This window comes from Abrus precatorius, unplaced genomic scaffold (genome assembly GCF_003935025.1).
Source record: "Abrus precatorius isolate BTA unplaced genomic scaffold, Abrus_2018 Scaffold6, whole genome shotgun sequence".
In the NCBI taxonomy this organism is placed as follows: Eukaryota; Viridiplantae; Streptophyta; class Magnoliopsida; order Fabales; family Fabaceae; genus Abrus; species Abrus precatorius.
In genome coordinates, this window is record NW_020874406.1 from 22,712,762 (window position 1) to 22,775,831 (window position 63,070).

Here is a 63,070-nt window from a genome sequence, read left to right on the forward strand (position 1 = left end):
AATTGCATAAAAAATTTAGTTTTTCTTTTAACATCTTGTTAATATTAACCCTAGTTATTTCTAAGTGGGTGAATATAGATTAAAGCCTTACTTACTGCTAACAAATTTTAGTCTGATATGGAATATTGCATTGGATTGCATTAAAAATACAATTATAACTCCAGAAAACGGTCTGCCAAATCAATAATCAGAGAAATTAGAATTGCATCGTTCAAACAATAAAATAATATAACATCGAATTATTCCATGTATATTCGTGTTCATCTGAATGCATACATAAACAATTTATAATCAACAGAATCAAATATGTACCCCAAGAAAATTCCATTTCTGCTTTATAAGAAAATTGCCATCAACCTAAACTTACAAAGGCCATCTTTTGTTTAATAAATTCAAAGAAAGTTTTAGGCAACGGCACCAAAGGAATTCCCCCTTTGATTGAAGCTATTCCCACTTGACTGAAAGTAAGAAACTGCCGCCCAAATTACACGCAGAACCAGAATTGCAGCAAATACAGTGCCTCCAAGTGTGCAGATAACCTATGATTCATGGTCAATATTCACCACTTGATAATCAATTTCCCAATTATAAAGCTAAGAATTTTACTATGGAAATACTGAGATACTCCAAAACCACAGTTCAGCCTTGCATGTATATTCTATGATCACAAATTTATGTTTTCCAAGCCCTGAAACATAAGAATAATCTAAAGCCTGTTCCACCTATATGGTCACCTACATCCATCATTTGTTAGTAATTAAGATGCAAATAACATTTCAATACATGAATTCTGCAAAAATGAGATTCTAGTTGTGTAAAATAAATAAGACAAAATGCACATTTTCCCCCTAGATAGTGTAAGAGAAATATTATTTGGACACGCTTTATTGTAAACTACCGACATATCTCTTATTTACACCTCAGGAAAAGGCTTGATTCACAAACATGAGATTTTCCCATGACAAGGCATATGAAAATTCAACCCAAGAAGATCTATTTCTCAATTCAAGCAGGGTTTATAACAAGGGGAAGCAATACCTCAAGAAGTGCTTTGACAATAGAAAGTGAAGCAAGTAGCAGAGTCCCATCAACCGCAAAAGAAACCTGAATTTCCCCATTCACATGGAAAGATATAAGAGAGCACCCAATGATAAATTCAAATATTAATTCCCAGTACATGAGTTTTCAGAAAAGAAATCAAAGGTACATTCAGCATTTGAATACGTGTCTTCAGCTTCTTTTCTGATGAGTTTTTAAGAGAGAGAAAGAAGGTTATGATTTTAACCACTAATTTGGCTTGAGTAAGACTTGAAGGGTTTAAGAATTCAATAACATGGCATTGTCACATTAGAGAATCTCGTAAATTACATGACTAAGCTCGATGAAAAACCAAATTAAGACATGGCATTCTCGTTCTATCTTCTAACATGAGAGGATCTCATAAATTACAAGACTAAGCTCGATCAAAAACCAAATTACACCTAATTTCGAAAATTGAAACTTGAAAAGTATAACTGCATAAGACAAGTTTAAATTAATAGAACCATTGCCAAAAATTATTACAAAGTTAATAATAAGGGGGGCAAAAAGAAAAAGAAGGATACTTCTAAGCTACAGCTCGAAGCAATATTCAACAATCAACCAATAATTGGTGATACACATAATTTTTTCTTTCGGATACAATGTAAAATCTTTTTTATTAAAATTTCTTATTAATACACTCTCACTATGATTTGTTTAAGCATCTGGACATAATTTACAATAAAAAAATTTTATTTATAAATTCCTTAATCAATATTTAGCAAGATCCAGTAATTATCCGGGACCGCTAATCAACTAACTTGAAACATAATTTGGTAGCTACAATAAAACTAAAAAGTAAGAAAATTGATGATTCCCATTTGAAATGAAAGGTCACAAGCAATGAACAAAAAGGGAAACTCACAAGCTGGGGCGATATCACTGTGGGCAAAACAGAGCGAGAGGCCTTCTTAGCCCGCTTTGAAACCTTCTTGAACATGCTCTGCAAGAATCTGATCAACAAATCCACACTGCTCTCTGCATCATCCTCATCCTCATCACCCTCGTCAACCCCATCATAGTCATCAAAACCCGCTTCATCCATCTCATATGCATCTCCCCCACTTGAGCTATTCAACTTAAGAACCGAGAAAGGTTAAATAAAAAAAGAGAACCAAATTTGAAAAACAATTGGGTCACTTTTCAGGTATGCACGAAGAAAACAAATATCCCATATCATATTATGTTATATATAAATATATATATACACCTTGCCATGGCAATTGATGATGATGGGCTTTGAACGATGGTTGTGATAGAATCCGGAATAATAAAGGGGTTGGTAAGGAGAGGGAACATTGTTTGTTGAGAAGTGGCGAAGCTTGGAGTGGGGAGGGCGCGTGAGATTGATCAGTGTTGCTGTAGCTGAAGTAGCTACTGCCATTTGGGACACAACATGAAGCTTATTGGGTTTTATGTTATTATCGTTTGGAAGGGGAACAAAGACAACAACCTTTCTTTCTTTCTCTCTTTTTTTTTTTTGGTTGGTGTTGATGAACAACAACCTTAACCTTGGCATATACTTTTATGGATCATTGGATTCTCTGTCTTTTGCCCTCTGATGTATGGGCTTGGGCATTAACCCGGCCCAAAAATATTATCAAAGGGACAAGGACAATAGTTTTTCTCCCCATAAATTGAAATGATTGTCATTTGTATCACTTTTTTTCACTGTACTGTATTTTTTATTGTGAATTTTTAAATTTAATATCTGAAAGCAATTTTATATTTTTTAAAATTGATTTAGAAATCATAATTTTTTTTTTTAAATTCAATCATGAAAGTAATTATAAATCATTTTCTTAATTTAACTTTCATGCTTTGGTTGTTATACAAAAATTTTGTTAGTATTTAGTTCTTAATATTTTAAAAGAGTTAAAAAATTATGTTTATGAAGACTAAATATTAAAATAAAGTTATGAAAAAGAATAAATTTTTTTATAAAAACCAAATTCAAAATAACAATATTTATAAGAACTACAAATTTATTTAAGTCATGTAAAAGGTATTGTAAAAAAATAAAAAAGAATATACGTTTGGTACATCCTCTATCTAGATTAATAAGCTTGTGTTGTTTTAAAATTATGTAAAGTTGAGTTTAATAAAATAAATTTTACACTGTTTAATGTGATTGAACTCTGATGTTTTCATGTTGAATTGATTTAATATATCGTGGATACGAAGACTTTACATCTCATTCATTCTTCATGAAATTTAATCAAATTTCATTAGTTCACTTATGTCTATTATATTGTTATTAATATTTACTAAAAGTATTTTAAGAATAATATTAAATAAGATCTTATAATCAAAACAGCTACTTAATACAGTAGTAGATTATATTTATTATTTTAATATTATTATATTAAAAAAATTCCAGATCTTTGATATTATTTAAAAAAAAATCATGATATAACTCCTTAGCTATTCAATTGTTTCAGCTATTAGATGTGCTTACTGATTCGACTAACCTAAATTTCAACTTCATTTTTGGTGTTATATATATATATATATATATATATATATATATAGGCTTAGAACTTGATAAATAATAGAGTGAATTTATTTGCTGTGTTTATCTGGAACTTGTCAATTTTCTATAGATTTTGTTGTTAGATCGTATATTTTAAAACAAAAAATAGTTAATGAAACAAGAAAACAGTGAGAACTGGCTGCCATAGATTGTTAATTAGGTTATGATGATTTTTTAACTAATTTTTCAATTTTTTTTATTGCTATCGAGATGTATTTGCGTTAGGAAATAGTTCCTTTGAGAAGATAAAGGAATCTCATATTGAAAGGGTCAACATCCTTTAATTTTGGGGAGGGGGAAGAGTTGTGTTAATTGATTCATTGATGTCTAATTTATCATTATATTTCTTATATATTTTTAGGACACTATGTAAGATGAATAAGATAGTAATATTTAATTATATGTTAATTTAACAACTTTAATCACTCAGATAAATGGATGCACACAGAAAGGATTGATCCTATTTTGAACATGTTTTGATTTTATATTCTCTAAAACTATCTCGTGATATAATTTTTGAAAAAATAAATTACATGGTTTTTTTTCCAACAAATTCACCAAGTGTATTTCATATAAAATTTTCAAAATAATACACTTAATTTTTTTTATATATACATAAATTTCGTGTAATCGTGAGGAGTGTCTTATTAATTTGTTTAGATAAATTTTAAAAAACGTTATTCTTTTTAATGTATTTAGTTTAAAGTTGGAAAGAAGTTAAAATCATTTACTTTAATCATAATTAGAGTTTTATCTTTATATTCTATAACATAAAAGTTAGTAATAAAAACCAACATACCATATCATCAAAAAAAAAAAAAAAAACAACATACCAACATAAAAAAATTAACACATATCATTGAGATAAAACTTTAATTTTAATTAAAAATAACATCAACAACACTTCTTGCACCTAAATTTTATAAAAATTGTGGAAGAAATAATGTTGGAACAAAACTTTTTTTTAGTGTTGTGACCATCAAAGATCAAACCATAAGGGTGTTGACCAAAAAAAAAGAAAAGAAAAGAAAAAATATTTAGCACTTGTTCTTGCAAGTGCTACAATGATGCACTCTATATGTTTTTGGATGAATTTGATTTGAGATTTAAGTTTTCTTTTGCCAACGGTTATTTTATTGTCTTTTATTTGTTTTTATTCAGTTTCGTAATATTCAAGAAGACGTTAGTTCTTCTAAAACTTGAGATATTCCTAAGCATACTCGAGATATTAATTAAATTAATAAAACTTGTACTATCTAAGTTTTTTACTTTTTTATAATTAATAACAATGCTCTCACACTATTATTATTATTGTCATCTTTTAACTATTATTATTGTTTGATCATCATATACACTACCAATTCTCTAAAGATATATTTAAAAAGGAAAAATTTGAAGGAAAGAGTGAAAAATATATTTTTTTTTATTTTAAACTAAAAATATTATAATAAATGGATAAATAATATATTTAATTTATTTTAATTTATCAATTTATATATTTTTTAAAAAAATATTAATTTTAGATGTATTTACTTAAAATACAAAATATATTTTTCTTTCCTTTTTTCTTCAAAATTTCTTTGCAAATAATCTCTAACAAACTTTCAATTTAATTTACAATTTTAATCTCATGTTAACTTTTTATTCACCCTCAATGTAAAATTTGTGATGCTTAATGTTTTTAATTTTATCGTCTAAATAAACACTAAGGTGTGAGAGAATAGTTTTACATTCAATGCTTTTATATTAGGATTTTTAGTCATTAAAGGTATATTTTAGGCACGGAAAATATCAGTCCTTTTAAATCATGAAAATAAACCAAACGGGCTTCAAATTTTTATTAAAGTCTTACATATCTATCAATAATTATATTCTGGTCAGTATGTTTAAAAAAACTAGTTATGTATTAGTTATATTAAACTTTATTTATCTATGCTAGTAGTAATATTTTAATCTGAAATTGTTTATTAAATAGTTCCAAATATTAATTGAGCCTACATTTATGATTATTATTTTTTCAAGTCTTTGACGACTATCATAATAGTATAATTGATATTTGATTGAATTAGATGTGATGATTAGACAAAGTTGTCATGAATTCACAAACACCAAAAGGACTTGACATTTCATGATTAGAAATTATAGTAAATACATTAATTACTCATTAAATAAAATAGTAATAATTTTTTTATAAAATAAATTATACTTATTTATAGTTTTGTGTGTTTAAGCTATTTTTTATTTTCTAAATTATTGAATCCGTTTAAATTTTAAAATAAAATAAAAGGATAAATTTTAAGTGTAGTATCTCATAAGTGATTTTAATAGTTTATTTCAATCAAAATCAAAATTTTATTTTAGTACCCTATACAATACATATTGATATTAAAGGTTATTGCAAATCGTTGAAGTTAACTTTTGATTCTAATTAAAAAAATGCATCGCATTGCGCTAAGCAGAAATAATAAATGTTAAATTATTTTATCTTTATTTGATTTATCTATGAATTTAGGTTTAATAATGTAAACAAAATCAATGACATTTATAAATACAACATTTAAGAGTCTTAGTTTAAAAACTATAAAAAATAAATTAAGCAAATATGAAGTTGTAACAGGATAAAATATTTGAAATCTTCTCAATATATATATATATATATATATATATATATATATATTATCTTTAAAATTAAATTTAACATTAAAATTAAAAAAGACTAATTTTTAATAAAATTTATTTCACTAAGATATGATATGGTTAAGTAGGATTGCTGAGATAAAATTGTTGGTGATTTAAGTTAGTATAATAATTCTTTAAGTTTTTTTTTTTTATCATGCGTTAATTTTTTTAAATGAAACAAATGGAAAAAAAACTTATTTTATAATAATTTTTGTCTTTAATTCTATTAAATATCATTTTTTAATTTTAAGTGGTTAATAATAAAGTTTTTAAAAAGTTCAGCTGTGTATATAAATTAAATTAATAATATTTTGACAATAATTATTAATTTTTTAGAAATATAATAAATTAGATTATTTCTTGTAATTTAATTTTATCTTAATAAAATATTGATACTTAAAAAAATTAACGGTATATATTTTTATATTTTATTTATATTTTTAAAATATTTAAGACAATATTAATTAATATCTTTTAATTATATATTTTAATTTTTAAATATTTTTTTATACACTTGTGACAAATAAAAGATATTTGACAATGAAATTATATTAAAAAGGAAAAAATTGAATACAGATGGTACAATTGATTGAACTTTTAATTTATGTATTAGTATATTTTAAGATGGATAGACTATACAGTGTCAAATTTTAGTCAAAGAATTTACGGTCAAACAATTGACAGTGGCTCTTTCAAATGGCAGCAGTCTTAATAAAACCGCAACGGGACAATAACTTTGTCGTTTCATCATCTTCAACTTTCTACTTGCATTAACATTGCATAACAAAAACGTAACATCATAATCATAACATGATATAATAATGTTAATGAACACAAGTCACAAGGGGTTCTCTGTAACGGAATTTCTACGTGGCACCTCACTTCGCAACCATTTCCACGCTCTTTCCTCTCGCGTCCTTTTCCCCACTGCTTTATTCTATAATCCAAAAATGATATGTTCACTGCTCAGCTCATACACATACAACAACAACGTCACCAATTATCATATTTTTCACTTCATCTTTACTTCTTTCTCTTTAGTTTAAAGTTTTAATACAAAAGTTTAAAATATATTTAATAATCTTTTTTTATAAATGTATTATACATTTTTTATAGTCATTTTAGAATTTATTTCTATAATGAATAAATAAATAAAAATAAAACTGAGTTTTTTTTTTAAAGATTACAATTATTTATAATTATAAAATTAATTTTAAATTAAAATTGTAAAATATGATTTTAATATAATGTAATTAAATATAATTTTTATTGTTTTTAGTGAATACAAAGGAATCGCATAAATGTAATTTGAAACCCGGGAAGGTGCGCGCGTGATACACGCACCTTGTCCGGGAAGCGCGAAAAAGGAAAAGCAGAGCACGAACACCAACGCGGGTTCGGAAGTGGAAGCAAAACCAACCCAAAGCAAAGGGCAAAAATGGGAACAAGAAAATTTAGGGGGAGCATATTGGCAGCAGTTAGCACTTAGCCGCAGAAAAGAGAAAGGAGTTGAAATTTGAAACGGAAGGAAGGGACTGTTGAATTGGGAAAAACGCATGGGATAGAAGATCTCAACCGTTATCTTATTTCTCTCTCTGTGAGATCGAGTTCCACAATGAGCCACCGAATCTCTTCGTCTCGGTCGATTCGACTCGGCCGAGTTCAGCCTCAAGCGCCTGGTCACCGCACCATCTTCTGCAACGATCGCCAAGCCAATCTTCCCGTTCGGTTTAAGGTTCGCTTTCCAGTCACGCATTTCCCTCTCTGTTATCTTTTCCGTTTTCGTTGCTAAGAGAATCATCGAGCAATACTAGAACTGTAACTGTTTACTTGAAATTCGTCAATTGTTGATGGAAGTACAGGAGTTAAGGATAGATTTATTGTTTGAAATTGAGCAATTTTGTTGAGTGAGGAAAGCAAAGCTATTTAAGTTTAAGATTTTATCGGTGGAGTTATGCTGTTGATGCTCATAACTGTATAAATTGTATTTGAGAATGGAAGGCCATTATGTCTATGAATTAGACGAGTTCTATGTGAAATATTATTTATTGTTAAAATTAATTTTTAGTATTTTTTTTTTTTTTTTTTTTGTATTTTGCTGTTTCACTGAACTTATCATTTGAAAGAAGATAATCTAACGCACTGAATGGGAATTGACTGAGGAATGGCATTTCATTTAAATAAAAAGAGACAGAGATATGCCTGCGTACAGACAGATTAACTTTTGTTGAAGCTAAGCAAGATACAACAAAATGGAAACAAGAAATAAAAAACGATCAGGATTGTTTGATTTTGACTTTCTTCCTTCCCTTTATAAGGTTGGGATAGGAGCCATCTTTTTTTTTTTTTTTTCAAATTAAATAATGAAATAAAAAAATGCGAAAATTTATTCTAAAGGCGGGTAGAACTAGCAAGTGTGCATTCATAGGTTTTATTGGAAATTTTAAACTCATGTTAATAAATGGTGAATTGGTATGAGAGATGTTGGAATCTTGTGAAGTAGCCTATTGCTGACTGAATTCCCATTTTCCAAGAGAAGGTAATTAGGTTTCTACCTGTTTGAAGCCTTGAACCTTTCATATAATGTTGGATCAAAGACCTTCATATAAAGATGTCGTGTCTAATGATGCCATTTTGTTCATGAGCCAGACATTTGTAGAATAAAAATGTTTAACTATAAATGTACTTCATAGTTCATATACTTTGACTTTAGCCTAGTTTACCAGTTTGTCGTGGTCAAGTGAGCTGTCTTGGAGTCTTATTTACAGCTAGTTAGTTATATCGAATCAAAATTTTCCTTTATGTTTTAATTAAATAGCTAAGTTAATATTCTGTCTGCAACTTCATGAAATTGGGAATTTCTGCTTCTTATGTAATATTATATTGAATATTTCACATACCTTGATTTGAAAAGTTTGGTCAATTAATATTTATTATTATGTCAGGGGAATTCAATATCAACTACAAAGTACAACTTTTTCACTTTTCTGCCAAAAGGATTGTTTGAACAGGTAAATTACTTTTAAGCATTTTTATTCTTGAGAGTATATGAGATGCATTTGATTTCCATTTTGAGAAAAAGAAAAAAGAAGCTTTGCCTGCCATATGTAAAAGCTTGTGCTGTTTGGCAGCGATATTTCTCACCAGACTTTCATAGTACACGTCTACTCTTGCAGATGACATATCTCTTGTCTATACTATTTCATATATTTGAGCATTTATTACAATTTTTATGATTCTATTTTTAAATAAATAATTAAATAATTTTGGTTGGTTCTAAGTAGATGATGTGTGTGCCTTCAGGATTGTTTAAGGTACTCTGTAAATTGCTGACCATATACATTTTTCCATCTCTTTTTATAATTCAATTCTCTTAAATTAGCATTCTTTCCATCAGTATTTATGCAAACTGCAAAATCATGTTGGTGTACTCAAATGGATTTTTTATTTATTTGTGCAAGAAGAAAATGGCTTTTATGTCTTGCTTTAACATATGTGTAGAGTAGTTAAAGCAATATGTCCCCAAAATAATTTATTACTTCTTTTGTCTTAAAATCAATTTATTGCTGGTTGAGGGTAAATGTGTATGTGTATGATGAGCTAATGTGTTCAGTCTGTTGCCAACACACCAATGCTTTTCTTTAACTGAAGATGTAAATTCCTGTTTTTGTTACAGTTCAGGCGGGTTGCTAATCTCTACTTTCTTACGATCTCAATTTTGTCAACCACACCTATCAGGTATATCAATGCTAGTTTAGCTCACAGTTAAAAGATTGCCTTTTCTATTTGCAAGCTTATTTGTAAGAAAAGAGTAGTATACTGACCAGAGGGGATGGGAACACTTTATTTTCTTCAGTTGACCTATTATCTTCTAGGCAATTTGTGCTAGCTTTTCCAGTTATTTAACTCTTATTTGAAAGAAGCAGTATTTTAAGATATTTTTATCCTTAAACTTGGGCTTTCATGATGTTTGTACAGTCAGTGCCAATGTTTCTATCATATAATGCTTCATATTTGATTTGGACTTTCTCTATTTTTGTTTTTTTTTTTTTTTTGTTAGTGCTTGACCACTTGAGTATTCAAGTTGACAAATTATTAATTCAGCTACAGTTGTACAAAGTGAAATGATCTATTTGAAGCCTTCTTTGATGTCTTGTTGAAAGTAACAGCTTTTAGCATTTTATTATTTTAGTTGTATCTTGCTCATTAAATTTATAATATGGTTTGTTACTTTGTCCTGTTTATCTTGCACTTGTTTTATGCTTTTGTGTCTTCCTTTAATGATTGCAATGGTGATTAATAAGTAATATGTTCTTGATCTGTTTGTATGAATTTTTTCCAAAAATTTATATTTTGTAATTTAATACAAGTCTAATTATTGCACAAAAAAGTGAATAAGCTTAATTAGCTACTGCATAATATCTGATGTTGCAGCCCTGTGTCTCCAATAACTAATGTGCTTCCTCTATCTCTGGTGCTTCTCCTCTCTCTTATTAAGGAAGCTTTTGAGGACTGGGTGAGAATGCAATTTACTCTCGCACTTGCACTGTCTTTTCTATATGTTTTTGTAAATCTTGGGCCACCGTAAGGGAATTCAGGTGTCATCTTTCTGGTAGTTGTTTTTGCTGGAAAGTCCAACTACAGATCTTATATGAGAGTTTTGATGGATAATTATGTAGAAATAAACATTGTATACAGTTTACTTGAAAGTTTGTCAATAACTAAGGGTTTTCCTTGACATATGCAGAGTTATTGGACAACTTTCCTCATGCTTTATTTTTCTTTGTTTTTTTTATTTTCCCCTTTTCATTACGTAGTATCCCCTATGCTCTAAATTGCATGTAGTTCCGATGCTTCATCTTAATGAATTTATTATTTATATGAAAATAAATATGGTTATGACTTCATTCCTTGAATTTTTCTGATGGCATCCTTAGTTGGATATTGCCCACATTTGTTATATTTGATTATGGCAGTAGTATTGTGTCTATTCCTGTTTCTGATATATTTGCTTTAATTGTGTAAAACAGAAGCGTTTTCAAAATGACATGGCTGTGAATAATAATATGATAGATGTTTTGCAAGATCAAAAGTGGGTAGCTATACCCTGGAAAAAGTTGCAAGTTGGTGACATTGTAAAGGTGCGTGTAGTATATGTCAAGATTTATTTTACATTTTAAACTGGTGCTTATAAGGAACTCTATGACAAAATAGATTGAATGCTTTCAGATCTTATGTTGATTATCATGTTTTTTGGCTGCAATCTTCCTATCTTCCTTCACATGTTCAAAATAATGCTATTTTTCTACATTTGATAAAGTTCTCATTACCTTCCAGAGAAATCCCTTTTCATCATCACTAGCCAATTGCTAGATAACAATTGTTGTTCCAGATTTGTGTGATTCAATATGAATATGGATGTGTTGGGATGAGCAGCTCAATTAAGCAATGATTCAATAAGCTCTTATCGCATGAAAACTCATGACATAAATTTGAACATGAACCTAATTAAAAAGGTAAAATCTATGATACCCTGGTTAAGTGAGAGGGTTTGGTACCCTTTCTTACATATGGAACAATCTTAATTGTTAATTTTATATGGATAGATAATGGAGTTAGTGGTATAGTTGAAAAAGACGTTAATGCCCTCTCATATTTAAGATATTAAAGGAATCACAACTGTTAATCTAAAGAGAGTATAGAATACCCTTTCAAGTTTATAGGTACCACAGCAAGCACCAAAAAGGTAAAAAGTTTATTTTGATTTGTTGTACAAAAATGCTTTTGAGAATCATAAACTGTTTTCATAAGTTCTTCCAAACTCCACCGGAGAATGATGTTCTATCTCTCTAATTCCCCTTTTCTGTTCATGCCTGTGTGTGATGTGGTTGGAAGTCTTGTTAATGTACACTTATGCAGTATTTTATTTGGATATCGAAGTGACTTTCTGAATGAATAGTATTTTTTTCTTGCAAAACATTTGCCGTCCGGGCTGAAATATTTTTTAGGAGCTTTCCTTTTTACTGGTCTTAGAAAAACTGACTGGGGAAATCAACTAATTCTTCTCCTATAACCAATTTTATTTTGTCAATCTGAATTTTTAATTGTACTTGTTAGTTTGGTATGGTTTGCAGATTTGTAATCTGATTTGTTATCTCGAGCTGCGTGTGATGGTATCATTGTGGCTGTTTCTATTGACAATGCAGTTTTTAACTCTTAAGTCCAACTTTGTTCTTTGTTGCAGGTTAAGCATGATGGATTCTTTCCTGCAGATCTTCTTTTCCTGGCTAGCACAAATGTAGATGGTGTCTGCTACATTGAGGTTTTTTCATTTGCTTCAATCTGAAAATGAGTGTTGTCTTGACATTCTTTAGCAGTCACTACTGTTTATTAATCCAGGGTTTTGGGTGATAGACTGCTAATTTAGATGGTGAAACCAATTTGAAGATTAGAAAAGCATTAGAAAGGACTTGGGATTACCTGACTCCAGAGAAGGCATCTGAGTTCAAAGGTTTAATTTTTTTTGACTGACCTAAGAATTAAGATTTTTTAGTGCCACCAACCTTATTTATAAATTATATCTGCTGTGATCCTAGATTTGCATTTGATTTGTTATTCAAGTTTTAGTGTACATCATTGACAAAAAATATTATTCTTCTCATGTCAACATTGTTTGGCTCATCCATCTGAGCAGTTGAGTACAAGAATTCCCTTTAAATCAGGCCACTATGTATGAATCATTATTATGGACTGCCTATAGATTTGATTAATTTTGCTACCCAAATTAATATGTATGGCTATAGAAAACATCATCTTTTCAAGTGGCATCCTCTTTTTTTTTGTAGGATGGTTTGTGTAATGATATATTAGTATTGTTGATCTGTTAGAAATATTAGCTTTTATGTTTAAAATATTATCATGCTGTCAACTGTAGTTATGATGATTGCTGATTGTTAGCTAGTGATTAGGATGCAAGTTAGCTCCCAATTAGCTCCCTGATTGATCACCATCACACTATAAAGAAGATATCAATGTCTGGCCTAGGGAAACTCTATTTCAATTTGTTATCATAGCAATATCATCATCAGGGAGCTAATCCAGTCACTATTCTGTTGCTATGTTCCCATAAATCTAGAAATATTCTCACATGGTGTCTCTTCTTGGCTGAACATTGACTCTATCAATTTCTTATTTTTTCTCCTACTATTTATGTATTGACTTGTTAATTATTCTGGTTATTTTTTCCTATATTTTTAGAAACTCCTGAATTGTGATAGTCCTAGAACTTTGTATGGCTTTTAAGAAATGATGTATGTCCTATTAATTCTTTAGTGAGATTATCTAAAGTCCGTGTTTGGCACAATCAATATCAGATTGAAGACTGTCAATTCTCATTATTTTTGCAAAATTCGATTGTGGTTCTTTTTTTCTAAATTCTGAATGACATGTATTTTTTTAACTACTTGCAGGTGAAATTCGGTGTGAACAACCAAACAATTCATTGTATACCTTCTCTGGAAATCTTATAATTCAAAACCAAACATTTCCTGTTAGTCCAAGTCAGCTTTTGTTGCGAGTATGTTATGTTTTTTTACTCATTGTTTGTTATGAGCTTTATGATCATTCATTATATATGGTCATAATTGTTGAAGTTGGTAGGACTTATGAAATTCATTTTCTTTGTTGGATTTGTTTTGAATATCATATATTACTTTTTATCATTGACAGATACTTGTGTTTTGTCTACTAGTTATGAATCCAAGTGGTATTGACATATTGAAATTTCATGCCTTTCAGGGATGCAGTCTCAGGAATACAGAGTATATTGTTGGGGTTGTTATTTTTACAGGACATGAAACAAAGGTTTCTTGAAATACTGCCTTATTATTGATACATTGATACCTCTATCAATATTCTAATCCCTGATATATCATTTAGGCAAAGATAGTATAAACATGTAATTGTAGTAATGCTTTGATTGCTGAAATGTTTAACTAATGACAAATTGCTATTGTTGTTTACCTGTTTGATGCTATCATAAATGTCATTAGCATTTCATGTTTTCAAATGTGGCATGAAAGATACAAAATTTTTGTGGATATCTTTTTTGATGCAGGGGTTATGTGGAAAGAAGAAAATAACTTATAATTCACTTCAGGGTTGTTTTGATGTATGCGCATTGATTTGCCTGTTTATAGCAACAGTACCCTAAAATTCTGACCACCACTTGTGGGTTTTATTTCACTTTTCTTGTCATTTGGTGGTGTTGACTGCTGTTCTATTTGTCTGAGCTCTTGATTTGAAAATGTTGATTAACTTAGATTCTTGGCCTGAGTTGTATGAAATAATTTGGGTTTTATTTGCTTAAGAAGTTAATTTAGTTGTTTTTCTGCTTGTTACCGTGTGTTTCCTTCTGTGATTGTTCAGGGACACTGTTTTACAGACATTTGGAATACATTGCAGGTAATGATGAATGCTATGAATGTTCCTTCCAAAAGAAGCACGTTGGAGAGGAAGCTTGACAAGCTCATACTTGCTCTATTTGCAACTCTCTTTGTGATGTGTTTTATTGGAGCTGTAGGCAGGTGCGTGAGTAAAAACAATTAGTTTGCTTGGCATGGACCCTCTTCCAATTGCTGTTAATATTTTGTGGGCTACTTGTCTTAGCAAACTATTGGGATGGCGATGGAGCTAGCTTTATTTACTCTCTGCATTAGATTTATTGTTTGTTATTATTATTATTATTATTATTATTATTATTATTATTATTATTGTTTGTGACTAATGTTCTTGGATTTGTGTATTTTGCAGTGCTATCTTTGTAAACAAGAAGTATTTCTATTTACATCTTGATTCATCAGAGGAGGGCTCAGCACAGTTCAACCCAAGAAACAGATTTTTGGTAATATATATTTCTCCATTGAGATGAATGGTCATCTCTTTTCTTTCTTTTCCTCTTGACTTATTGTCTATTGATTCTGCTTCCCTTTTTTTTCAGGTTTTCCTTCTCACTATGTTTACCCTCATCACTTTATACTCAACAATTATTCCCATTTCACTGTATGTATCGATAGAGGTTTGTGTCTAAGCCAAAATTTATATGTCCTTGAAATGCCATTGTCTTGATGAAGGGGAAATTTTACTTTTGATTATTGTGTCAGATGATCAAATTTATTCAGTCCACTCAATTTATCAACAAGGACTTGCACATGTACCATTATGAAACTAATACCCCAGCATTGGCCAGAACTTCAAATCTGAATGAAGAACTTGGGCAGGTAAGACAGAAAGACAATTGAGCCAGTTTAGTTGGTAGAGATGTGGGAAGGGGTGGGGGGGTGTTCAAATCCTCTGCGATGCACGCTGTGCCCCTTTCCATTCCCATCCACACCCCATGGGGCCTGCTATTAGCATTACTTAGGGGCCCCTAACTAGCATAGTTTATCAAAGATTTATCTTTCTAAAATACTAAAGAAATGCCCCTGAATATGTACATGTGAACTTGACTGGTGAGAAATGAACTATTTCCCCTGCTCTGTAGCCTTAATGCCCTGTAAATATTGTAGTGTTTAATATCTGAAGATTCTTTTCCACCTTTTTCTTACTATGCTTATTTGGAGCAAATTCAACCCAAACATCTTTTCCTGATGAACTGACTGACTTTAACCCTGACAAATCAAGACATTGTGGGTCTTGTTTATCAACTTCATTGCCCAATAGTGGAATAGATATGACTTCTTTATACGGGACCTTTTTACGTTTATCCTAAGGTGTCTTCCTTTTAGCATTTGTACATGAGAGAATTCGTTTCATAAAATTAACATTGTTGCTAGTAGCCTTTGATAGATTGTTGCTGTCCTTTCCAGTATTAAATCATTCTTTCTGCTTTCTCCTTTCTAGTCTCTCCTTTTTCTCCCCTCTCTGCACAAATTGTATATTGTTCGTGATAAAAATAAAGCTAATTATTAAGTGTGCATTTGGTTCAGTATATCGTTTTGGAGAAAAAAATTGTATGTGTATATATAGGAAAAGAAAATGCTATTGAAATTTCTATCAGTTTATTAGTTCTTGTCCGTATTATTTCTCATTGCTGAGTTGCATTATGCAGTTTTACTTACTGATTTGAATAGGTGGAGTACATTTTCTCAGACAAAACTGGGACTCTGACTAGAAACTTAATGGAGTTCTTTAAGTGTTCAATTGGAGGAGACATCTATGGAAATGGCGTGACTGAAATTGAGAAGAAAATAGCAGAGCGTAGTGGCTTAAAACTTGAGGTAACATGCATTTCATTGAATGGAAGTAGTGAACAGATCATGATTATAAAATAATTATTCTTTCTCTTCAGGAAAATATGTCACCCAATGCAGTGCGAGAAAAGGGTTTTAATTTTGATGATGCTAGGCTTATGAGAGGAGCTTGGAGGAATGAGCCGAATCCTGATAGCTGCAAGGTCAATCATTTTTCTTGAACTAGTTACAGCAGTTTAATTATGCTTTCAATCTAGCTTGTTTATTTATGGTAAAAGAAGGAATATCATGACCCTGCTTGATTTGTAATAATCAGGTCTTCTATTTTTTTTTTGGGGGGGGGGGGGTGGTTTCCATAATTCTGAGTTACTAAACTGGAGAAGTTTATAAATGTTGTTTAAACTGTTTTTATCTTTTGCTAAAGCTTGTTTTCAGATAAGAGCAAGTGTTTTCTTTTAAGATGCTTATACCATGAATTAAGTAGGTCCAATATTGTCACTTAAAAGGCAAAATTATACGTATGATCCTCTATTATTTTTTTATTTTTGCTTTGGTCCCCTAATTTTCAAATAAATTCTTTTCTATTAATTATGTTTATTGTGTTAATTTTTTGATCTTCTGCTGTTACACCGTTCTTCTTCTTCCTTCTCCGTCTCCTTGCCATGATGTTTGCAGTAGTGAGGGGCGGTTCTTGATGGTGGTGCATGGCAAAAAACGATAGTGGCTGGTGGTTTTACATGTTGGTATGTGACAATAGTGGGATGAATCACAGTTCCATGGTGCTTGGGCATGTGAGTTTTGTTGTTGGTGGTGGTTTTGTGACATTATGGGGGTGGCTAAGTGGTTGAGGGTTTGTGGTGGGTGGGGGCACTATTGTGGTAGCAGCGATTAAGGTCCAGTTGTTGGTGGTAAAGGGATAAGATGGTGATGCAATGGGAGTTTGCGGTGGTTAATGAGCTTGGGTGCTTGGTGGTTGACATGTGATGAGTGAGGAACAAGATAAAAAAAGTAAAAACAAAAATTAACAGGGTTACATAATTAATAGAATAGGACTTTGAAACATGTTCAAAAGTTAGAGAATCAAATTGAAACTTTTAAGAGTTAAGAAATCAAAGTGAAGGAAATAAATTAGTTGTAGGATTAAATGTATAATTTTGCCTACTTAAAATAGGAAGAGAAAAATATGAGAGAAAATAAAGGTTTATGTATATATGATGATTGCAAATCTAATAAATGCAGAAAGTAGTGTGGAAGAGAAAAATGATTAAGCTAATAAGCTTAACTCTTTTTCCTAAGTTTGTTAAAAATCAGAATAGGAAACACAGAACAGCAGCAGCAAATGAAAGAAGAAAAAAATGGGGAGATTGTATTTAATTACTGAAACAAGAAGAAATGCAAGGAGAGACTCTCTCCCTACCCTCAGAGCCTGGCTTCGTTGAAGAACCTTAGAGGCTCTCCATTCTTACAAATTGGCTAACTCCAAAAGATACCCCTCTAAACAAATCATTCCCCTATATAACAAACGATTCTCTCTTTTGGCATAACTAACTAGCCAGCTCACCCTCTTTTCCACCCACATATCTCATGCCTCTCTTTTTCTTTCTCACATAAACTACCCACTGTTTTGGCCAGGTCCACTATCTTGCACTAGCAACTCATTAGGCCCAAATGCAGAAAGTAGTGTGGAAGAGAAAAATGATTAAGCTAATAAGCTTAACTCTTTTTCCTAAGTTACTGTGTATATAGTTTATTTGGTAAAGTAGAACAATTATTATTATGTGGTTTTTAACTTTGTTCTATGATTTAGTTTCTATATAGCAAAAAGTAACATTTCTTTAATTGGCTATGTAGGAATTTTTCAGATGCCTTGCTATATGCCATACTGTGCTTCCTGAAGGTGATGAGACCCTGGAGAATATCAAATATCAAGCTGCATCACCTGATGAGGCTGCTTTGGTTATTGCTGCGAAGAACTTTGGTTTTTTCTTCTACAGGTTCATGCTTCTTGACCATGTTCTAATTTTCTGCATAGCTGTTGTGGTACTACTCCTACTACTACTATTTCAAATGCTTATGTGAGATTCTTCCTTACCAAACATAAATATTAAGTGATAGAGATTGTATTGAGGGACCTAGAAAAGAATTTTCTCACGACTGAGTATATTATGAAGAGAAGATATGTGGCCACATTATACATGAGAAGGAAAAAGGAATAGAGTTGGGATGGAGGCACTGCATCCCTTTAATTGAAAAAATTAATTGTAAAAATGTCCTCTTGGTTTAGAGTAGGAGTTACTTGAGCTTCTTCAAAGTTGTTAACTGCTAATATACTTCAGAATATAGAAGAGAGATTCTTGTGTACATATGGTATTCTGAATTCTGGATCCAAATTTGACAATGTTATATAAACTGTCAGTTGTACATGATTAGGTTCAGCTTCTTTATGCAAAACAAAACCCTGTAATTTTTTCTGTCTTAATGGATTTCTTCTTGTCCAAAATTTGTTGACTGAGTGCTTCTTGGTTGACTGCATAAGTTGAATAAATGCAAGATACACTGTACATACTAGAAGTTTAAAAATGTCATCATATGAAAGCAAGCTTGTACATGATATGTTCTTAATTTCTGATCTTTTTGTACTACCAAAATCAAATTTTTGCAATATCGTTGGAGCTTTTATTATAGTTTAGTATTTTGGTTTAAGGAGGATATCTTCTTATCTTCCTCGCCCTTAATAGTTCTTCATTTTTTTTATAATAAAATTTGTTCTATCATTAAAAGGAGTAAGAGGTTAAAATCTTACCCTCTGAAGGCTGAATCTGAGTTGAGCCTCAGCCTTCATTTTAGAAGCTCACTGGCATCCTGTTCCTTGGTTTTGCTACCAGTTTGTTAATGAGGTTTCACTTCCAGTTTGTTAATAGAGATACTAGGTTTTTAGATAATTGTAGCTTCAGTTGATCCTAATCAGCATTTTTCCTTGCCAGACGCACACCTACAATGATATATATTCGTGAATCTCATGTTGAGAAGATGGGTAAAATTCAAGATGTATCGTATGAGATTTTGAATGTGCTTGAGTTCAACAGGTAACCATTTATTCCCCCTTTTTGTACTGAGTTTCAAACATAATTATCAGTTTTGGATACAGCCTGTAGAGGCCGAAGCCAAAAACGCTAGTAGAATAGCGCATAGCAGGATAGCCACTATTTAAAATTTTTATATACAAATTAAATATTTTATACTGTATATATAATGCTCAACAGTTTAAAAACTACTCAAAATTCATGAAATATTCATAATTTAAAATAAAAAGACACAAGTCTTAAGCAAAAAATATACAAGTAAATAACAATAAAAGTAAAAAGAACAAACAATATTGCTGGTTGTAGAGTGGGTGGTAGATAGAAGAGTGGAAAATTATAACCAATTACAAATCTTTAAATTCTGCAAAGGGAAAGGGAAATATCAATGTTGACCCTAAAATTATTTCCTCAAAACAAAGCTTTCTCGAGGGAAAATTTGAGGTTTTTACTTTAGCACCGCTGTGGCTGCTATTTGAAAAAGCTCAGCTATTCAAATTGTAGCTGACTGTGGCCACTCCGCAATACCCCTAGCACTGTTATAGCCTGCTATTAATAACTATGGTTTCAAGGTATTCAACAACAATTGTAATATTTGTTCCTTAATAGCACAAGGAAGCGCCAGTCTGTTGTATGTCGTTATCCAAATGGGAGGCTTGTTTTATACTGCAAGGTAATAATTTCTTGAGACTTCTGTAAAAGATTCAAATTTCATGACTTTGGCCAAGAAAATATCTTTCAATGAACTTGGTTTTCACAGGGTGCTGATACTGTAATCTATGAGAGATTAGCTGGTGGTTATAATGACATAAAAAAAGTTAGTAGGGAGCATTTGGAACAATTTGGATCTGCTGGACTACGCACATTATGCCTGGCCTACAAAGAATTAAATGCTGATGTTTATGAAAGCTGGAATCAGAAGTTCATCCAAGCCAAATCTTCTCTACATGATCGTGAAAAGAAGTTAGATGAGGTACATTTTATCCTCGGCTGGTATCTTTTAAGTGCATATTAACCATCAAATTATTATTATTTCTGGGTAAAAGTTTGCATCACTAGTCCAATCTTGTCCCTGTATAATTTATTATAGTGGGTTGTTTTCAGAGACATTATATAGAGAATAAATAGGAGAAAATATGACAATAGGTCTTCCACTAAGTCTCCTTAATTTGAGAAACAGATTCCTAAATTAAGGAAGCTAATGAAGCCAGAAATATTTTAGGAAACAGCATTTTTTGAATGTGCTTGGTAAGGCTTTTTAGCTAGCTGAAAAGCTTGTTTAACCAAAATCTTGTTTGGTAAAGTAGTCACAATTAGTAGCTACTAGCATTTTTGAAATGCTACTCCACTAAGCATTCTAGCTTTTCAGCTACAAGAAGAAAGTGTTTTTTTTCCCTCATAGAAATGTTAATTAAAATTTTACTTATACAAAAATTATTAAGTAAAATTTTAAGTTTGAAAAATAAATAAATGCCACAATATTTTATCTCTGAAAGCAATAGATTGCCATCATTTGAGAAAGATTTAACAAAATCATTAATTTCATTTATTTATAATATAAATTTGTCAAAATATTAATATAAATTCATTGTATTGTCTTTTTTTATTCAATTAAATTATTTATAACTAAGAATGAAATAAATACTAGGGTTAGCTGTTGATTAAGTTTACTATTCTGTAATAGTTTTTTGAAAAAGCTTTTAAAACTTTTTGATATTAAATATTAATGTATTGAGAATGAGAAAAATAGCACCAAATGTTCTCTGCTCTTTATATGTTATCCTGCCTTTTCTTTTCTTTTTTTATGACAGATAACTTATTACTTTTCATTTTAAAGAATTTTTGAACTAAAAATCTCCTTTTGAACTTGTAGAAACTTTTGAGTACATTATTACAAAACATAGAGTTCCATATTTTCATGCTTTTTTCAAAGAAAAATATGAGTATTATTTTACTGAACTGAAGTCTATAGAATAGAAAGAAACAACTGTGCTGATTTACTAAATTTTATATTTATCTTTGCAACCAAGCCTCACTGGAGTGGTGCTGTCTGAAGATTACAAAGAAATGGCCATGCTCTTTTAGCCAATTGAAACAGCATGACAATTCAAACTTATGTTCATTAGCATCATTCTTAAACTTGAATCCATGTATACATTAGACATTTTTCAATCAATAGGTCATGACTCATGAGTAGCCCTGTGGTTACTCAAGGAAATTAATCCGTACCTTCTCCACTTCAATGAGTCTTGCAATTCTGTTTGATTTCTCTAAAATGTAAAAACTACACAAGAATACAACCATAACAAGTAGAAAATTTAAGAATTATATCAGAAAAATGTGTAGGGAAAAAAAATGCAGCTTATCCTCTCTTAATCGTCTCTACTTATTCATCTCATTGTTCACTAGATAGCAAGCCACACACAACCAGAGGCTGGAAAATGATATAAAGATCCAAATAAACAACCATGCTATTCTTGTTAGTTTCACCTTTCTATGTAGCTTTGCAACCGAATTTTCATTCTAATGATTTCCATTCTTGAACTGCATTTTGAAAGAAACCAACTAGACATGATTTTGTGATTTTTTGTCACTAATCCTGTCAAAAGCTATGCACTAAATCATAAATTACTGCTGCAGAATTGTCAGTTTATTTTGTGTGCCACTCACTAAATGCGAAATTCTGTATTCTTACTGCTATCTGTGAAAATAATATAGGTGGCAGAACTCATAGAAAATGATCTCATTTTGATTGGTAGCACTGCCATAGAAGACAAGCTTCAAGAGGGAGTACCAGCCTGCATAGAAACTCTTCAAAGAGCTGGCATTAAAATATGGGTGCTTACAGGCGACAAGATTGAAACAGCCATTAATATTGCCTATGGTGAGTCTGCTTTGATTGGAATCAGTTTTTCTGCATGTTGGAACTTATGCATAGTAGAATGTGGTTATTACTCTTTTTGTCTGTGTTTTAACACCCTGCCTGCAGCCTGCAATTTAATAAACAATGAGATGAAGCAGTTTGTTATCAGTTCAGAAACTGATGCAATTAGAGAGGTTGAAGACAGGGTAAACTCCTTGCTTTAGCTTTCTATGTTTTGCTTACATAATTCTTATATTTTGAATGTTAAAGTTTTATTATTTTGTAATTTGTATAGGGTGACCAAGTGGAAATTGCAAAATTTATTAAAGAAGAAGTGAATAAAGAACTGAAGAAGTGCCTTGAAGAAGCACAGAGCTATTTTAACTCTCTATCTGGACCAAAATTAGCACTTATAATTGATGGAAAATGTCTAATGTATGCATTGGATCCAAATTTGAGAGTCATGCTACTGAAGTTGAGCTTGAACTGCCATGCTGTTGTTTGCTGTCGAGTTTCTCCCTTACAGAAAGCACAGGTAAAGCTCATACACCAAGGAAAATAACTTGTTATTTCTGCTAACCTTTTTATTCTTGGTAATACTGTACATCAAGTAAAAATAGCTAATTTTGAATAATGTGTCCTATTTAAAAGGAGTGCGAGTTACTTGCTGGGTGTTATGCAGTTGTTTGGCTTATTATCACTCTGTATGCTTTCAGGTCACAAGTTTGGTTAAGAAAGGTGCACAGAAAATAACACTTAGCATTGGTGATGGAGCCAATGATGTTAGCATGATTCAAGCTGCTCATGTTGGTGTGGGTATAAGTGGGTTGGAGGGGATGCAGGCCGTGATGGCCAGTGATTTTGCTATTGCACAGTTTCGTTACCTTGAGGATTTACTTCTTGTTCATGGCCGGTGGTCATATCTTCGAATATGCAAGGTGTTGTGTCTTTGTAAACTAGATAATTGTTTTTGTAGCTGCTGCTTTTCTTTTTTTGGCAGCATCCTTAAAAATTGGTTATTGCAGGTGGTGACATACTTCTTTTACAAGAATCTCACATTCACTCTTACTCAGTTTTGGTTTACCTTTCAAACTGGGTTCTCTGGCCAGAGATTCTATGATGATTGGTTTCAGTCATTATATAATGTTATCTTCACTGCACTGCCTGTGATCATTGTTGGACTATTTGACAAGGTATCGCATTCTATCCAGTCTTATAGGATTACATTTTCTTTTATAGGGACTTTCTTTTTCTACAGAACACCTTTTGCTTGTACCCATTGCCTTGTATCCATTGCCTTGCTTCACTAGTTACATTAGTTGTTTTATTTTAGATGATTACATGTTTCATTTATTTCCTTGTGCCTTTGCAAGGATGTCAGTGCATCTCTATCCAAGAAGTATCCTCAACTATACAGAGAGGGAATAAAAAATGTCTTTTTCAAATGGAGAGTTGTAGCTATATGGGCATACTTTTCCATCTACCAGTCTCTAATATTCTTCTATTTTGTGAGTTCGTCAAGTTTAAGTGCTAAAAATTCAGCCGGAAAGATATTTGGACTCTGGGATGTCAGTACCATGGCTTTCACATGTGTTGTAGTAACTGTTAACTTGCGGCTTCTTATGATTTGTAATTCAATCACAAGATGGCACTATATTAGTGTTGGTGGAAGTATATTAGCATGGTTTATTTTTGTCTTTATATATTCAGGGATCAGCACCCGTTATGATCGACAGGTGAATTCCCTCTATCAATAAATAAATTACTTTTCTTATTACCCCTTATAAACACTGTTAACTTGGTCTATTGCATTTACTTGCAGGAGAATATGTATTTTGTCATATATGTCTTGATGAGTACATTATATTTCTACCTCATGTTAATTCTTGTTCCTGTTGCGGCACTCTTTTGTGACTTTGTTTACCAAGGGTAAGATTCAAAGTTGAAGAATTCTTGACTCATTATCTGTCTGTGCTTGTCATTAATGGAGATATCATTATGCTATTGGGATGCATGAATCTAATTACAGAACATTAGATCAAGATACACAATGATGAATCACTTTTGCGTGGAAATCGTTCGTACTCACGTGAAGCCTTTTATTAAATTATCCGAGTCAACCTGCTAGGACCCAACTTGGTGAAGTTGGAATTTAGATCATGTACATATGTAGGAATAAGAGCAAGCTGAGTTAGTAAACTACAGGCTGTCAGAGGAGCAGAATCAATAATTGAACCAGAATCCGGTTGTAAGGAAAAACAGTTGGGGGAGTCTTTCCCTTTTCCTCAATTCTTGTGTTTTTTAAATTTCTGCCTCTCCTTTTCTTTTTCCTGTCTATTCAGTTCTTCCTTTTTCTGATTTTCGTCTCTGAAACCCTAACTCAACCTGTCGAAAAAGCAAGAGGGTCTTAGTTTAAGTTTCGAGAACTAGTCAATTTTTAATGGATATGTAACTGATGATAATCAATACTGTATTATGATCATTCACTGTAATCATGATATGTTTTAGTTTTACACTTCGGTATCATTCAATTTATTTTATGGACACGTGATCCACAAATGACGATTCAATAAGAATCTTGTGTCAATTGCATGTATGGTAGCAACAGATAGCATGGTAGGGTGTAAAAATAAATGAAATTTATTATAATCATGTTCAACTGTTCTTCTGTTTCTGTTCCATCCATTGGGCTTTTGCCTTTATTCAGTTCAGTTCATCTGGTTACAGGGTTCAGAGATGGTTCTTCCCCTACGATTATCAGATCATTCAAGAAATGCACAGACATGAGAGTGATGGCACCAGCAGGGAACGGCTTCTAGAGATAGGGAACCAGCTCACTCCAGCTGAGGCAAGGAGCTATGCAATATCCCAACTCCCACGTGAGATATCAAAGCACACGGGGTTTGCTTTCGATTCACCTGGTTATGAGTCATTTTTCGCTGCACAGCTTGGTGTATATGCCCCTCAGAAGGCATGGGATGTTGCAAGACGAGCTAGCATGAGATCTGGGCCAAAGATTGGACAGAAAAAGTAATTTTGTTCAAACTAAAAATTAAGTCATTTGGTGTAGGATGATTTTACATTTACTTTAGTTTTGTTTTTTCGTGTTAAGAGCCAGCCCTAGGAGATCTGTAATTAGCACGTGCCATATTAAATACTGGACATTTTCTTTGTTAAAATATTGGTAGTTTTCATTTAGGTATATTTTGTCGTTCTTCCCTCGTTGCCAGTTGTTTCTGTTGAGGGAAGTAGAGTGGATTGTCGCAGATGTATATTCCACAACTTTTAGAAAGCCAGCCAATTTTTAAAATTGAGGTATGGATCTATTTTCAGTTGTTTAAATAATTTCTTCTTTTGAGAGAAGAGCAGGTTTCTAGAATTGTCACAGATGTATATTCCAAAACTTTTAGTAAGCCAATTTTTTAAATTTCGAGATTGTATGGATTATTTTCAGTTGCTTTTAATACTTCTTGTTTGTATTGGATTAAGCCGTTACATTTAGGATATATGCACACATCAGAATCAGATCGTTGGAGTCAATGGAGCAAGTGTCGAATATTCAGAAAACTTTTCATTCTGTTGTGGCCTTCCAACACAAAATTATCGTGTTCAGTGTAGTTATGGAAAGTTTGCTGTACAGTTAATAAGCAAATGTCAGGTTAGGTCATTGCCTGCTAATTAAAGAGTTCTTCAACATTATTTACCCGTCTAATTGGTAAAGAATGACGTTACAGAACTACTTTATTTGTTCAGTAGGGGAAACCTGAAAATCGCAACATAAGAATGACATTCATTTCAAACTACTCGAAAGATTTTGCACAAAAAACGACTGCGTGATGACCTAGGCATGCAACTATGCATATTATTCATTTTTTGATTTCCTGCAGTTCAGCTGAAGACTGATACTCATCCACATGGGTCATATTCTGCAGTTAAGTTGAAGAACTTGGCTAATTTTTGTGAAACGGAGTATTGACTTTCGTCTAGTGATCCTTCATCTTCCTCATAATCATCATCCCCTTCAAAAACTAAATGAATTCTACAGTTCTTCAGCTCCAGCCCCTCAACAAAGGGTGGGTTTCGCTTTGTCAAATGTAAGGTATATTTATCTTTTAACTCAAAAACTAACGAAGACTGAACCCCAAATCTGCGCAAAAAAATGTGCTCTTCATTTGTCCTAGGTACTCCTAGCAGGCGAAACGTTGTGCTATATACATTATCCGTCATATTAAAGATTTTCCCTTGAACATCCACTAACTGCAGCTCTTCTCTTCGGTTTTCTGGTATATTGTTGAAAGAAAGCACGCCAAAACAAATAATACCTTTAAGCTCGCGGTTTCTTCGCTTGGAAAAGACAACTGGTTCCGCTGTAAACCAATCTGGAACTGTGTTTCCAGGCATAATCAAAATCTGTAATTTTTTAAGTAGAACCTGGGACAAAATTTTATCGTTGAGATTAACGAATATAGACCATTACACCTTATTTGAGTGGTCAAGATATAAAAGGATGAAATTATGGGGAGGGGAGGAAGGAAATATTCATTAGATTCGGATAAAGAAATGACAAACCTTAGAAAATCTTCTCTTTACGACAAGGTGGCATCCAATGCAACCATTCATGTACAACCTTCTTAAGGACTTCAAATGTTCAAGACCTGGTATATCCACCACCTTTTCACAATTTGTAAGGTTCAGCTCCTCTAAGCGCTCCAAGTTTGAAATATCGGATATGTACTGTACTGCAGTACAGTTTGCAAGATTAAGCTCTTCTAAGCAAGAGGGAAGAGGAGGCAGAAACACGAGCTCCCTGCAATATGATAACCTAAGCTTTTTGAGATAAGAGAGACCTGTCATGCTGACTGGAAGACTGCAAATATTGTTGTGGCATAAAATTAAAGTTTCTAGTGACGATAGCTTTCCAAAGTCATCTGGAATTTTGCCATATAGTTGCCACCCATGAGCATCTACCTCTTCCAGCAAGGTAAGATTGCAAAAAGAAGTTAAGATCGCCTCTGAATTAGGTTCTTCTAGTTTGTTAGGAATTGTTATCCCAGTGGGCATGCTGGTTCCAACCCCATTAAGATAGGGCTTTCTTTTCATGTCAAGTTTTACCAGGCTTGTTAGCATCCCAAAGCTATCAGGTAGATTCGTTAGTGCAGTTTCCTTCATCATTAACCATCGCAAGGATTTCAAATTTCCAATGGAAGATGGAAGCCTTTGTAGCTGTTTGCACATGTCTAATCTCAACCGAATAAGATTTTCCAACATTCCTATTGACTCTGGCAATTCAGTAATATTTGTCTCATGCATGTCCAAGATGGCAAGAGCTGACATGCAGCCAAATGATTCTGGTAGAAACCTGAGATGCTGACAATTTCTCATCTCAAGCTTTACTAGCATTTTCAAGGCCCCAATTTGATCTGGCAAATAGGTAATTGATGTTCCATCTAACTGAAGCTCAACAATAGAAACTAATGCTTCTATTGACACGGACAATTTGTCAAGAGAAGTGCAGCCTCCAACAGACAATTTCCTTAAATATGATAAAGAACCAATAGAAGCAGGCAATTCCTTAATTCCACTGACGTTCAAAAATAGTTGTGTTAATGAAATTATTTTCCCAATAGAGTTAGGAATCACGGAGAGTGATTTACACCCCACCAAACCAAGGGTCTCAAGGTTTTCCAACGAACCAACAGAATCTGGCAATTCCTCTAATGGTGTATTGTTTAGTGACAATTCTTGCAGTGAGGTCAGTTTCCCAATGCAGTTAGGTAACCTCTTCAGATACTGGCATTTATTTGCACTCAACTTTTCAAGTTTTGTCAGGTGAAAGATGGACTCAGGTAGCTCAGTTATAGCAGTGTCATCAAGAAGAAGTTGTTTTAAATTAACCATGCGGCTTAAGTCTTTGGGCAATGCTTTCAATTTCCAGCAGCCAGAAAGAATAAGGTCCTCGAGAAGTTTGAGGCCAGACATATCACCGGGTAGTTCGATAAGGTTAGAGCATAGGCTCAGGTTCAAGTGAATTAAGGTACTTAGATTTCCTAGTGATTCGTGAATCCAAGTTAGATGAGAGCATTCTTCCAAAACAATCTTTTTCAGGGACAGATACCCACTTAAATCAGGAGTTGCTGTCAAACGATGGCAACTGGTGAGGTTTAAAACCGTCAACTGCTCAGCCACCTGCCAAATAAATCTCATCATTCATAAATTCAATAAAAAAAACTTGAACAGCATTTTAGTATTAAAAGATAATTTTTTTATCACACGTCTAAAAACATATATTAATAAATAATAAATTTTTACTGTGCGTTTTTAGAAATATGTTAAAAAAGTAAGAAAATGAAAGAAAAGTGGAGTTTGAAGCAAATTCTAGCCATGATATTGATATTTTTTTAACTTAATCTCTCAATAATAAAATTATTAGTGTTGTACAAATAACATATTGTATGCTTACAAATGTCAACTGTCTTAACTTTTATATATTATAATTAAATTTTATTTGAAGAAAAAAAGATTTTATTTGGATGACCAAATTACCTTCAGGCATATTTTGGAAAGAATAAATGAGTGTTTAGTTTGTATGAAAACAATATAATGTAAATAAACTAAATTTAAATAGAAAACACCTTGTTCGAAATAAATAAAATAAAACCCAATAGTTCACTGGCTAGTAAGAAAGCAAACCTTGTTACTGTGTCTGCCCCACACCGTTTCAATATCACTTTCAGAGAGATCCAACACTGCAAGTTCCAAAGGATTATAGTTAGAAGGCATACACCTTAATGGACATTGTTTCCATTGTAACCACTTGAGTCCTGAACGAAGACACCTGGATCGTCCTTCCAATCTCGAATAATTAATTTGAAGTAGCCTTAATGAAACCATTGGTTGAAAGTGCTTTGCATGAAGTATAAACTGTTTTGCTTTCTCTTCTCTTTCCCTCACATACTTTTTATATCTCTCTTTAATATATGCTGATGCAGTTTTACAACTGGGCTTTTTTCTAAAGTTATCCCGAGTAATTTCATCAGCAGTGCGATCTCTAGGAATGGAGCTAACCATTCTTCTCTTAACACAATCTAGGACAATCCCTTGAACATTTCTTGTTCCCTGCACGTACTATTCATTGTTAAAATTTCAAGAAATGAAATGGACAATTCATAACTCCTGTGATTATTTAGTATTTCACAATGCCAGCTTATTCCACAGAATACAAAACATAGATGAGTTACTTAAATATTTTTTGTGCTATTTTTTAATTAAATTTCACTATATGTGTTGGTATCTATTCGCTTGAAAGTGATGGTTTTTGCACTACCTTTAATGTGCAAAATAGCATATATGACTTATTACTGTCTCAAAGTTCTAGTTGCCTCACCTAAAACATTTTTAAGTTTTCGACTCAAATACAGCTTCGGATTCAAATGTGAACCTTTGTTTTCACATATATACGCACACTTCTAACAATTTTTTGTTAAAAATAAATTTTACCGTTGATTCATATGATATATACTCATATATATAAAATTTTACATAATTTAAAAACTTGTGTATATGTAATATAGTAATAGCTATTTCAAACAATATATAATATGTTAAAATAAAATGTGGGAATGAATATCAATTATTTTATGAATTATAAGAAATTTTGTAGATGTGATATATTTTATAAGGATTTAAGTTTAATAATTAAATTGATAAAAGTTACTTTTCATAAAAGGTTATTAGAGATATTATTTAATCGTGTAATATTTTAATTTTCTCAACTGAGATAGAAACTCGATTGCTACAATATTTACCTTCTTATTCTTGAAGACAGTCAAGATTTCAGCACGATCCCAAAGCCTGCTACGTAGACCAGGATCCACTAGACTTTCATTTTGAACAATTTGCCTTCCCATGTCTCTAACTTGATCATGCATCCACAGGACACCATCATTAATGATTTTAATTAGAGATTTTGCAGTGAGGACTGTTAATGCTATCTCTCCTCTAAGATTACAACCATCCAATATATCAACCACATCTTCTCTCTTCATTTCCATTTGCACAAACAAACAAGCAATGTCAAGGAAAATGCATCTCTCTTGTTCATCTAACGCATCAAAACTAATCTTCAACACATCATGAAGACAAGCAGGTCGAATCTGTTTCAGCTTCTCCAAAGCATCTTTCCATTCCAGTGGTGTCCTTTTATCAAACAAAAAAGACCCAAAAACCTCCAAAGCCAAAGGTAACCCTCCTGTTTTTTCTACTATTTGTTTTGACACATCCGAAAGATCCTCTGTAGGTTTCTTTCTTCTCATTGCATGATACCAGAACAATTCAAGTGATGAAGAGAAATCCAATTCCCTTACCTCATAGAGCACATCAACATAACTCTCAGGTAAAACTTGTGTATCCCTTGTCGTTATTAGAATCCGACTTCCTTTATAAAACCATTCCTTCTTACCCATCAAAAAATCAAGTTGCTTTACATCATCAACATCATCTAGGATTAACAAAACTCGATTCTCTTGTATTATTCTTTTGATAGCTGAAAATCCATCATTAACATCATTGATGAGACCCAGTTTTCTACCATTGGAAAGATCAGCATGAATTCTGTTTTGAAGAGAAATCAAACCATCTTCATGTTGGGAAACTTGTCTAACATTTGGAATGAAGCTGCGAAGCTCAAAATGAACAACAAGGTTGTTGAAGAGGCTCTTGGCCAGGGTTGTTTTGCCTACCCCACCCATACCATACAACCCCAAAACCCTTACATCGTTGGATTTCACATTAATCAACTTTTTCAACTCTTCAACTCTCTCATCAAGCCCAACTGTGTGCGGAGGTACACTCAGTGGAGTACTCCTCATCTGCTTCATAACCGTTTGCACCAAAACTCGAATAAGCTCATCACTTTTTTCACTGTCACTGCAAAATTTGTGAATCTTACTAGACATAACCATCGTATGCTTATATTAAAAAAACAATAACAATATAGCATGTCAAAATTCACAAACCTATAACATATCAGTTTGATTAGAGAAAATGTTACTATTTTATATCCCTATGCATTTATAAAAATATCACCCTATTATTTCACAAAATGGGAAATAAAATAAACTTTTCATGATCATCAATAAAATTAAAAATATGTTCTCAAATTAAATAATCCTTAAAATTACAAATAACTAATTATCTTAAAAACTTAACTTACAAGAGTAAAAAAAAAGATGAATCACACAAAAACAACGACAAAAACTTCATTTTTCTGTTTGAGATTAATTGGTTATATAGATCACATAATGATATGAAAGTCGATCACAATATAAATTCTTAAAGATATTATTTATCTCGAGACCACTTTTAACAATGGTTGATATGATAGAACTCGTAGACTACATGATACCATGGTTATGGGAATTATGATACAAAATATGGTTCACTCAAAAGTTGAAGCAATTAGATGAAAACGTGCAAAATATTTCATCTAGAAATCACCACCTGTTCTCACCCAAAACCCAACCAGCGATTCCACCCACTTTTTTCATGGCATCCCTCCACTGCTGAACCTCCTCACTGGAAAACTTCTTTGCATGGGACCTGAAAGACATCTCAAAGGGACCCTTTTGCTTTCTGACATGAGACGGGTCAACCAAATAGAAAACGGGCAAGATCAGCCTCCCACACTCACAAATCTTCGCAAGCTCCTCCAAACACCAATGTGAAGACGCATAATCAGGAGACAAAACGATAACAGAGGCTGCGGAATCTTCAATAGCTTCTAGAAGCTTCTTCTGGATCTCGTCGCCACGATCCAACCCGTCATCGTCACGGAAGACCCGAATCCCACGACTGTGGAGCGCGTTGTAGAGGTCCATGGTGAAGGTGTTGCGCGTGTCGGTGCCTCTGAAGCTCAGGAACACGTCCCAACGAAGCCTGAAAGATGCTGGAGACGGTGACGTGATGTCACTTCCCGGCGTCATTGTTGAGGAAAAGAAAGTAACAAAGGGTTCTGAGTGACTTGACTCGTGGGTCATGCTCATGCACTCGTCTATGTTACCGTAACGATGTCAAGATAAAGTTTTTTTTTTTTTTATTATTATATTTATGTCAAGATAAAGTTAAATGTCTACCGCACACTCAAACCACCTCGATATTGATACAAATAAGAATAATGTTCATTTTAAAAATTAATAATAGCATAGTTTGTTAATAAAAATATTTATTATATTTTTATATCTTAAATGTAATAAACATTTTTCATAATTTTTTAGCTATTTAAAGTTAATTCTAAAAAAAATAATGATTATGCTATAAAAAATAATTTCTTAATAATTTATCGTTGTTTAGCTTTCATTCACCTGATAAAATATTCTAGTTCAGTAACAGATCTGGATCACTTGCAGTTTTGACGAGAACTACAAATTATAGTTTTTCATTCATTTAAACAAAATAAAATTCTGCTTAAGTGAATTTGATAAAAAGTGATTTTTGCTTGAGTAACCAAAATTCGCTTAAACAAATTTAGTTTAAGCAGGAAAGAAAGAGAGGTTGAGAGGGAAATGGAAGTGAGAACACAAAAAAGAGTAAGAATAAGAGAAAACTAATAGAGGAAAGGGAAAAAGGCTAGAGGAGAGAAAGAGAAAGACTGGGTGGGACTGAAGGAAAAAAAAATAAAGAAAAGGACTAAGTGAGAAAAAAGAATGAAAAAGGTGGCTGAATTAAAAGAAAAGGGGAAGAGGAGAGGCTAAGTGGGAGAGGGGAAGGAGAATGGGTGAGAGGAAGAGAGGGACTAAGTAAAAGGGAGGGAGAGAGCTCTTAGGTGTGAAGGAGAGGAAGAAGAGTTGAATGGAAGGGAAGGAAAAAGAGGAGAGAAAGAAGGGTTGGGTTGGGTGGGGTGGGCGAAAGAGAGGAGAAGAGAAAGAGTAAGATGAACGGAAAAAAATGAAGTATTTTTTTTTTTATGTATTTTGGCTTAAGCAATAAGAAAGAAGAAGAAAATGTTTATTATAAACTTAATTTTTAAAAAAAATTTAAACATACAAAAAATATATTTTAAATTTATTTTAAGTAAGATTAATTTCATAAAATAAAATCTATTTAAATTTAAACTTACAAACACAAACTTGTTGGGTACCTCTGTGAGCTTTTCACTTGAAGTTTTATTTTGAGTTTGCTTGATTTAATGTTTGGACACTCTATTTCTCGAATATATACACACCCTACTTACCATACTTCGTGAAACATCCATTACTCCCTGTCGTAGTTAATTTTTCTTTTCGAAAATTGATTCAAAGCTATAAAATAATAACCAATCAAAAACTTAATAAATCACGTCTTACTGCAGTTTAGTTTAGTGTAGTTTTTATTTTTTTTATTGTTAAAATCGAATGAAATCAAACTGTAGTTTTCTTATAAATGTATAGTTATATTTCAATATTTTTAATTAAAAGTTTTACATTACAATAATAGACTAAGTCTATTAGTTATGAAATATTTTTAAAAATCACTTGTGATCTATTCTTTTAAATGAGCACGAATTAATAAAAGAGTTATTAATATTTATTCGAATATTGATGCAAAACTGCTTACATTTTCTCCTTCGTTGCTTTGCCGGATCACTTGTCAATTCAAACAAATGCATGCGTCCACCATTCTAGTACCAAATTATATATATAGATCAAATTAACAAAATTATTTTTTGATATATATATTGCATTATTTATACTAATATTTAAGTTTTTATATAAAATATAATCTAATAGTAAATAATATTTTTTTATGGTGACATACTATGTTAATTTATATAAGAAAGCTTAAATATGTTATTAGTATTTATAAATATAGATTATTTTGTAATAAATACTTATAAATTTTTTTGTTGAGATTTAATATCTGAAAAGTTAAAAATTTAAGATTTGGTCCCTACTGTTAATCTTATCTCTATTAAGTTTTGAACTAGCTAACAGACCTAGTTATAATCTATGTAGTATGCTATGTCATTTATTATTTCTTATTTTTTATTATTTAAAATTAAAATTTATAAATAAAGTTCTAAACTTATTTTATATAATTGCATATAAGCTCTTTTTCTTTCTCCTTCTTCACACTTTTTCGACACATCTCATCTACTCCTATCCCTTCCCTTTCTCCCACCTCACACTATCATTCCTCCCTATCTTTCCTCCACCCCTTCCTCTTCCCCACACTTTTATTCACATCACCCCTCTCCCTCACCCACTTCCATTTTATCATCCACACCACTCTCCTCTCCTATTCCTTCCCATTTTCCAATCTGCACCACCTTTCCTTTTCATTCATTTCCTTTTCTCACACTTTTTCTCCTTTTAATACCCACATTCTCAACCCAATTCGCACCACCCCTTCCTCCATCCCTTTTCATTCTCTTATCCTCACTGCCTCATTCTTTATTCCTTTCCATTCTCCTATCCGCACTACCTCTTTCTCCATTCCATTCCATTCTCCTATCCGCATCACTCTTTTCCTCTTCTCCACATCCCTCTCCCTCTAACACTTCCTTTTTCTCACACCTTTTTTCCTCCAACACTCCCATCCAAATCACCCCTCTACTCCATTCACTTTCATTCTCCCATCTGCACAACTTTTCTCCACTACCCCTTCTCATTCCTCCATAAGTACCACCCATTTTCCTTCCCCACACCATTTTTCTCTAACACCCACACTCTTATCTCCCTCCAACACCCACTCCCACTCATATCCGCACTATCCCTTTCCTTACATTCATTTCTCTTTAACACTCACACTCCTACCACCATCTATACCACCTCTCTCTCCTACCCCCTTTTCATTCCTCCCATATGCACGACTCCTATCTCCTTTCCCTCTCTTTTTCATTTCTCACACTCATGCCACCCCTTATTCCTTCCAAAACGGAACTATGAAACTAAATAAAATAATAATAAATAACGTGACATGTTACATAAGTCGTAACTTGGCCACGCTGTACCAAGTAAAATGTTGAGCCAACTCTCCCTTAGTCAGTTCAACACTCTAAAAAAGTTAACGGTAAAGACTAATTTCTAAATTTTTAATTTTCTAAGGACTACATCTTAACAAAAAATTTTATTGGACTTATCACAAAACGATCTACATTTATAAAGACTAATAACATATTTAAGCCTAAAAATAATATAAAATTTTAAATATTTTTAAAGTAAAAATAAATAAAAGAAACTTTCATTTATACTTTATAATTTTTTTAATCAACTAACCTACAAATAAAATACTTTATAAAAAAAAAAAACTTCTAATCTTCTTTAAAAAAAAGTTGTAAATGAAAAAAGGAGGGTGTGGGAAATTTCTTATTTTACCCTAGAAGGTTCTTATCATACGCATAAAGAAAGGGGAAGAAGGGAAAGAGTGTAGTGAGTTTTGTGTTTTGAAAATGATATTTTTAGATTTATTTGAGCTGTATATATTTCATTTAATAAAAAGAGAAGAAAGAAAAATAAGAAATGTGATGTGTAAGGTGATAAATAAAATAATTTCTTTTAACAAATAACAAAGGTGGAAAATGAGAGTAACAAAAAAATGAGTGTAAGAATATCAAAATTGTGAGGGTGTTTAGAATGGATTATTTCTTCTAATTATAAAAAATAAATAAAATAAAACACTGTTTAATTTTATTTAATAGTTGTTAGAAAATTAGCTTATAATTTTTAATTATAAAAATATTTATTTAAAATAAAAAATTAAATTTTATGATTAAAATCTGTTTTTTTTTATTTTACTTTATTTTTTATCTTCAATAATTGATCATTTCAAATACAAAGCAAACTATGATTTTATATCCTTTTTATATAATTTTCACTACAGAAAAAACACATTTTAAACATTTCAATTAAAATAAATTATTTTGAAATCTCCTTTTACTTAATATATATAAACAAAAACATATTTTACATAATCAATGTTTAAAATAATATTTTCATAACTAATCCAAATATTGAATATTATTTACATAATTTGTTTATAATCAATCTATTTTTAAGTCAAACAAAATTACATTCAATACAAAATATATATAATTTAAACTGAAAAAAATTATTTTTTTCAAAATTCTACATATAAATTAAACATAATAATCAATAAATTAGTTGATAAGTTAACATTTATCATATTATTATTAAAAATATATTATTAGTTAATTAATTATATAATTAGCATTTATAATAAATAATTAATATAAGGCGAGACGTAAATAATAAATTATAATTTATTAGATATAAAATAAATAAAAGATTAAAATTGAGTATAAAATTTTTTAGAATTATATATATAAAAGAAACTGAATCTATTATCAAAGAGGCTTGTTAGAGAATGATGTTTTCAAGTGGAGGTGCGACTTTAGTACTGTAAGCATATTTATTTATTTGATCTTATTTTACTGTAAGCATATTTGAGTAGGGGCCAATGGCACTGATTAAGGATTGAGAGTACCCAAAAATCAATTATTGGTTCCTTTTGCATAGAATCATGCATTGGAGTTCCTGATGACCCTTGTGTTTGCTACACATGTCAGGCTTATTCGAGTCTCTGAACAATATTATTAATCCCATCTAATAACTGTAAGGGAGCATTTGACAAAGTTGTAGTGTACGAATCCATAAAAGAGGACGGAATTCATACAGGGCAAAATCTGTTCTCTATTTTATGCTCTATCGGCCTGTTTTACTATTACTGTCACCCATTAGTGTTCTTTTTTGTTAGACAATCTTGTCCTTTCTGCCTGTTCTGCCCCAAAAGCAGAGAGATGTTGAAAACTATTCATAGGAGTATCTTATAGTAGTTGCTGCAATAACTTTAGAATGTGATGATGAATTCATTTTTTTTAATTTTATTAAAATTAAATAATCATAAAAACATATTTTTACACATTTTATGTGTACATGTTATATTATTTTGATATATATTAATTAGGCATTAAATAATTCTAAATTAACATAAAAATTATAAATATACGTGTAAGAATATGATGTAACTTATGTTGATGTAAGTTGATACTCTTCTGAGTGTACGTGTAATCTGTTTTACTAAATTTGACACTGATGCTATCTGATCTTTTCTCTCTCTCACACACAGGAGGAGTTTATTAATGTACACTAACTTATTTTTTCAAAGAGAATATTTTAACAAGCTATAACTTTCCATGTATTTGAAAATTATAGTTATATCTTGCTATCATACCTCTTGTAAAATATAAATGAGTGCAGCAATTGGAAATAATAATATACTCCTAATTAGTTTTAATAGGAATATGTTCACATGCTACACAGGTAGGGTATTTTAAGAAAGTCACTTATAACTTGCTAACATATACATTCAGAAAAATAAATGGGTGTATATATTATAAAGTGTTTTTCAAGGGCTAGGAAGGATAAGAATCTAGTAGAGGACGCATGCATGTACGGTATATGTTTGTGTATATACTGCAGAAGATTCGTATAGAAGCTAGGAAAATTTTATACTCAGCTTGAAGAAAAGCGAAAAACCTCAAAATACAACATACTATAAAGACTCCACCACAAAATGAAAGTATGAAGCTGAATACTTTGTTTTGTTCCATTACTCGAATAAAAGCAATGGTTTATCACTTCAACACTGTCGCTATCTAACTATAGATGCAAAAAGATTAGCTTTTTCATAACAAATCCACAAAGATACGGAAAATCCAGTAACGTAGAGATAATCTTTCGCTTCCACTGTTCATGTATGTTTGCCAACTGAGATTTGCATTATATATCTTCCATTACCCATTTCCAGGATATATTCTCTTTCATAAAAGCATTGCCATGTTTTAGTTGCACGACCTGCAATGACTGTATGATTTGATTTTGATGGTATATGGTATTGATTGGGCACTATGTAATTAATCATATATTTATACTATAAAACTTACACCAATGCATGATTTTTCTTGTTAACTTCAAGGATGGTAGTGTGGTCATGTTTTTCTTTGCCTAATTTATTTTTGTCCATATTTTCCATGTGACTTTCAATTCAAATTATGCTACATGATTTTTACAAAATTTGTAATGAAGACTAACCAATGTGTTTTCATATGCATTCATCTTTCAAAAAATATCAATTCCACGAATATAGGTATCTATGTTATCAACAGCAGTGAAAGTTTAAAATGGGAAGAGATAGTTTGCAGAAAAATATAAGTTCTGTCTGAAGTTCTAACTCTCTTGAATCATTCACTACTTAACTCTAGTGAAACTCATCAAGCACTATGCACATGATGATATTAGAAACAAAAATAGTAACCACATAAAGCTAGTTAGGCACATACCTTGGGCGTTAGACTTCAACTGGTAGAGGTTGATATATACATATATAACATATATGCAGAAGAGGAGACAAGTGGAGCTTAGCTATATATATGCTACACAGAAAACCTGATGTCACTAATTACTTACGTATTCATTATCTTTTAGACCAACATACTAACAGTAGCCCTTGGTTCTAGCTCAAGCTCTACTGACATGTACAGATACAATGAAAGATTCGTAAAGAAGCTAGGAAAATGTATGATTTGGTCAAGTGAAAAGTTTATTTGACTAAATTGGTTTTAAATTCAAAACGATTATTTTGTCTAATTTGGAATCTAAATGTTGTCTCAAAAACAATTTGATCTAGTGAAAAAGCTAGTTCATAAAATAGCTAGTAAGCCCAGCATATGCCAAACTGTTAATTCATAAACCTTTTAAAAAATAATATATCTCATTTATCATGCGCCCATCTTCTAGATGAATTAGCTGTTATTTCATACAAGTTAAAACTAATAAAATATACATGCAAAGCCGCATAAATATTAGCCATCTGTTGTGGACAAGTCCAAAAAGTTCTCTGCAATGAGAAAAACGGCTTAAGGAGGCTTGCCTCTGACCCTGAGCATTATAATTCTCATAATTGATTAACTTTGATAGATGTCCGTAAGTATAAATCACTGTCAAGTGTCAATATATATATGTAATATTCCACACTTCAAACATGTGCCATAGGCAAGGCATCAATTCCTAAAGCTTCGCAGAGTAATGCATCACTTGTTGCTATGAATAACTAAGTTATATCCACCATGTGTCTTCAAGGTGAAGCTATTACAGTAAAAAGCATTGGATTCTCCAACAAAAGCACTTTTGGTTTTGATTATTGCAAGATTCATGCATAATGGATAAGACAAAATGTGCCTTATGCTTTGGCCTTATGAAGTATTAAGATGTGCGATGTGCTATATATTCCCCTAATCACAACCCTCATTCAAAGGAACCAGCTTCTGTTTGCGATGTATTCTATTGTTTCTGATGCATTTGTTCCTCTTTTTCCTATTTAATTTAGCGTAGATATTCCTTATGGTAATACCCTTTAGGTCCAATGGATCAGAGTACAAAGACATTTATAATTTGCAGCCACAAGATACATTAAAGCATATATGTATGTGGGCCATTTGTCTGGCAGCCACTGTTAGGTGAGGATATATGGAATTAAAGATGGCAGCATACTTTGATGAATAAGTATTCAAAGTACAGGATTAGAAAAAAGAGAGAGAGAGAGAGAGAGAGAGAGAGGAGTCTTTTCCCCCTGTTGTGTGGGCTATATAATCCCCAACAGAGTATTTAAATCAATAATGTAATCTGGTATTACAATGAAGATCGAATTTATATTATTAGTAGTCCAACATAAATATCTATAAACCCAATAATGCCAATATCAAAATGTTCATCTTGTATTAAAAAAAATAATTTTTCTTTCAGTTTATTGAATTAGCATTAGAAAAGCCTACTTGCCTAATATGCAGAGGTATAATATTGAATGCACGAGTTGATTTGAAGGCAAACCTTGTCCTCTTTTGTCATTAGAAACTAATGAATGATGAACAAGAATATTGAATGCCCACACAATCTAACATGTTTACAGTATGATCTATTTTATTTTCTTTGTTTCCTGTACTTTTTTATTCTTAATTTACTTTTTGTAGCTTTATTACTTTATTGGTCAAATTAGTATAGACTCATTGCTCCTTTTTCATTCGCATGTTACTTGTTTTTATTGTAGTTGTTCTGGTAGAGGCATGTGGCCTAATAAACTGCAGTCCAAGAGAGAGAAGTACCAAATATTCCAATTGCAGCTTTGGTAACTAGGATTTTTCTTTTCCCTCTAATTTATGTATTCGAAATGCTTTCTTTTAATAGAATATATTTAAATAGGAAGGATTGTCGCTGATGGTATGTGAGGATCTTCGTTACTATCCTTAGCACTTCATCACTAATAAAGCAGAAAATTTTATTAAATACATTTTTTTCATGAAAGTGTCAGCTTGTTTTATTTTAGCACCTTAAAGTTTTAAAAACAAAGAAAATTATTTTCAAAAGTTAAAATCAACTTATATACTTTATCTTTGATATAAGTTAATTAAGAAAGTTTTTGCAAAACATAATTAAGTTTTAGAAAAAGTAAGAGAGTATAATTATAGGAATTAATTCACATTACTAGTTTTTTATTTTCTATAAATACTTATTAAAAATGAATCCAAAAGAAGTCATTGTTTTTAAACATGTACTTTAAGAAATCTAACAAACACAAGTTGGCACTTTACAAATTATTTATATATATAAAAACTAAAATTATATTCTATCCTTTGCTTCCCCTTCCTTTGTGGATTGGGGAGGCATTGAGAGAATGACACTACAGGGAAGGCAACCTATTATTTTCCTTTTACACCATTGTACGTAAAGAATGACAAGATAAGGAGTCTTTTGGTTTGGCACCGTAGTTGCATGAAAATACACACATTGCAAAGCAAAAGAATAGTGTCGTATTGGGACCTTTCTCCGTATAAAGCAAAGGGTTGCCTCCATGTCACGCTCGAAACCAGCTAAGCCCCCCCTCCTCCCTCTCTCTCTCTCTCTCTCAGTTCGAGAAAGTGCAACATAATCCCTCCATCCTATAAAGAAAACCAACCACACACCCTTAATCCTTCGTAGTAAAAAAAGTTCTTGCCTTAGCTTACCCTCTTCTTCTCTCCCTCTATTCTCTCTTTTCCTTGTCTTCTTGTTAGCCAACTTCACTTCAATCATTATGCAATGATAGGTTTTTCTGTCTTCTCTTCTCTTCACTGCATCTATGTCATGGCACGGTGAGGCTTCTCCTTCCTCCTATGACATAAAAATATACAAAGATATTCATATAACTTGGAAAAAAAATTATAAAGAAAAAAACTTGCATATGGGTACTAGTACTAGTTTTTTCCTTCCAAGGTTCTTTCGAGCACTAGCAGTGGTGGGGCTTGTATGTCTTCTTGTTTTGGGAAGCTTAGGTAGTGGTGAAGGAACAAGACAACCAACTACACAATGGTCTGACGAAAGGGTCAAGCATGAGCAAGTGCTAGGTAGAGATAAGCCCGTGAACCGTGCTGAATTGGACTTCAACTACATGAGCAAAAGAAGAGTTCCAAATGGACCAGATCCTATTCATAACAGGTTTGTCTTGCTTCCGTTTATCTCAACCCAAATATAGATAGACAAATTTAATATTTTGTTTTGTATTCATATATGTGCCTTTTTAGTTTCAATTTATGTTACTGTTAATTACTTAATCATATGTATGTTATGTTTCTATAAAGTTTTCTGCCACCAAGACATGCATTGCTTTTTAATATTAAACGTGGCTAAGCCATAGTACGTACATATATAGTTAGTGTATGATCATATTATATTGTTGGAAGTTCAAGTGTGACAGAGAAAGGAATGTACAAGGTAAGGACCACATAAATATATGTAGATATTGATTTTTGAAGGGTTTTTGGCTCTCCTGTTCCTATCATATATATGAGATGAACCCTATTACTTGACTAGTGTTTATTTATTTATTTTTTCCTAACTCTTAATATAAAATTTGCATTGGATTATTTTCAAATATAGTACTATGCCTCTTACGGAAACAGGGCTTCATCAATTTCAAGTTTAAGGTTCCTGCTATAATGGAGATTAACCAAAAAGGATGAAAAGCCAACCATGGGGTTGATTACTAACGCTTTTAACTGTTACATTGAATTGCTGATTTAGGTTCTTTTAACAGGGATACTTCTTTATAATACATTAATCAGTGGACAAAGCCATAAAAAAAGATAAAGTATATAGCTAGCAACTTTATTCCACTTCCTAATTAATCATAAGCAATTAAAGTTATTTATGTCTTAGGTTCTCTGCACTAAGAACTTTTAACCTTTTTCCCTGGTTATCTTTCTTTTGATCTTGCTTTATTTCTTTTACCGCAAGACACAAGCATGCACGAATTAAGACTTGCTATGAAATTATTTTAAACATATTTCATGCTTATCAATTAATCAATTAATTGTATTTGTATCCGATGTTATTTATTTTGCTAGGAAATTGATTTTTTTACTTTAAATATTGTTTGATAATTATTTTCAGGAGAGCTGGAAATTCTGGTCGACCTCCTGGCCAAGCTTAGAAATTAACCAGGGAATTAGACAAGCTTCAGCAACCTAGCAGAAGATGACACAATATGTTAGAGATGTACTTTTGAGAACTTTGAATGACTTCATATATATATATATATCCCTGACCTTGACTTCAGCTTGCATGCAAGGGCTAATCTCTCACTTGCGGAAATTAATTTGTTATGGGAAGAGTTGTGGCCTAAAGAGGGAAAAGAGAAAGGAAGCTTGTCCCACAGAAAATAAGCTGAAACGAAAGTTTGATCAGTTTCTATAGAAACTGCAAGTTAGTGAGTGTTTTTGGTTTTTGAACTAGTGTTGATGAGGGAGGGAGGGTGTCACAAATTTCTAAGGAATGGAAATCAGTGCTTGCATGTAAAGCAATTAACGTAACTTTAAAGTTTAAAAGCCAGAAAGATGTATGTACAAGATGTTGTAGCAACAGCAGCAGCCATGCATGCTTTTGGAGGACTATACATGTCTTCTATGTTAGGAAAAAAACAAAGTCTTGGCTTTGGTTTGCTCACTATTAAGTTTGGGATTTCTGTTTTTTTTTTTATTTTTTTGTAAAGATTAGGTATGAGTTCCTAAAGTAAAAGTAAATTCCACCATTTAAAGGTGTTGGCGCACCTGTAAAAGAAGGGTGTTTGCATCTTGTGTTAGTCTTTTTCACTAGATTCTTTGGTGGGGTTGGTGAAACTGATTGGTCTTTGGTCCATTCAAACATTTTACACTGTATTAGATTCTTATTATCTTGTCGCAATAAGAAGTGGTAAGAAAAGAATGAGATTATAAAATGAAAATATGAAAAAAGAAGGAAACAAACAAATGGTCTTCAATGTCTGAAAGTGAAAATTAAAGATTGCTCAAAACTCAAGCATTTTTAGGACCTGCTTTTCTCTCTTCCTGTTTGCTTTGATTAGTTTGAGAAGCAAAGAAAGTGTGCAAAGCAAGTGAGATTCAAATAGGGGCATTTACCAAAAAGGGAAAAAAGGATCAATAATTTTAAACTTGTGTTAATACCCCACCATTTTTTAACAGCTACATGTATTTGTGCCCCACCATTTTTCTCTGTTAATTTAGGAAAATATGTACTTATAAAAAAATCATATATTGCTCATAGTCCCAAGAAAGGTGCATACTTTATAAATTTGGATGTCCCACTTTGCATTGGTCATGACCCAAAATAAAAATAAGATCAATAACTCGATTTTACAAGAATAATATTTCTTTCATATCTCTAATTTTTACCTTACCTATATATTCCTCGTTTATGATAAGAGAGAGAGAGAGAGAGAGATTCATTTGATATAAAAAATTAAGAATATGAAAAATTGGTTGCTTTTGTAAAGTGACACACACATATACAATTCCCAAACCCTCAACCTCATGAGAGGAGGTCTCTGTGTGCCTGTGCAAAAATGGTACATACAAAGCAATATTTTTAAAATTAGTTTGAACATTGAATTATTAATACAATCCTATTCGATTTGTGCTTCAACCACTTGAAACGTACAATTTTAGCAATAAGAAAAAAAAAACTCAATTTTTAAATAAAATAAAAAGATGGCTAAATTTTCTTTTTCTTTGTTCAAAGACATCCCCGTCATTTTCTTTTAATTTATTTTACTATTTTTCTCATTTTAAACTATCTTTTTATATTTTATAGAATTTTTTAATTTTATTCATTTTGTTCACCGACACAACTAAGGAATAAGTTATGCTACTTATTCTTTGGAATATTATTACTTAAAATTTTAAAAACAATCTTTACAACTCAATTTTATGTATATCATATATATCTGAGAATAAATTTAATGATTTTATCTTTGAATATTTTTAAATTTTTTTTAACTATTATCTTTTTCGTAATTTCTAAGATTTGAAGAAAAAGAAGTTTGTTATAAAAAAATTTATTATTTTTTTATTTTTTATTTTTTTAAATGATAACTTATCATTTACATAATTAAAAGTTATTAACATTAATTTTATTTTTATCTATTTTTATTTTTACAGTAGTCTATTTTCTTTTTTTTTATTTTTTTATTATTAATAATTAATATCATACTTTGTTAGATAGAAATAAATAAATAGATAAATAACATTTTAAAATTAAAAAATAAATTATTTAAATTAATTCATATAAACTTTATTGATATAACATATTAAAATTAATAATTTAAAAATAAATTAATTACACAGTTGTACTTTTAGTTACAAATCCACAACTTTTAACTAAATTGATAATTAGAAAGCAGAAGTTGCAATTTTTAACTTGTATTATTAAACATAATCTTAATTTTTTATTGACATAAAAAGATAATAATTATAAAAAACATTTTTTATTCTTTTTCATATAATTATTTGCTTAATATTATTTGTTTTGAAGAAAAAAATTATACTATTTTATAATCACTCACAATTTATATTGGTGATAACATAAAAAAATATTAATATATTTGTAATAATGATAACAAAAACAATAGTTGTACCAGTAAGATTAAAAAATATTCGATATACATTACAAAATATGTGGATCTTAACTGTCGAATTAATCTTTAAAAGTCTTACAATTCAAAGTTCAAATTAGTAAGGAGTATTGTATTAATTAGAATTTGAATTTGGATGAATGAAGCATTGAAGATTCCATGTATATAAAATAAAACCGCGTATAGTTTTAGAAATGGAACAGTATTTCTCCTTCCAAGTAAAACTGCAAGAAAGAGAGACGTGCAAATGCAATTGCTGCTGAAGCAAGATTTGACTAAGCTGCCTCTGTTGTAAATTTGACTTGGGAACTGTTCTGGTTTGAAAATTATATTTTCCATTATAGATATATCAAACTTCTAACAATTTTGATTGACTAGTCATCAAACTTAAAGATAATAGCAACAAGTCAAATACTTACACTTATTTTCTTACGTTTTTATTGAATCACATTGCATTGATCTTAATTAGTTTAATAAGTATGACTTTGCCAAAATACGCTTAAATTAATATAATTTGAACTTATCTACTACATTGTTGAATAAATCATAATTGTCACATTTTTTAATGAATTATTTTATCAAAGTTGGCCTCTTTTCATTTATCTATTTATACATAAATCTAAATATTTTTTTATAATAATTTGATTAACTCTTTATTTATTATTTATTACTAGGTCTTTCTTTAATCTTTATACTACCCTAATAGTGAATCTTTTATTTATTTTATCTAAAACCTTTAAATGGACAAAACATATTAATGAAATAATAATAATAATAATAATAATTTTATAAACAAATATAAAAAAATGTTATTTATCTTGACAAAAAATGTATAAAAATAACATTAATTAATAGTGTATAAATTTTATTGAAATAAAATGGTTTAACTCAATTAATTAGCACCACTATCACCGTTATGTCAGTGAAACAAAATATTAGCTAACACTCATCAAATATTAAATAGGGTAAAATTATTGTAAAAAAATGTGTTATTGTATGCAATAATTGTGCATATCAAACATAACATAACACAATTATTTGTGGTACATTGACTATCAAACAATAAATAGAACAGAACAACTATATTATACCTCAACCAATTGTAATGTACTAAACATAAACTGATAAAAAATGTATATGTTGTTCCCTGATATACCTAAAGTGCACTCTTAATTTTTGTTTTTCATTTTTTTTATTATCTATTGTTGTCAATTAATTCTTGTTATCCATCGGTCTGATGCAGGTAAATGGTTCATGCAAATCAAGTTTAAAACATTCATAATATATTTAATTTTAAAAATAATTTACATTAAAAATCAACATATCCAATTCAACAAATTTTTAAGAAAGTAAAACATATTAAAACTTAAACTCACCAATTGATCTGACAAATTTAACCCAAATATTTTAAGTGATCTCAATTTTTTAATACAAGACTTTCATGAGAGTTGGCCTAAGCTGGCGTAGCCCAAATTTAGCCTGAAACCACTTATAATGCAAACTTAAATAAAACAAACTAATTCAATATTTAGAAACAAAATTCTCTGTGTTTATTCGGTGTGTACTTTTGTAATACTCTTCTTCAGCGGCTTTTACTTATAAGTGGTATTGAATATATTTTTTTTTATAATTGAACCTTAAAAAAATAATAATAAGTAAAAAATTGAAATCTACATAAAAGTAAATTTAATGTTTCGTGCCTCAAATTTAATTAGTATATTTAGGCGTTCCATTGAACTTCTATTGAATTATAAAATTGCTTCAAGGATGTAGGAATGATTTGAAGTAAATTAATTAATATTTTTACAACAAAATTCATTTGTCTGATTGATATTTAATTACATTATAATGTCAGCTAACACTTAAATATAAATTGAACCTATTAAAATTTAAAAGATAAGATGTTAGCTTATTTTCTAATTAGTTTATTTGGAATAATATTTTTTTGCAACTTCCTAAAAAATAGCAATTTTAAAAAATGTTAAAACAATAAATTATTTACACCTAAAGTTAAGTTCAATTTGTTTGGCAATAATTTTTCTGAACAAATTTCATTGCAGCGTCATTTCATTTTGGTTTGAGTTTCATTTCGTTAGGTTATGGCTGGCAGGCTCCCCCACCTTCGCGGCAATTTCCCTCTTTCTCTCATTCACAAATTAAACTAATTTTAAAATAAAAACAAAAACAAAATTTTCTAAAATTCATAACATTAAAAAAAGAGTTTTTATTTTATTTTTCTTTTTTAAGTCTCTGCCTATAGTTTTTCTGTTTGAAATACACAGAAAAAAAAAAAAAAAAAAACTGAGAGATACAGAGAAGAAAAGAAAAAGACACAGAGGGGAACCAAATGAAATGATTGAAAAGAGAGCCAAGAAAAAAGAAACAAACCCTTCCGAAACGGTTTCGTTTTGCTCTCAGCGCTTTAGGCCCGACGCTTCTCCGGTCGCCTTCGGCGACTCTCCGGTGAGATTATCCTGAACCGATAACGGATCTGTTAGGAACAAGGATCTCGGATCTGAGCGAAAACGATGCCGTCTCACGCGAATCTGGACCGGCAGATCGAGCATCTGATGGAGTGCAAGCCTCTGCCGGAGGCGGAGGTGAAGGCGCTGTGCGATCAAGCCAGGGCTATTCTGGTGGAAGAGTGGAACGTTCAGCCGGTGAAGTGCCCCGTCACCGTCTGCGGCGATATTCATGGCCAGTTCTATGATCTCATCGAGCTTTTCCGGATAGGTGGAAATGCTCCCGATACTAATTATCTCTTCATGGGCGATTATGTGGGTCGGTTTTCTCTTCTTCTATTCTTTCTCTTTCTATTGTGTTTTTTTTTTTCTTTTATGTTTAGTTTCATGAGCTGAATTTGATGTAGATAGGGTTTCCTTTTGTTTCGTTCGAGAGCGAAATGCTTAATAGCGTGTTATAATTGAATTTATTTTATTGTGTTTTTTACAGCGTGGTATTGGATTTGAAATTGGAATTTCTGCACTTAGTTTTTATTTTACCTTTTTATGCTTTGATATCATGTTACGATTTTTTTTTTCATGATTTGATGTCCTTGAGAAGCGTCTTTTCCCTGTGTTTTCTGAGAATTGAAAACTGTTTTTTTATGGGATTGTTAGCTGGTTATATCGGTTTGAAAATTAACCACAAGGGGGGTGATTGCTTGGCTGCAGTATTTGTTTACTTGTTCTGCAATATTTGACATGCTGTTACCTAGTTTACACCTGTTTTAAGGTTTTTCCATGATGTCATGCTAGTTAATTTTCATGGGGTATTACATGAGTTTGTTTTATGCTTGACTAATTCTATGCATAAAATAAACTGGTTATTTCTATATCTTGGCTCCATGTTGTGTCTTTACTCTTTAGCATCTATGTTACTGTTAAAATCTAAATAAAACTCATTTTGAGTTTCTGGTTTTGTTACGCCAAACCAAGCATTTTTTTTAAAGGAGAATTGTTTGGTGAAACTTGCTTTTTACGCGGCCCTTCTTGAGAGAATTTTGCTAAGGGCAGGCTTGGAATTGAAAATGCAGTTATTAGAGTTTGATATGGGAGTCTGATTACAATGATGGTGTAGGGAATAGGGTAGAGCAACACAAGGGAGAAATTCTGAGATGGAAACTTGAGCATTAAATATTGAATAAATTATAAAACATCATTATGATTTTTGTAGTACTTTAGGTTTGTATGTTGGAAGAGTGACAACAGAAGGGGAAGAATGTTCATCAAACTGTAGACGGAGAAATGAATGTGAAATTGAAAGTTGTATGAGATGGTTTTATGGGATAAATGTCTGTGAAAACTGAAGCTTCATAAGTCAAATGTAGGTAGCCAGTTTTTTACAAATTTGTCTGGAGCATTAAAAGAAGAATAATTAATGTTCTGTTTGTATTGAGGTATCCAAACTGGGTATCACTATGACGTGTCTTTGAGGAAATTATGAGGTTTAACAACAAAATTATTTGTGGATGTTACACATTTCAGAATTCAGATATAATAGGTGCCAACCCTGGCTGTTATCATCCTTTTCTTTCTGTTGTACTGCTTTTAATGATGCTTAAATTTTGAATCTCTGCATCTTGGGAACTGGTATTTTTTCCTCATAGCTAAATTTATGCAGATCGTGGGTACTATTCAGTGGAGACTGTTACACTTTTGGTGGCCTTGAAAGTCCGTTATAGAGATAGAATTACAATTCTCAGGGGAAATCATGAGAGCCGTCAAATTACTCAAGTGTAAGAACATTTTTTACTCATTCTAAGTTTCTTGGAGAAACTCATTGTAATATATGCATTTAAAGATGTGTCTTGTTTAAGCAAAAGTTTTAGCACATGTCCTGCTTTTAAGTTTAAGAATAGGTTTAAGGTGTGCTTCCCTGATTCTTATATTCATTTGGTTTATGCAATAGAACTTGTCCATGGGCTCCATCTATCTTGATGGAAATGTCAAGGGCAGTTAACTTATGAACAGCCAATGTTATCAATGGTGGAAGACAGCTCATGGCGGAAACCAAAAAATCTGCCATAAAGTTATGGCGGCCGCCATGGCAGGTTACAGTAGATATAATAAAATATATAAAAAAGATTATAATATACATATATAATATTTATGTACACAGAAATTTAATATAAATGATCAAGAAATTTTCAAGATTACATCATCATCATTCCAAGTAACATTAACAGTGTAAAAGAGAAAAACACTGCAGCGTGGATGTTATATTAAACAAAAAATGCTAAATAGAGCTTGAACAACAACACAAAGAATGAATAGCAAAATAGATGTTGAACAGAAAAGCAAGAATGATCAATGAATAGTAAAATAGAGCTCAAACAGAAAAGCAGAATAGATGCCAGAAAAGCTGATTTCTCTGGTGAACAGAAAAGCAGAGGAGACGCTGGAAAACTGATTTTTACGGCAAAATGGAGTGGGTGACCCTCCGGACTAGCTGGTTTTTTGGGCAAAATGGAGTGGGTGAGTCGGTGAGGATGGGAGAAATTGCTATGTTGAGGTTTTGACTTTTCGCGCAGAGAGGAAGAGTGTGGAGGAAGATGAAATATATGTTTTATCAAGGGTAAATGACCTTTCTACCCTTACAAATAATCAAAACGGTGCGTTTTAAGAAAAACAGAAAATGGTTTCTTCCTTTCTCCAAAATCATGCAGTAGCACCTGTGACTTCTCCCTGTTCTGGCCGCGAACCACCCACAACCACCGTGATGTGACAAATGCCCTGCAACGTGGCAGTAGTGGCAGCCGATGGCTGCTCTCCACTGCACCGGTGTGATAGCACCACTATTAACAAGCCACCTTAGTGTTTTCTTGCGCGGGTCAACCTCTGGACTGAGTCGGGTTCGCGGCCCAAGCCTGCAAAAATGCTACTTTTCAACAATTTCCGCCATGGCTGCCGTTACCGCCATGCACGTAACAGCTGCCATGGCGCTGCCATAAAACGCTAAAGCTGTAACGGCGGGGTTACTTTCCGCCACCAAATTCCGCATTGCGCTGCCATGGCTGCCATTTGACAACACTGCGAACAGCAGCTTCATTTTGTGATGACATTCCTTGTTTTTCTCACCATTATTCTGTTGTATTATCTTAGTATTGGGTTAATGTAATAGAATTAGTATATAGATGTACATATGGATGCTGAGGCTAGTGTTGTAGCCAATTTTTACTACATTATAGAAATAGTTGCGAAGTGCATGGTAAGTGGATGATGAAATTATGCTCAAATCCAAATGAACCTGGTACATGGATGTCAACAGGTGCTTAAACATCATAGCTTGCTAGTAAGGTACATCTTTGTAAATGAGTAGACATGAATTACATTTACATTTGTTTTTTTTTTTTTTTTTTTTTTTTTTTGGGAGGGTGGGGGGTGGAGTTGGGATGGATATCAAAGGGAAAATCACTTTCTCTTTGAAGTTAAGAATCATCAATCATGAGGAATTTTATTTTATAAATATATGTATTTGCTTACCATTTCATCTATATTCTTCATCTGCTTTCAGGTATGGCTTTTACGATGAATGCTTGCGAAAATATGGAAATGCCAATGTCTGGAAATTCTTTACCGACTTGTTTGATTATTTACCTCTTACTGCCCTCATTGAGAGTCAGGTTTGAGTTAAATATGCTGCAGAATGCTTCTCTGATTACTTAATGCTGGTGTCTAACATCCATGAACATTACAGATTTTCTGCTTGCATGGAGGTCTCTCACCATCTTTGGATACACTGGATAATATCCGAGCCTTGGATCGCATACAGGAGGTTTGTGTTATTAAATGGCTATTACAAGCTTTACAATTAAAAATTGTCAACCATTTGGTATGAATAACATCTTTATGCAAAGCATGCTCGAGTCAATTCACAATTTATTTTTAATATGGGATGAAAAGTCTCTAAATATTTGCCTTGGTGTTGCAGTTGCTTTATTGTGGTTTGTAATACTCTTGTTTTGCTTTAGAAGTGTTTCATTTTTCTAGGGTTTACAATGATGTTTGCTTTCTCTTTGTATTTAGTTGAGTCAACTATTTAGTATTCATTTCAGCCTTGCCAGGTGCTTTAGGCTTTTAGCCTGTCTCATCTTTTCGTCATGTATGGAATTTCTTTTTCTTACATCTGTCTTGTCTAGAACCATGTTAGCAAGGGTAATTAGATTTCTTGCCTAACAAGTGACAACTGTATTTGTGCAATGTAGGTTCCACATGAAGGACCAATGTGTGACCTCTTGTGGTCTGATCCAGATGATCGCTGTGGTTGGGGAATATCCCCACGTGGCGCTGGATATACATTTGGACAGGATATAGCGGCTCAGTTCAATAATACCAATGGTCTCTCCCTGATATCTAGAGCTCACCAGCTTGTCATGGAAGGATACAATTGGTGCCAGGTAACTAACCCGATATTCTGATTCGACGATAATTATCAATTTCTTTCATTTTAAGGATAAAAATCACTTTCAATTTGTTGACTGTTTCTCTTAATGACACTTTTTAAGGACAAAAATGTGGTGACTGTATTTAGTGCTCCAAATTACTGTTACCGATGTGGGAATATGGCTGCCATACTGGAAATTGGAGAGAACATGGATCAGAATTTTCTGCAGTTTGATCCAGCTCCCCGGCAAATTGAGCCTGACACTACACGAAAGACTCCGGATTATTTTTTGTAACTTCATATATCTATCTGTAGTTACTACTGTCTGCTGTTACTGTAGATGTGTCTTTAAGGAAAGAGGAGTTTCACTGTTTTAAGTGGAGGGCTATCATCACCATAATTCTTTCTTTTGGAGTTTGTCTGCTATTGCTGCTGTCTTATTCGGACAAGAAACCGATAGAATTGACACAATTGGTGTTGTATATTTTTGATAGGAGGAAGCGGCAAAAACATGGTATATCTTGTGCTGTAATTTTTTTAAATTAAATTTCAAGTTAGAGAGCAGATTTTTGAGTTCTGACCATCATGTTCATTTGAGACAGTTGATGGTGACAAATGCAGGTGTTGGTTTTCACATAAGTGAAAGATAATAAGATATGGGTAGAGCCCCTAAGAGGGTTGAGTGGAGACTGTTGCATCGAGCCTCGTGAAATAGGGAGCTAAGGTTTTGCCTGATTATTTTTTTATAAACATGTTTTTATTACTAGTTATAAAATGTTATTTTTATTATATCTTCTATTTTTAAGATTTTGTGAAGAAAATGGTTTATTCACTAAATCCTAAAAATAAGAACTAAAAACAAGTTAACTAAAGCAAAAAACAAATCGATAAACACCTAAGGACTTGTTTGCTTTCTTTATTGAAAAGAGCAAAAGGGCCTAAAATCAAGTTTGCATAAAATTTGATGAAAATGTTTTATGAACAGCCATACAATTACTAGTGTTTACTTTTGTATAATTTTTACTGCGCAATTGCAATTAGTTTCATCTTACCCTTTGCTTGCGTACTCTATCAGTCTCATCTTAACTTTTATACACTTAGCGCTTCGACTGTGATATTAGAGAATTGACTTCTAATTTCTTCACAGTATTCATTCCTTATAACAGTGCGGCTCAAATTTTATAAGTGGTAAGTACTAAGTAACTTGTAATTGGAGTTGTCAGGTATTGATGTCCCTTTGAATTTTATTTGCCTTATATAGTTTCCACTTCTTTCTTTATTGAAAATGAATTGAGTGAAATTTAATCTTGTTTAACTCGATTTAACTTAATAAGAATTGGTTTGGTTTGAACTTTAAGTTTAATGTGAATTCACCCAGTTCAAGGTTGACTCAATTTTAGTTAAGTTCAAATTATAAGAACTAAAATGGAAAGGCTAAATTATATTTTTTTATTCTTTTAATTTCGATTATGATCAAATTTAGGTAAATTATATAATAATAATAATAATAAGATAAGTTAAAAATAACTTATTTATTCAAATTTTAGAAAAGTTAATAAGAAAACTCTTCAAAAACTAAAGAATATTTTTAACTTATAAAAGATATTTTATTAATTTTTTTTATTTAAAAGGTTTTTCTATAAATTTACTTAAATTGGATGTGCAATTTTGGAAGTTCACTTATTTTTTTGCCTTCAAATTGAATTTTTTCTTCTATGTAAAATCCATAAATTTTTAAGCTGAGTTAAAGATAATTTCATCGATTTAATTTATAAAGATTATATAAGTAGAGGTTAAGAATTTTAGATAGAAGAAATCGAAGTTCAAATTTATTAATTTTTATTCAAAGAACTTAATTGACTAAAAAAAATAGCTTGAAGTACAAAAATTACACATATTTTTAACTGAAGAGGAAACATTGGAATCACGGCAAACCAAAATAAGGTAGGTTGTTTAATTAATTTGATTGATTTTTAACCTTATTTTAGGGGCAAATACTTTTTTTTTTTGGCAAATACATTTTTCTATTTCTCACATGGGTTCACTTGTACTCTAAACAATTTTCAAGCAAACCCCTACGCTGTCGGGGATGTTTAAAATTGAACTAAATCTTTTTAAAAAATAATTAAATTGAAAATCAAAAGAAATTGAATTTTATTTTATCACATTTGCTTTTAGTTTTTATTATTAGAAACGAACCATGCATGCAATATAAAAACATTGCTTTATCTATTATATTCCCATATAATAATTAATTATTTACTTAACTTTATCTTAACATTGCGTGAATGCATGGTACGCTTCTCATACACACTCTCACCCATTTGTTTCAATCACGTATTTTTTTTCCTTTTTCCTTCTTTATGAAGACTCTACCTTCTTTCATATTTTCATAATTCTGATTAGTGCTTTTCTCCTTTTTTTTTTTTTTTTTTTTTCTGAAACACTAACTTTGATTTTCAATCCCATTGCATCACCTTTCTTTAATCTAAATTTAAAATTAAATTGAAAGTCATAAAAATATTTAAAAAAATCAAATTGTACAAGATTAATTTAGTCTGGTTTAATTCTAATATCACATTCAAATCAAATCAGACTAAATTATATTTTTTTTATGTTCAATTTAAATAATTTTTTGTGAAAACCAAATCACAAACGCTTCTAACACTGATCACGAAAAAAATTATAAACTACTTGAGAGATCTGCTCCTAGCAAATCTGAAGCAAAGAAGACGACAGTAAATCTATGTTTGTTTCAATTGATTAAACATCAAGATTACTGCATTATATCTTTTTTATTGAATCAATGTCTAAAATTTGTCAGCTAGCAATTATACCGTTATTTAGGACCTTGTCAATTTTGTTTAAAGAATCGTGTCGATATCTGTTGATAAGAGTCCAAAGAAAAGACTTATCTAATATTCAGGAAGATATCTCCACAATATTTAAACATAACCTGTCATATACACAAAAAAGATTTATTCTCATTTGATAATATACACCAAATGTGAATCAAAATAAAAATTTTAGCAATATGAAAGAAATTCATTTTATTGATAAAAAGTAAAAAATAATATAAATAATACATATTTGAAATTTTAATTAAAATTAGTTTAAACAATTTGATTAATATAATAAGTTTAACAATAATTTATAAATATCTTATTATACTTAATGTTGATTGAAGAAATTTGAATATTAATAATTAAAAACTAAAAAATTCTTTAAATAAAATAACTAATTATAGAGAGAGAGAAAAAAAAGTATTAATTTATTTTAATATATAAGATCATTAGATGTGTTCCAAATTAAGAAAGACAACTAATTACATAAGACCATATATAGAGAGTTCATCTTATTTTAAAACAAATTTTCAAATTTACAATATAAAATATTCCAAGCAAACGTATTTCGATTGAATGATATGTAAAATTTAAGCGAGTTAGGTAAGTAACTTTGATGAATGTTTATTTTGGATCAATTTTTAGGGAATAAACATTTTCATTAAGCTCTCACTAAGATTTTACTTATGAACGTTTTTAAACAATGTGAAATTTAAGTAAAATTTAAAAATAAATATGTGAGATATTAATATAAAACAAAGTTATAATATCCTTGCTCAAGAATAAGTATCTAAATTTATAAGTTAAGAATTGATAAACTAATCTAAACAAAAAATAAATAAATTAAATCCTCCATTCCAATAAATTAGCTAAAGTTGACTCAACAACATGGCATCAAAATGCAACGGTTTATGAATACCACCATGACAACTGTGCGTCCAGTTAAAACTACACTACAAAAATACAAAGAATATTTGGAGGCCACTAAATTCCAATATTTGGCCTATTACAATAAAATATCATACACTATCAGAACAAAAAATTAGAGGGAAAAAAAAAGTATTCAATATGGAATAAAATATCATCATTCTCCAGGCTACTATTTCAAAATCGAGAGTTTGTTTGAGCCCTTACATAACCGGACACGGAAGCAGCCTTCTTTTTTCTCAGGTATATGATTGATCCACTAATTAGTAACAAAAAAATCACCAGCCCCTGTACAAAGTGTTGCACATAATATGCATCAATATTTTAACATAAAACCTTGTTTTCCACAGTTCAACAAATAAATTTTAGAGTAACAGTTATACAAATGAATGCTCCACATGTGTGTATATAATGGTCAAGGCAGCTGAAAACAGAAACAATCATATGCTTTCAGATTTGAACAGCGTTGCATATACTCTCACATAGCACGTGTGGATTCACACTACTAAGTTCATTGATTATCCAAGAACTAACAAAAAAGACAGTACCAAAATCTTAAACACTACATGGATATGAGCCAGTAAAGTTAGTATCTTAATTTCCGTTGTATTTTAATAATCAGGGATATTACAGTCCCTTGGATTCTTGTGGAGGATAAAACAACGCTGATACCCAGTAGCTGAGGTGATTTAGGAGTAAATCTCTAGATGAAGCAATATGTAGCAAATGCTAGTTGAGATGAATCAATGAGGACTAGTTCTAAACCAACAAACTAACCCCATAAAGCAGAAAGCTAGATGAAAGAACAAGAACAGTGTGAAGCACTCAGTCTCGTTATAATGCCTAATAGTAATGACATGAAGCTTCAAACTTTGACAGCACATGGAACATCCTTAGAGGCTCCAATATCAACCTAATGATTATTAATAGATGTTAATGTAATGCCTCATCCTAATTAGTGGAACCCAACTGGACATTTTAGGAATGTCAATAATTACTCAAGAGCATGGTTCATAAGCACTTGGAAAAACTTACCACATAGATAGGAAACTACTTTTCAGTAGAATTTGAAGAATGTAGCTCAAGAACCAAATAATAGCACTTTGCTTTGCTAGTTCAAACATTTACCAACAGACCCTCATATTAAAAGATGTTGATAAGTGAATGCTTTTCTGGTAGCTCACTCAAGATTATGATGATTATCTATTAATTTATTATACAGGTTAAAGTCACAAACATGAAGGTGAGTCTTGGAACAACATCACATTGCAGACTTGTGACTTAGAGGTCACCGGTTCAAATACTAAAAACAACCTCCCTACTTGCAGGGATAAGCTGTGTATATCTACCCTTCCCAAACCCCATTAGGTGGGAGCTTCATGCATTTTTCAGCTCTTTGATTAATGTCACACACATGGTTTGCAAGTACACAATGTTTCTTGAAAATTTGAGTCACACACATGGTTTGCAAGTACACAATGTTTCTTGAAAATTTGAGAACCAAATACTTGAAAGACACTGACAAAACAAGTTAATCCTCTAAAATGGATATGTTCAACAGAATAATACATTACTCACTATATGATTTAATATTTCCAATCAACCAAGTTCAGAAGCTACTAATCAACCATAAGAATAAGAGTGTGCTAAAAACTGAAGGTTACCTCAAAATTAAGCACCGATAATTTCTCTTCACTGACTGGGGGTATACAGCTTCTATAAGTGATGTAAGCCTCTGAACTATTATCCGAAGACGATGAATCATCCAGTAAATTTCTATGTGATTGTGAAGTAGTGAACTCTCCGGCAATGTGTGACACTTCATGAGATTTTGCAATACTATCAGAGATTTCCAAAAAAGACCGACTTTTTTGAGAATTTGTTTTTTTTGTGTCCTTTGTTGAATCTTTAATTTCTAAACATTTGAATGGAATTCGGTAGCCAGTCTCACTGCAGCGGTATTTCTCATCACCCTACAACCTCCCAAGAAAAGCTTGCAGATAAAAATAAAGATGCCCATGAACAAACAACTAGGCAAAAGGCATCATGATGTAGCCAACAAAAAGAAAGAAGGACCCAAGCAAATGCAGAACTGATAGATTATAATTTATAAGTGCAATCCTAAGATTAAAAATACAAAAACGTTTGAATCTTTCAAAAGCTTCACAAACTTCTTATGGACTCAAGAGAGTCAATAGTTCAATATTATGAGAACTTGAATTCCATTTCATCAACGCCCAACAAACACATTCATTCTCTAGCCATTTGACATCACATTAATATTTATTTGAAAGCAAGGCATCATGAACAAGTCTGTACAAACATACATAATGGCCTCAAATCTCGTATGTTAAAGCTTTCTTAAATCCACTGATAACTCGTTAATATAAAACATAAACTAGAGTCAGATCTGTATTCATAAGGTTGTTCATATATCTCATCAACCTTCAATCCCACGCTAACACAGCTTGTTGATCTAGCTAATTGCAAAATGAAATGACTACACTTACAACGTTCCATTCTTTCTCAACAATAACAGTAACACAGCAAAAAGTCAAATACTTTATACTTCAAAACGCATAATTCAATCAGAAACGACACAACAGAATCACATTCTCAGTGTCAAACACCTATTTACTCAACAATCTTTCGCATTAGATAAACACCAATTTGAAGGAGGAAAAAAAAGGAAACCTTCTCGGAGTAGAGGCAGGGGACACATGGACCAGAAGGAGCACATTCAAAGGAAACGTTACTTCCTGAGGGCTTCTCTTTGAAACTCAAAAGAACTCTGCGCCCTAACCCGTTGCCATGTGGAGTGTTCCCATCCCTGCCCAGTTCCAATTACGAACAAAAGATTCCAACTTTAAGGTAAGCTAAATCAAACCAAATTTATAGATCACCAATCAGGCTAATCAGGAATTCAAGATGTGCCCTTTATACAAAACCATGGATGCATAGCGACAAAGAGATTGGAACTTACGCTTGCTGTCCCAAAGCGCGGAAAGGAGATATGGTGAAGAAGAAGAAGAAAAGTGGAAGAAACAAAGGAGAATTTGCTATATTCATTGCTTTCATCACTACGTTGCCTTCCCTCTTTACTTTTCCTATATGTAGAACCTGCAAGGCACCTCTGATATCTGTATTGTTATATTTATTTATTCTATTTAATGTAAAAATAAAAATAAAAATATATATAGAATCATATTTTGTAAATAATAATTTTCTTAACAAAGCTTTAGTTAAGTACTTACGTAAATAATTATGGAATGTTAAGTTTAATTTTTTTTTAAGATGGGTCAAAAGCTGTCAATGTCTCATTGCGATTAATATAATTTTTCTCCCTTAACTGCGGGCAGCTTCATCAGCTACATTTCTTTCCAGTCGTTAGCTCAGCCTGCCACTTTCATCTCACTTTACTGTATTTTGATTCATGGAATAAGATAAATCGCAAAAGAAGTTTAAACAAATTAAATTTCATTATTTTAAATGTTTTTTAATTATGTGTTTAAAAATTTATAACAAAAATTTAATAAATATTTATTTTATTAAAATATAATATTTAATATATCATTTTACTAAATCTTGTAATATTTGTATATAAGATTTGAAACAAATTTGGAATTTATATTTTAGAGTCAAATATCATCTGTCTTTAAAAGGAGTTGCGTCTTTCACATTAATCCCTCAGGAATAATAATTACCATTTTTCATTCTTGAAAGATAAAAAGTTTCAATCAATTTAATATTTTTCTAACATCAAATTGGAATTCGGCTAATATAACTCTGATTTTTTATATTTCAATTCAGTTTTAGGGACCAACGTGATCAATTTAATTTTTTATTTATAATTATAAATATTGATATAAGGCAAGCATTATGTTCTTCTTCTTCTTTGTTGTTAAAAACATTATGATCTAATATATGGACATCCCAGGTACACGTTTTGGTCCCAGTTGACATAGGTTAAATGAGCTATCTGCTATTGGGCTCGATGATAAATTAAATTGGCTATTGGGTCAAATTGAAGTTTAACTCTCCCCTACTCATTCCTTTTTCAAGACTCACAATGGTATTGTGCTACTATGAGCCCAATAATAAAGTGTTGCTTTAAGACCATGAGAAAGTAATGTTTTTCACTCTCTTTTTTCCTAATACTTTTTATGACTCATTTTCTTCTTTTTAGCTTTTTCTACCATACCAATTATCTTATCGTACAAATCTTCTCTCTTCTATCTCTCTGTGGTATGAGAAGTATTTAATGAGTGAGAATAATCATTCATAGCAAAAGGGTCCCCAACCCCTACCAAAACAGAAAAATAGGTTATTGGATTATGAACCAAAGTAAAAAGAAAGGTATCAAGATCAAGCAGATGAAGAAGCTGTATATATAAATATGTTTGCTTTATGGAAAATGATACAAAAGGGGTACATAAGGATCATCAAATATGGTCTTGCCAATGCAAGCCCCGAAAATGAAAATACACATGCCTCTTACGAACACAACAGTTTAAACTTTAAAAATCATCTCACACAAGACAAACACAGTACATATTCTGACACAGACTTTAGCTCAAAAAGGGTGGCTTTATATACAGACAGTGTATGGAATGAAAAGGTAAAAAAAGAATTATATTATTTACACGATAATTTTTATTTCAAATTTTTTTTAAAGTCTTCATCATACTAGCTTATATTATCATCCTATTCTTTCTCTTCTCTTCTTATATTTGCCTGATTTGCAAAATATTTATCATACAAAACTCATTTTTGGTGATGAAAAAAGGATGAGAACAGATCAAATGAAGGTGGGGAAAAAGAGATGGATTGCAGAGACTAGAATTTTAGGCACAAAGTGATGGTGGATTAACACTGCACTTGCCATGTGCTGGCATCCAAGCATTTTACTTGATACATATAGGGACAACAAAGACAGCTCAAGAAGAAGAGGCAGCAGGATTTAATGCTTCTATTCATCACATCCAACTTTGTCCTTTTTTTTAAGGTGTATTTAAAATAATATATTAAAAAATATTAAATAAAATATATTAAAGATTTTTAATACTTTTGTTATAATAAGTATTTTTATTTTAAATTAAAAAAAATTAACTACTTAATATATTTTTTTAGCACAATTAAAAAAGCTTTATATTCATTAACATAAAGAGATAAAACTTACCTCATTCCTTAATATTAGTTTAATATGCAAGATGTAGGTAATTTATATTATATATATATATATATATATATATATTATATAATGTACAACTTCTCTTTTTTTAAAAAAATTAATTATTATATAAGTCGTAAAATTACATAAAATATGATTTAGTAACCCATTTTGATAATATAACTTGTCCTTTCATAACTCGCACACATAATATATTACTTACACTAAATTGGTTTAAAATTTTAAAGTACACAAATTGTAGCTACTTAAAAAGTCATTCAAAGTAAATGAAAAAAATCCGTTCATTTTGAATATAAAATTATAATTAAATTAAACTAAATTGATATTTTGCAGTTCAGTTTATATTTTTTTAAAAAAACTAATTAATTTTGTATGGATTTTAAATTAAGACTAAAGAGTAATTTAATGTGTTTTGTTGGAAAACAACAAAAAGGACAAAAGTGTTAATGAATAATTTATTTGTTTGTTGAAAAGAGAAAAAATGATATTTTTAATTAAAAGAAGTGAGAATTTAAAGTAAATAAAAATGCTATAACTTATATTTACACACTATTATTATGATAAGATTAAAAAATATTTTTTATATGCAAATAGCATGAAAAATAATATAAAAACATTATAGGAGTGGTTGAATATGGTTTTTATAATAGAAATAAAAAAACTTAATCAAACTACAATATAAAATGCAAATTTTTATTTTGATTGATTTTTGTTTAATTTTTTAAAATCAGTTTAATAGTTTAAAAATTGTTTAATTTAATTTTAAATATCCCTACTAGATTGATAATATTTAGGCATCAAATCACCCCACTGTTATGACAAAAATATTTAATACATGTTTAGATTAACATACAATTCATTAAAATAATAATTTATTTTAACACTACGAATAATAATTTTACATTAAAATTTGATTTTTCCTAATTTTCAAACACACTTAGTTTTTTTTTTTTTCCAAACGTAGACTTGATACAGTGTGGGAAAAATATCTTGTATGTTATGTAGCGAATGAAATTTTTTATCCTCACTTCTTATTAAGCTCTACCTTGTTTTTAAAGTTGGTAATACTTTTATGCATTTGTTGGTAAGTTTTTATGCTAAGTTTTAATGCTCTTAATTAGAAGGAAAGGATATTTAAACCCAATGTGCAATTGCATCGGCAATGACCGAGTGTGTGTTTTCCTTTAGTTACCACTCACTAAATCGCTGTTAGACATAATCAGCAACAAAATTTATCATTAGAAACCCCTCCAACAAACTTCTATTTTTCCTTGGAATCATTTTTCAACAACAAAACATTAATGATTTATTCCATAAACTATTTGAATTATCATTTAGTTTTCTATTTTTCTTGTATTCTATAATGGTAGCTTAGAGACCGTCGATGAAATTTTTGTTATGATTTTTTGGATCCGTTTAAGAAGGTGCAAATCTAAAAGCTAATTTTATTGGACTGTCAATGACTCAACCAGTAGCAAGTTGAATACAGATTCAACTAAAGATTGAAAACAAGTCACAAATTATAGGCCTAACTAGTTGGACTAAAATCATTACATTGATAGGTTAGAAACAAATAAAAGAGTATTATATATATTTTAATGGTGGTCAACATACCATTTTGTTGATTTTTTTTTTTTACATCACCACTTATGCTATTATTGATTTTATTTTAAAATTGTTGTTTTCACAATATTAAATATGTTTAGCATTAAAAGTATAATAGTTAGAGGAGTAGTAGTAGTAATAATAA

At 31.2% G+C, this 63,070-nt stretch overlaps 6 protein-coding genes across 8 annotated transcripts; 3 read left to right on the plus strand and 3 right to left on the minus strand.

Moving 5' to 3' along the window:
• Positions 1-206: 206 nt before the first annotated feature.
• On the minus strand, positions 207-2,498 carry LOC113869687 (protein SHORT HYPOCOTYL IN WHITE LIGHT 1). The gene is made up of 4 exons (XM_027506137.1): positions 2,291-2,498; positions 1,946-2,158; positions 1,039-1,104; positions 207-539 (listed from the first exon to the last, which is right to left on the minus strand). Exons 1-4 carry the CDS (start codon positions 2,462-2,464, stop codon positions 405-407), a joined length of 588 nt encoding a protein of 195 aa, XP_027361938.1. The 5' UTR covers positions 2,465-2,498; the 3' UTR covers positions 207-404.
• A 5,249-nt stretch (positions 2,499-7,747) lies between these two features.
• Positions 7,748-25,775, plus strand: LOC113869174 (phospholipid-transporting ATPase 3-like). Its single transcript, XM_027505373.1, has 27 exons — positions 7,748-8,027; positions 9,238-9,303; positions 9,969-10,030; positions 10,727-10,808; positions 11,323-11,433; positions 12,537-12,614; positions 12,707-12,803; positions 13,762-13,868; positions 14,090-14,155; positions 14,756-14,877; positions 15,104-15,194; positions 15,291-15,368; positions 15,454-15,570; positions 16,423-16,569; positions 16,641-16,745; positions 18,394-18,536; positions 19,527-19,628; positions 20,232-20,295; positions 20,383-20,595; positions 22,341-22,506; positions 22,612-22,691; positions 22,781-23,020; positions 23,202-23,423; positions 23,511-23,678; positions 23,859-24,221; positions 24,308-24,414; positions 25,213-25,775. The coding sequence occupies exons 1-27, from the start codon at positions 7,908-7,910 to the stop codon at positions 25,517-25,519; spliced, it is 3,624 nt and encodes a 1,207-aa protein (XP_027361174.1). The 5' UTR covers positions 7,748-7,907; the 3' UTR covers positions 25,520-25,775.
• A 262-nt stretch (positions 25,776-26,037) lies between these two features.
• LOC113869367 (TMV resistance protein N-like) lies at positions 26,038-32,522 on the minus strand. 2 transcript variants are annotated; one of them, XM_027505661.1, is made up of 5 exons: positions 31,984-32,517; positions 30,291-31,410; positions 29,176-29,601; positions 27,055-28,671; positions 26,038-26,916 (listed from the first exon to the last, which is right to left on the minus strand). In XM_027505661.1, the coding sequence occupies exons 1-5, from the start codon at positions 32,463-32,465 to the stop codon at positions 26,392-26,394; spliced, it is 4,170 nt and encodes a 1,389-aa protein (XP_027361462.1). In that variant the 5' UTR covers positions 32,466-32,517; the 3' UTR covers positions 26,038-26,391. The 2 variants fall into 2 exon arrangements, with proteins under 2 accessions (XP_027361462.1, XP_027361463.1); XM_027505662.1 differs by having other exon boundaries at positions 26,047-26,916; positions 30,291-31,406; positions 32,448-32,522.
• Positions 32,523-41,541: 9,019 nt separating this feature from the next.
• Positions 41,542-43,589, plus strand: LOC113869737 (CLAVATA3/ESR (CLE)-related protein 25). The gene is made up of 2 exons (XM_027506196.1): positions 41,542-42,005; positions 42,960-43,589. The coding sequence occupies exons 1-2, from the start codon at positions 41,650-41,652 to the stop codon at positions 42,997-42,999; spliced, it is 396 nt and encodes a 131-aa protein (XP_027361997.1). The 5' UTR covers positions 41,542-41,649; the 3' UTR covers positions 43,000-43,589.
• Positions 43,590-47,677: 4,088 nt separating this feature from the next.
• LOC113870021 (serine/threonine-protein phosphatase PP2A catalytic subunit-like) lies at positions 47,678-53,042 on the plus strand. 2 transcript variants are annotated; one of them, XM_027506615.1, is made up of 7 exons: positions 47,994-48,074; positions 48,195-48,255; positions 49,597-49,711; positions 51,490-51,598; positions 51,673-51,750; positions 52,181-52,372; positions 52,481-52,958. In XM_027506615.1, exons 1-7 carry the CDS (start codon positions 48,003-48,005, stop codon positions 52,652-52,654), a joined length of 801 nt encoding a protein of 266 aa, XP_027362416.1. In that variant the 5' UTR covers positions 47,994-48,002; the 3' UTR covers positions 52,655-52,958. The 2 variants fall into 2 exon arrangements, with proteins under 2 accessions (XP_027362415.1, XP_027362416.1); XM_027506614.1 differs by having other exon boundaries at positions 47,678-48,255; positions 52,481-53,042.
• A 3,019-nt stretch (positions 53,043-56,061) lies between these two features.
• On the minus strand, positions 56,062-59,253 carry LOC113868979. Its single transcript, XM_027505027.1, has 4 exons — positions 59,113-59,253; positions 58,824-58,959; positions 57,794-58,102; positions 56,062-56,417 (listed from the first exon to the last, which is right to left on the minus strand). The coding sequence occupies exons 1-4, from the start codon at positions 59,205-59,207 to the stop codon at positions 56,307-56,309; spliced, it is 651 nt and encodes a 216-aa protein (XP_027360828.1). The 5' UTR covers positions 59,208-59,253; the 3' UTR covers positions 56,062-56,306.
• Between the last annotated feature and the right edge of the window lie 3,817 nt (positions 59,254-63,070).

Bases quoted from the DNA above. Each gene is read 5' to 3' on its own strand.
- LOC113869737 (XM_027506196.1), top strand. From the start codon at position 41,650: ATGTCATGGCACGGTGAGGCTTCTCCTTCCTCCTATGACATAAAAATA. The intron at 42,006-42,959 runs GTTTGTCTTGCT...AATTATTTTCAG, and splicing joins CCAGATCCTATTCATAACAG to GAGAGCTGGAAATTCTGGTC.
- LOC113869174 (XM_027505373.1), top strand. From the start codon at position 7,908: ATGAGCCACCGAATCTCTTCGTCTCGGTCGATTCGACTCGGCCGAGTT. The intron at 22,507-22,611 runs GTGAGTCTGCTT...CCCTGCCTGCAG, and splicing joins AGCCATTAATATTGCCTATG to CCTGCAATTTAATAAACAAT. The intron at 23,424-23,510 runs GTGTTGTGTCTT...TGGTTATTGCAG, and splicing joins CATATCTTCGAATATGCAAG to GTGGTGACATACTTCTTTTA.
- LOC113869687 (XM_027506137.1), bottom strand. From the start codon at position 2,464: ATGGCAGTAGCTACTTCAGCTACAGCAACACTGATCAATCTCACGCGC. The intron at 2,159-2,290 runs GTGTATATATAT...TCGGTTCTTAAG, and splicing joins TCATCAATTGCCATGGCAAG to TTGAATAGCTCAAGTGGGGG. The intron at 540-1,038 runs GTATTGCTTCCC...CATGAATCATAG, and splicing joins TTGTCAAAGCACTTCTTGAG to GTTATCTGCACACTTGGAGG.
- LOC113870021 (XM_027506614.1), top strand. From the start codon at position 48,003: ATGCCGTCTCACGCGAATCTGGACCGGCAGATCGAGCATCTGATGGAG. The intron at 51,599-51,672 runs GTTTGAGTTAAA...TGAACATTACAG, and splicing joins CTGCCCTCATTGAGAGTCAG to ATTTTCTGCTTGCATGGAGG. The intron at 52,373-52,480 runs GTAACTAACCCG...ACACTTTTTAAG, and splicing joins AAGGATACAATTGGTGCCAG to GACAAAAATGTGGTGACTGT.
- LOC113868979 (XM_027505027.1), bottom strand. From the start codon at position 59,207: ATGAAAGCAATGAATATAGCAAATTCTCCTTTGTTTCTTCCACTTTTC. The intron at 58,960-59,112 runs GTAAGTTCCAAT...GGAACTGGGCAG, and splicing joins CGCGCTTTGGGACAGCAAGC to GGATGGGAACACTCCACATG. The intron at 58,103-58,823 runs GTTTCCTTTTTT...GGGAGGTTGTAG, and splicing joins CCTGCCTCTACTCCGAGAAG to GGTGATGAGAAATACCGCTG.
- LOC113869367 (XM_027505661.1), bottom strand. From the start codon at position 32,465: ATGACGCCGGGAAGTGACATCACGTCACCGTCTCCAGCATCTTTCAGG. The intron at 31,411-31,983 runs GTGGTGATTTCT...CAAATTTTGCAG, and splicing joins TGGGTTTTGGGTGAGAACAG to TGACAGTGAAAAAAGTGATG. The intron at 28,672-29,175 runs GTTTGCTTTCTT...TTTATTTGGCAG, and splicing joins GGGGCAGACACAGTAACAAG to GTGGCTGAGCAGTTGACGGT.